Source organism: Saccostrea cucullata, unplaced genomic scaffold (genome assembly GCF_032062105.1).
Source record: "Saccostrea cucullata isolate Sc308-1 unplaced genomic scaffold, CSIRO_AGI_Scuc_v1 ctg6712, whole genome shotgun sequence".
NCBI classification, from domain to species: domain Eukaryota; kingdom Metazoa; phylum Mollusca; class Bivalvia; order Ostreida; family Ostreidae; genus Saccostrea; species Saccostrea cuccullata.
In genome coordinates, this window is record NW_026934492.1 from 1 (window position 1) to 60,448 (window position 60,448).

At 32.2% G+C, this 60,448-nt stretch overlaps 3 protein-coding genes across 3 annotated transcripts; all 3 read right to left on the minus strand.

Moving 5' to 3' along the window:
• Window positions 1-17,062: 17,062 nt before the first annotated feature.
• On the minus strand, window positions 17,063-20,214 carry LOC134240842 (uncharacterized; the record flags this gene model as incomplete). The annotated part of the gene is made up of 4 exons (XM_062722915.1): window positions 19,854-20,214; window positions 19,442-19,648; window positions 18,436-18,924; window positions 17,063-17,311 (listed from the first exon to the last, which is right to left on the minus strand). Coding segments are annotated over exons 1-4 (1,306 nt in total), but the record flags the coding sequence as incomplete, so codon positions are not given.
• Window positions 20,215-30,781: 10,567 nt separating this feature from the next.
• On the minus strand, window positions 30,782-39,034 carry LOC134240841 (uncharacterized). The gene is made up of 4 exons (XM_062722914.1): window positions 39,008-39,034; window positions 32,726-32,899; window positions 30,974-31,078; window positions 30,782-30,862 (listed from the first exon to the last, which is right to left on the minus strand). Exons 2-4 carry the CDS (start codon window positions 32,895-32,897, stop codon window positions 30,792-30,794), a joined length of 348 nt encoding a protein of 115 aa, XP_062578898.1. The 5' UTR covers window positions 32,898-32,899; window positions 39,008-39,034; the 3' UTR covers window positions 30,782-30,791.
• A 4,349-nt stretch (window positions 39,035-43,383) lies between these two features.
• On the minus strand, window positions 43,384-45,995 carry LOC134240840 (uncharacterized). Its single transcript, XM_062722913.1, has 4 exons — window positions 45,967-45,995; window positions 45,778-45,842; window positions 44,442-44,585; window positions 43,384-44,162 (listed from the first exon to the last, which is right to left on the minus strand). The coding sequence occupies exons 1-4, from the start codon at window positions 45,993-45,995 to the stop codon at window positions 43,384-43,386; spliced, it is 1,017 nt and encodes a 338-aa protein (XP_062578897.1).
• Window positions 45,996-60,448: the final 14,453 nt, after the last annotated feature.

The window sequence follows — 60,448 nt, forward strand, 5'->3', positions numbered from 1 at the left end:
GCAATAAAGGCTACCTCCAAGTTTCTTTTCATTTTTTATAAGAAGAATGAAAATTGCATGAAATATGTGAAAAACAAGGAATTTCATCATGTATTTTTTTTAATTTGTAAATTTCTTTGTTTATTGAAGAGTTTTAGTATGTAATTGTGTATAAAAACACGACAAATGGTCCATATCTTGACAGTGCCCTCATTTGACTACAATAACGGCAAGGTAACAAAATTTCATTCTAATTTTTCTAAGCATAAAACATACAAATATATTTCCAAGAATTAAAATTTTTTACCATTCCGTTTTCGTAATTTTCAACTAGATCGGGCCTCGTTAAGATAACCATATACTCCGTTTGTTAGCTAAGAATGCAAGGGTTCATATAGAGAAGAAGAGAAAAAGTTTTTAAAAGAATTTAATAAATAGAGGATATTCAATATTTTGCAGTTAAATATGGAATTCATTTCACGAGTGGGACTGGATTTTTTAATATTTTCACGAGTGCGCATTTTTTAAAAAAGTCCAATTTCTAATACTTTGTCAATTCTTCTATGTTGATTTCACGTACATTATTAACTTGATGACGAATGCTGGAATAAAATCAAAGGAATTAATTTGAAAAAAAAATAATTAGCACTACGTCAAAAGTATTGAACTTTAATTTTCATTGTTTAAACCATTTTATGTGAAATTATTCCAGACCCCTATAACATGCCTATAATCTGTGCCTTTTACTCAAGTAAAGTCAATTAACTCTATCAATCGAATTATTAGTATCGTTTACTATAAAACCACAGAGCAACTGATGCATATGGTACAATATGGTATTCTATATAAATAGGAAAATTATGAACGAAGAAACAAATGATAAATATCATAGAAAATCTAATTTAAGTTTCTATAATAATAATAATAATAATAATAAAACTTTATTTAAAGAAGGTAACCTGGTTAGTGCATACACTATTCTTCCCCAGGGCCCTCTATATATATGTACATATATCAAATACAAAATATATACACTTTATCAGGATACAATTCATCATAATCACATACAATTAAGTACATGTTATATAGGTTTGAGAATTACAATCACTGAATTATGATTAGAGTGTTCAAATACAGACACATCTTAACAATAACAGTACAATATACGATATTGAACTCTTATTATGCTCAAATGATTGTACGACAGCTGATAATGTAATTTTCCACATTACGCTTGAATGTTCGAAGAGAATGAGAGAATCTAATGTGTTGGGGAAGTTTATTCCACATATGTACACCTGAATACTGAAAGGAGGTCTTGAATAAGTTTGTACGAAATTTTGGTAATCTAAGGTCATAATTAGTTTCGGATCGCAGGTTATAAGAAGTTGAAGACTGAAATTCAAATAAATTACGAAGATATTCGGGAGTCATTCCACTGAAAATTTTGTATAATAATATGTATTTGTATAGATCAACTAGTTCATAAACTGTTAACCACCCAAGTTTCTCAAACAGTGGTTTAGAAGAAGAATCAGGACTTGCATCAAGGATAATACTTGCTGCCCTTTTCTGTAATTTAAATAGTCTGTCCATGTCCTGCTTGGGGGCATTACCCCAAACAGTCAAACAATAGTTAATAGATGGTAAAATATAAGCGTTGTAATAAAGTTTCCTGGTATGAAGAGGGAGAAATTTCTTAATCCTACGAAGCGTAAATAACTTATAATTAACCGTTTTACAAACAGAGTCAATATGATTTGCATACTGTAACTTATCATCAATATGTACACCAAGAATTTTCCCCGTTTCAACAATTTCAATTGTTTTGTCTGAGGCATAAAGTTGTAAATTTGGATTATCTAATTTTGATTTTCTTTGCTGTGTTCCCATTAACATACATTTTGTTTTATCTACATTTAAAACCATTTGATTTTGAGCACACCATTTTTCGATCTTACAAAGATCTGCATTTAGGGTATTTTCTAAACATCGTGCATTATGATTATTTGAATACAGAGTAACATCATCAGCAAACATATCAATATTTGAATTGTTTACATGTAATGGAAGGTCATTTATGTACAATAAAAATAAAAGAGGGCCCAGAATTGACCCTTGTGGCACTCCTGCTGTGACGGGTTGAATATTGGAGACACATGTTCCAAATTTAACACACTGGGTCCTGTCGTAGAGATATGACTTAAACCATTTTATAGCTGATTGGTCAAATTTGTAATGATTTAATTTCTCTAGAAGAATATCGTGATTCACCAAATCAAAAGCTTTACTAAAATCTATAAATGTAATGCCGATTAGTTCACCACAATCCATTGCATTAAGCCAACTTTCTGTTAGTTTTGTAAGTGAAGTTTGACAAGAATGGAGTTCCCTAAATCCCGACTGGGATTGTGTTAGTAGATCAAATTCATTAGTGAAGTTTTGTATTAGCTTAGCAACATGTTTTTCTATCAGTTTAGATATAGTTGGTAAAATAGAAATGGGACGATAATTATTTGGGTCAGCTTTGTCACCTTTCTTAAATATAGGTGTTACTTTGGCTTGTTTGTCGGGAAAATACCACTTACTATGCTAGCATTAATAAGATGAGTTATAGGTTTACATATATATTTGGATGCGACTTTTAGAAGACGCGGCCCAATAAAGTCAATGCCAGCTGATTTATTGATATTTAGAGAATTTAGCATGTTAAAAACTTCACTTTCCTCAGTTTGATGAATACTAAAGACGGTTTCTTCATCAAGCTTAGACCTTACAAAATTACATAATATATTAGGATCATAATCATGTTTAAGCAATTTCATCAGAAGCTTATTAGAGATATCCGTAAAGTGGTTATTAAAAGTATTTGCAATATCCTGTAAATTATCAACAATTTCCCCATTAGAAAACACATGAGATGGTGTTATGTTCTTTGAATTACATGTTAATTGATTAAGATAGTTCCACATTTCTTTGGGATTTGAACTTTGTTCAATAGCTGTTTTATAGAAAGACGATTTTGATTTGTCTATAAGAAGACTAACTTTGTTTCGATAAATTTTATAGTTCTCCAAATCTCCTTCTTTATGGTAAGAGTCCCGTAAATGTCTAGCATTGTTTATTTCTTGTGTCATCCATTTAGGGCGGATTTCGCTCTTTACGCGTTTTGTTTTAACCTTTGCATGCTGATCAAGTATACTATTAAATAAATCATAGAATTCAGTTAGTATTTCATCAGGGTCATGCATCTGGAGGAGATTGTTAAAGTCTACATCTTTTAAGTCGTGAAGGAATTTATTTTCATCGAACTTTTTGAAGTCTCTATACTCTATTTCTATGTGTTTTCCTTTTTGTTGCATGCATTTTGTTTTTCTAGTGGCACATATTGGGTAATGGTCAGAGATGGCTATAAAAGGTACATTTACTTCACACATGTTATCTGGTTTATTGGTGTAAAAGTGATCTATTAGGGTACTTGAAGTATTAGTTACTCTGGTTGCTGCTGTAATTAACTCTATCAATCGAATTATTAGTATCGTTTACTATAAAACCACAGAGCAACTGATGCATATGGTACAATATGGTATTCTATATAAATAGGAAAATTATGAACGAAGAAACAAATGATAAATATCATAGAAAATCTAATTTAACTTTCTCTGTCTATCAATCATTAGATAAGAAATAACCATGGATCTCCGTAGTAAGTTTTCATTCGTTCTCTTTGCACCGGACACCTTTTTTTTACTGCACGTTTTGGTGAAAAGTCTCTGTAATGTATTTACAACAGTGATAAGAATGTTATAAGTGTTCTCTATCGCCAATGAAATTCTAGTATGGCAAACATTTGCATTCAAAGATAAGAATGAATGTTCTGTTTTCAGAGCCTAGAATAAGTTGATGAATTTACTTTTCAACTTCCTTTCGCTTCATGCAGGGAATATAATGAAACTCTTTTCCTACTGCCACAAGATATATCTGCATGTTAAGGAGAAGCATTTCTTTATGAAAGGTTATGAAACAAGAATCTTTCGACGTAGATATTGATTGCCCTCTATCTAATGCTTTTTTGCATAAAAATTGGTCTCTATGGTCCCAGGTAGCTAACAGCAGCCTGTCGCGCAAATGTCAAGTAAGTAGAACTCATCCATTTTTTTTCATTTTTGATATGCCTCTAACATTTACATTGTCTGCAATGATTATTTTTAACGCATCAATAAAACAATGGAATAACACAGTCTTTTTTAGGTGATTTTCGATAAAATACAAGCTTTTACCAGTGTCATGATAAAATCGTAGCATATCCCGTTTCATTAAAATTGTTTCCACCTCGTCCTCTTCATTCCTGGCATAAGAAAGGATTGTTTTAATCTCCAATATTTTTATAACGTCTGTATATTTTTTTTCTCATTCAGTTCTAGTCCGAAAAGGTCCATTCTTTGGGTATGTTTTCTTTCCATCGTTCATGACCGGCAATGATGGCAATACGTTTTTCTAATTCAGTAATTGGCTGAATAGGAAACTTAATGCAATAACAGTTTCTCTTTTCTATGTATTGTGCTACATAAGACCCTTTTGGTAATTGTTTTAGTAGGCAGCGCAGAAAGTCTTCCTTATTCTGCAATAACAAATTGTCATCATTTTTAGACTTTATCTGAATATATTCTGAATTGACAAAATATATGTTGGTTAGCTGTTTAACGAGAGATTAAGGGTAATTTCTTCTTAATAATTGTATTTACAAATTTAAATGAACTCCCCCAAAAGATAATTAAAATGTATATAAACCTAAATCTTGTAATCATTTCAGGCAATACCAAGCGGTTCGATCGAAGTTGTAAAAACTTTTATTGTCATATATCTGCGTTTTTCCTAGGAACATTCTATACAATTATTGACTTTTGATGAGGTCTACTCGTGACTATACAGACCTGGTCAGGTATTGGTTGACCGAGGCCGAAGGCCGAGGTTAACCAATACCTGACCAGGTCTGTATAGTCACGAGTAGACCGAATTCAATAGTCAATAACCGTTTTATTAAATGATGAGGAATTTTACAACACTGCTGACTCTTTCATTCTTGTCTCCATCAAATATAAACATCCATAATGTAAAGTGTAATTACACTTTTTACATGTTCATATACTTCAACGGCTAAACAAATAATAGTTAAAAAGTTAAAAACAATATTAATAAACAATAAATACTCAACCATTTACTTTCAAAAGTTCGTAATCTCCTTGGTAATGGCGTCTGACATGTTTACATTCACACCAACACATGCTTTGAAACACGCAATCTGATTGGTCGAAAAAGCTGTAAGCAAATCTATGGTTGGTCGAGAGGGAAAACCCGAATAAACCTCCCAGAACGTCATTTGAGGTGAACTCACTCTGAGGTACACACCAGTAAATGGCGTCTAGACCAATCAGAGAGCACCAAAATTCCTTATCATTTAATAATTTGTGATATATTCGATATTACGCATACGATAATAATCCCACGCCCTCTTACTTTAGGAGGCAACTTTTGTGAAAGAAAATTCTTATGAACAATGTTGGGACAAAAGGGCAAGATAAGGTAACAGTCGAATCTGGCCCCTTATTTGATGTAAAAATCAGAACACTAGTAGAATTGTGATAGTTTGTAGTTCACAAGTGAAAATGATCCACACTTTAATAAAAGCAGTAATATTGATTCAAAGCTTACATGGAAGCCACAAGAGGGCGCAGAAATAGGGCATTTTCCAGACATTCTGGTGGAATTTCATCAAATTTGGGATACATTGCTCTTTGGAAAACATAGAGCACAAGCTTGCCTATCTGAGATTTTTACACATAAACTGCATCTGATATGAGTGTATAAAATATATAAATTTGGTAGATAGGCAAGCGTGTGCTCTATGTTTTCCGAAAGAAAATGTGCTGTAAAATTGATGAAAATTTGCATAAAAATGAGAAATGACGGAAATTGACCTATTTCCTGACCTCACTGTGGCCCCTGTATATTCTAATTCTTAAAACCAATACTCATTTTGTGGCAGGGGTGACAATAGGTTTTTATCGATTAACTGTTGGATCATTCTGAAAGACACACAAAATGGGGGGCCAAATACGGTTTTTACCCTATCTTGTCCTTTAACTACTTCAGTAATTTAATGTTTTAAAACAAAATTAGCTGAAGGAAAAAATAAATCGCATTTATCAAGCTCTTTGCTAAACATCAAATATTCTAATTCACCTCTCTGTGATTAGATATTCAAACTGACAAATTCAATTTACGTCATGAATGTTTCGTAGTTTCGTGGTGTGTGTAAATCTCGAGCGCTCTTCATCTTCGATTTCTACGCTACACTCAACTGTATATTCAATACAACTCTACTTCTATAATGTATCCTTAACCAATTTAATTGCCGTTCGAAAAAATGGTTCAATAGTCTGACACTATTATGCAACCTTTAGAACGTAATGTTTACCGAATTCAAAACTTTTGAGTAATTTCTAACTTTGGGTATTTCTTAGTTTTGATTCAACTTAAGGATGCTAGGGGTCAACAAATTAACAATTAGATATAACTTAATTTTTTAAGATATGATATGCTAAGCTGTCAACTATCATTTGGCAAAGAAAAAAATTAACATTAATGTTTTTAAATTTGATCATTTCTGTATATCTTTTATATGGTGTTCTTCTTCTAAAGGAGACCAAACTAGTTTGAAAATGACCAAGAAACCCAACCCCTTTAAATTAATTTTAAGTCTTACTTAAAAAAATATGTGCGTTGGAATGCACTGCATATAGTAAAAATTATCGTGCTTGCATTTTCCTTGATTGAAAGTGTTTGGCTTTGCCAAATTTGGAGAAGCAAATCCAAATGATTCTTAAAAATGAAAACATTTAATAAATAAGCTATGGAAATCGTGCTCGGGAAAAATATGGACTCGGTCGTTCAGATAGCGTCGCTGTTCAGTTTTTCGTAGAACGCCATAAATAGTACATGCGTTTTGGATAGCTTCAATTTATTTTAAGCCTCCTCCACCCTTCATCCCTTCAGGATTCTCCATGGGTCGTTTTACTTTGCAGCGCCACCACAATTAAATTCCTTAGCGACACAATTAAAAAAATTAGTGCCATAGTTCCGCCACAGTTTAAATATTAGCGCCACAGTACATTGTCAGTACAATAAATGTATAAATTTAACAAGAGGCCCACGGGCCTTATAGGTCACCTGAGCATTATGCAACAACTTTCCAGTTATTGAATTTGATTCATGTTTTAAGCCAGATGCTATATGGCATTCACAATTTTGAAAGAGGCACCATTGATCATCATAACAATACACTTAGCAGTTGCTTAGCTTGGTTACTGAATACCCATACGCAGGGTAGGGGAACAATATTGCATTCCAACTAATCAGTAATATTCAGCAATAATCAGTAGTGCCCCTAACACTGTGACATAAACCCCTGACCCTAGGTCCACACATTGCACAAATTTTAAAAAGGCACCCTTAAAATTGCCTATCAAAAATATTTAAATGTTTTATAAATATAAAGGAGCAGATTTCAAACAATTAATTCATTTTCAGTATATAAGTAGAGCCCCCCAACCCCCACCACTGACCCTTGGGCATTGAATTCACAATTCTGCAAGATTAGGGCCCTTGTTCATCATAACTATTTAGGTAGTTCATCTGCTTCATACCCAGAGACAGAGAAGAAAATTTTCAAAGATTTAATGTATTTTCACTATATAATCAATAGAGCCCCGCCCTAACACCAGAACCCCTGACCCTGGGACCATAAAATTCATAATTTTAGAAGAGGCATTCTTGCTCATCATAACTATGTACTTAGTTAGTTTATTTAATATCTAGGAGCAGAGAAGAAGATTTTCAAAGAATTCATGCATTTTCACTATATAATCAATAGAGCCCCCCCCCCTCCAACACAAGAACCCTTGACCCTGGGGCCATAAAATTCACAATTTTGGTTGAGGCACTCTTGCTCATCATAACTTTGCACTTAGTTAGTTTATTTGATACCTAGGAGCAGAGAAGAAGATTTTCAAAGAAATCATGTATTTTCACTATATAATCAATAGAGCCCCCCTCCCCCTCCAACACAAGAACCCTTGACCCTGGGGCCATAAAATTCACAATTTTGGTTGAGGCACTCTTGCTCATCATAACTATGCACTTAGTTAGTTTATTTGATACCTAGGAGCAGAGAAGAAGATTTTCAAAGAAATCATGTATTTTCACTATATATAATCAATAGAGCCCCACCCTAACACCAGAACCCCTCTCCCTGGGGCCATAAAACTCACAATTTTGGTAGAGGCACTCTTGCTCATCATAACTATGTACTTAGTTGGTTTATTTAATACCCAGGAGCAGAGAAGAAGATTTTCAAAGAAATAATGCATTTTCACTATATACTTATTTAGCCCCGCCCTAGCACTAGAACCCCTGACCCCAGGGTCATGAATTTCACAGTTTTGGTAGAGGACTCAATGCTTATTACAATCATGCAAAAAGTTTGACTGCTTGATGTCCAGGAGTAAAGAAGAAGATTTTTAAAGATTGGATTAATTTAATTAATTGGATTAATTGGTTTTGGCCCCACCCCTCAGGCCCCAGAGGGGCAGGGATCCTGAAATTCACAATTTTTGTTCCCCTTCACCCATAGATGCTTTGTACCAAATTTGGTTTAAATTGGTTCAGTGGTTGCAGAGAAGAAGCTGAAAATGTTCAAATGTTAACACACGACGGACGACGCACGACGGACGACGCACGACGACGGACGAAAACGGATAGCAATAGGTCACCTGAGTTTACTCAGGTGACCTAAAAATCAAATAAACCTCTAAACCTCAACATTATGTACCATTTTCGGTTTCTAATGCTAAACGGTTAATATACTCTAACAAGGGCCGATTGTTTGGCTTGCACGATCTTATCTTCTAGACCTACCTGGACACTTAAAGCCTTTTTTATTCAAATTTCAGGATCATAAGAAAGGAAATTCTAAATATCAGTTAGTTCATGTTTAAATAGTTCCACAGTTTACCATGCCTCTAACATTGCACTTGCACAAAACATCGTGTGTATCTTATGTGACCTTCCAGAATTTTTTTCTTTTCTTCAATGAACACTTGTATGTGTACATTAACCTTTTGTAAAAATTTTCTTTTTTAAATAAGCGTTAAATATACATAAACCATAAAACCTGTTATTACTGCTACTTTTCTTCAGATTCTATAAGCAAACAAATTATTTATTTATTTAATAGGTATGTGTGTTTGGGAGGGGTTGGGTCTTTTTCACAGTATACATATATTGTGGAATTTTTTTATACTATGTTAAATCGATATCAATTCATATTAGTTATTATTGAATTTATCAATCCTTTTGCCAAATAATGAATGCTATTTGTATTTGAACTTAATGTTAAATTGATTTATAGGTGCTGTGAGTTTTTCAACTTATTTCGGGGTTCCTTCGTGAATTTGGTCGCAAAGTAACCGCGAATATTAGTAATTCGCGCAATTCTTGCGCTACAGTTAAATTTGAAATGATAGAGAATCCTGAGTTATTTGCCTTTTTCGAAGTTAACAAATTATGTATGTATTTTCCTTTCTATGTTTCGAATTTGTTATTAGTGGTTTTCGGTTTCAGACCACAAGAAGATTGTTATTTTCCTAATTATGTGATCATTTACGCCACATATTATCTAATAAATGATTATTTATTACACATATTTATAATTCAGCTTTGTTTTGTTGTGATTTTTGAGACAGAAAAATTTAACAAATCAATCGGAATTCTTTAGCAATTATTACATATCTAATTATAATTATTTTCAATAATCAAAGTTACATTAGTGACAAGTACAACACAAAGTGTTTTGTTGTTTATTAAAATGGAGAGTGTATATATATATATATATATATATATATATATATATATATATATATATATATATATATATATATATATATATATATATATATATATAAATGGCCAACAACACGAACAATAAAAATTATCAAATTTTCAGGACGCCCTGTCCCTTTATCAGGACAAGAAAAAAGTTAAAAAGTCATATGAACAAAGGAAAAAGAAAAACAAAAACAACTAGCACTACTACTAAACACTATATTTTTACAAACTTAGTAAAATGTTGAATTGGAATTTTTTTAAGAACACTACTAAAGAAAGTAATCCAGACGGCTATGAAATACGTCCGGTCTATCCGGTATACTTGGGTGAAGACTATTATTTATAAAGCACATTTTACAACAACTTTTGAACTAATATAATTGCCCTTAGTGAGGAAATATTAATATAGAAAGCACAAGGAAATTCACTTTTATATAGATACCAACTTCCGCCCCAGTCGGGGGTTAAACTCTCGACCTTCGGAATCTGTCTCCTAGCAGTACAGGAACAGCATGCTAGACTGCTCGACTTTCTAGGCAAGTCAAAAATCTTGCTTTTGATGCCGATGGAATTCTCGCGGCGCTGCCCTACACTACACGGTCATTGCGAATAAAAGTAAGATACAGTTATACCAGAGGATTGTAACCAATAAACGTTGTAATGAAATGAAGTGGATATACATATAAAAATGAATTTCCTTGTGCTTTCTATATTAATATTTCTTCACTAAGGACAGTTATGTCAGTTTGAGAGTTGTTGTAAAATGTGCTTGCTTTATAAATAATTATGTTCATCGCTGCATTTCAAGAAACCACCTACACTCTCCATTTAATAAACAACAAATCACTTTGTGTTGTACGTTGCACTTTGCCACTAATATATTTTTAATTCACCTTATATTTTCTTCTTTTCTCTTCCCAGTGGGTCGCTACGATGAGCACTATGGGTTTTTCCGTGTCTTTGTCCTCCGTAAAGCAATGGGTATGTATAGATTCCATAAAAAAGACGAATTGTTCTAAAATGTATGAATAATTTCAGAAGTATACTTACATACAAATGTAACTGATAATTTTACATATTATTTCTTTTTTTTTTTTACTTGTATTACAATAGTAGAGCACATGTAAGTATAGCGTCGTGATTAGCAATAGTACGATAAAAAAGTACAGATCTTTCAAAAGATGACAATGTTGAATTATTCTTTTCCTTAGAAAAACTTGAATTTTTTCTTGATACTAGTAATACATGACATGACCGTTTTACATGTAGCTTTACTTATAAATGATATCTCTTAGCATAAAAATTAAACCACTGCCTATTGAACTTTTTTTTATATCTAACACATACAGAAAAACAAGATGTGTTTGCGAAACACTGACGCCCCCGATTGTCAACATAGCAGAGATTAAAATTTTCTTTAATGCAAATCTAATATATTGGTACCAAAAGTAGGGTATTCTTACTGGAAATACAATTGTGAAATATGAAAGTAGGCCAAGATTAGAAATTTTTCATAAGTACATAAATCTTCAACGTAAAGGTCATTGGTATCGAATGAAATGTCCTGCCACAAAAATACATATGTAAAGTATGGAAGCTCTAGCCCTTACCGTCCAGAAGTTATGGAGAAGGATAAAATTTTTAAAAGTAGGTCAAAGTCGAAGGTCTTGCTATCAAATAACAGGTCTTGTCACAAGGATTAAATATAAAAGGATAAAAGCACTAGCCCTAACCCTTTAAAAGGATTGGTCAAAGTTTTCTTTTTAAAAGTAGGCCAAACTCCAAGGGTAAGGTCAAAGTTCTTGGAAGACAATGAAGGGTCTTCTCAGAAGGATTACATAAGTAAAGTATGAGATCACTAGCCCTTAGCGTTCAAAAGTTATGGCCAAGGTTAAAGTTTTTTATAAGTAAAAAATCTCCAAGGTCAAGGTCAAAATAATTAGTATTCAATGAAAGGTCTTGCCACATAGAATACAAATGTAAAGTATTGAAGCCCTAGCCCTATCCGCTCAGACGTTATGGCCAAAGTTATTTTTTCTAAAAGTAGGTCAAAATCCAAGATCAAGGTCAAAGTGTCAATAGTCTTGCTATCAAATAAAAGGATTTGTCACAAGGATTAAATATTTGAAAAATTAAAGCATTAGCATAACCCTTTAAAAGTAATTGTCAATGTTTGCTTTTTGACAGTAGGTCACACTCCAAGGTCAAGGTCAAAGGGTCAAGGGGTCAAAGTTCTTGGTATCTAAGGAATGGTCTTTTCACAAGGATAATATATATGAAGTATGAAAGCCCTATCCCTCACCGTTCAATGAAAGGTCTTGCCACATAGAATTCAATTGAAAGTATTGAAGCCCTAGCCCTAACCGCGCAGAAGTTATGACCAAGGTTATATTTTCTAAAAGTAGGTCGAACTCCAAGGTCAAGGTCAAAGGGTCAAAAGTCTTGCTATCAAATAACAATCTTTGTCACAAGCATTAAATATTTAGAAAATTAAAGCATTAGCCATAACCCTTTGAGAGTTATGGTCAATGTTTGCTTTTTTACAGTAGGTCACACTCTAAGGTCAAGGTCAAAGGGTCAACGTTTTTGATATCTAATGAATGGTCTTTTCACAAATTACATATGTGAAGTATGAAAGCCCTATCCCTCACCGTTTAAAAGTTATTGCCTAGGTTAAAGTGTTATAACAAGTATCGAAATCTCCAAGGTCAAGGTCAAAAGGTCCAGATCGTTTGTATCCTATGAAAGTTCTTGCCACAAAAAATACAAATGTAAAATATAACTAGAAACGATCTTGTTGCGAGCAACGAGAGGTCTTCCGCCTGATTCCAAAAAATAACCCTAAATCGAGCTGAAAATCTGTTAAGCATTTTTTTGGACACAATGGTAATTGAACCGTGTCACTAGCGTGAAAATCTGATACGCTTATCGATTACGCTATTTAAACAACTTCTTTAAATTCACTTGTATGTACATGTAATTCTGCAAGAGTTAATATGTCTTGGGATTATGAATGGAGGGTCACTTTTCATGATTTCGCACCAAACGCCACGAGTAAATCTTAGCACCTTTCCCTTGGAATGTTCTATTAAATAGGTGAGATGGTTAATTTTTTTTTTAAAGAATTTTCCTGTGAATCACGAAAGTGGATTATTCCGATTACCTACCCTTTCATGAAAAAGGTGGTGTGTTTCACCAAAAAAAATGATTCGATCGCCCTACGAGGGTCAAGGAATAAAATTCAATTATGTTCAACTTGCATTGAGAAAAAAATGTCTATATGAAGTCAATTAAACGGTCTTTTAAAACTAGTTGTCTTTTTTATGCTTATTGTAACACTTGTCTTTTCTATTAATTTAATATGACACAAGTGTGCATGGGAAAAACAGTGGTCATGTTTTATACTTACTATATATATTGTATCTTAAAAACCTATTACTTATAACTAAATGTACGATTTAAGCTATGTGTTTCCGTCATGCAAAACAAAAGATAGTAGGTATTGTACTTAATTTGCATATTAATTCTTTCTATTTCCACCTTGAGAAACAACTAAAACCAATTAAAGAAGACATGTAAGGAGGCCTTGAAATTTTAATGTAGGTTGACACAGAATTGCAACGAACCTACGACGTGACAATCCAAGTATTCCTTCATATTTAATTGCTCCTTATGTTACTTTCGTTCAAGCAAACGCTCAGCTGCCTCTGTAAACCCATATTGCGAAATGTCGGAGTTGACAGAGACCGCCGCCATTTTGGTCCCGCTTCAAATTTTTGATTGTTAATATCTTGAGTTTGGATTTATCAATTTAAAAACAAATTATATATTTAGCCTAATTGAAAAGGTTTCTATTCACCATTTTAATATAATTCCAAAATATTGAAAAACAAAAAAGTTAAAAAATTCGACTTTTTAAATTCGCCTGCAGTAACGACAGAAAGTAGAGACGACGTAGGAAAGATTGCATCCTGGATAGTACTTATCACGATCTATAATCCCTGAAAGTTTCACAGTGATATCGTTTACCGTTCTTGAGATTAACCGCAGACAAAATGTCATTTTAAAATCAGAAAATTGTCCGTAACTTGGCACCAGACAAGAATTTTCAAAAAATCTCTCGGATAAAATAACTTCAGATAACAACACGTCGTTCCTGCAAATTTCATGAAAATCCATTTAGTAGTCTTTGAGAAATCGCGTGCACAAAATTAGATGTACAGAAAAATAATAAGAAGAAGAAACAGTAGAATCACTATAAGATCTTCCGTGAAGACGGAAGACCTTAAATATCCTGGTTACAAATGTTCAAAAGATATGGTCAAAGTAAAAGTTTGGAATTTTTGTGTCAAAGTGGATCAATCTCCAAGGTCAAGGTCAAAAGGTCAAATTTGGTGGGAACCAAAGAAAGCTCTTGTCACAAAAAATACACATATTAAATATGAAAGTCATAGCACTACCAACTCAAAAGTTATGGACAATGTTAAAGTTTTTGCGGACAAACAGACAAACAGAGGGGCAGACAGACAGACAGACAGACGGACAAGACAAAAACTATATACCCCCGAAACTTTGTTTACGGGGGCAGGGAGACAGACAGAGAGTCAGACAGACGGACAGGCACGACAAAAACTATATAACCCCAAAACTTCGTTAACGGGGGCATAAAAAAACAAATGACATTCTGTAAAAACTGAAATTATTCCAAATTTTATAAACGATTGTAGTATATAAAACAATGTCCCATTTTTTTTATAACTTACAATGTAGCTTTCCTATTTGATTTTAGCTAATGAAAAGAAACACTCGAATGCTACATGATATATTGTCAGTTTTGATCTGATTTTGCGCCAGCTTTACTTGCCTCTAAATGAAAAAGGCATTTCCTTTTTATTACGTCGACCTTGACTTTCCTAAAATTATCCATGATCAGAAAGTCATGGGTTCGAACCCCGTCCGCAACAGTATTTTTTTTTCGTATTTGACTGACATAAACTGACATACAGAAAAAAATATTTCTTGTAAGAATGAGTCTTTTTTAGCTTTATTCCTTGGTTAATATATTTTGATTTATTTTTATACCTCCAAATGTCTTTTCAGTGACAACACTTCCATCTTGCCAACAAGCGGTACCGCTGACCTTTTCATGTAATTTTCGAGAAGCGTCAACTACAACAATGTAGAAAGCCCTTCTAGTCAGGTAAATCTGATGACAGGCGTTGTAAATATTTTGTCCTCCAAAGTCATAAACACTCAGTCGTTTGGCGTTTAAGTCTCCTTCGAAATCTTTCCTTTCTTTATCTGTTTTCATTACTGTTTCCGTAGAAATTAATGTAATTAGTTAAGTATTGTAAATGCACACACAAATTAACAAACACAGACACTCGCGCACGTGTTTCGCTTTAAGTATTTTGTTTCTTCTTTATTTGTATTTTTCATTTTACTTCTTTTTACTTAAATACAATCTTCTCCGTAAGATTAATTTAGAATAATTATTTTATTAAACTGGAAGAGTTTGTGAACGAAGATGTCCCAACATTGCAGTTACTGGTATATTTTCTTGAAAATAGGTCAATCTAAATAGGCAAGTTTTTCGGAACAAAAAAGTACCCAAAGATAAGTCTTAAAAGTGAAATATGAAAGTCCTAGCTCTTACCCTTCAGAAGTGATGGACTGGATTAGACCTTAAAAAAGTATGTCACACCCTAATTTCAAAGCCATTAGTCAAAATTTATTTACCCAGATACACATACAGCAGACATAGGAATAAATTAAAATCTATTCCCTAAAAATCAATAATACGGATTTAAAAATATGAGAAGTTTGTCTGCCTTTATTGACATTATTAGAATTTTCTTATGCATAATTCAACAATATAAATTGATCAGCTATTAAATATCGTATCTGCAACAAAAACATTCCTTACTATTGATAAAAAGGAAAAAAAATGGTTTTTCATATACCCGTATCTCTATTTTAAGTACGAATATATACATTGAAAGACGTCCCTCTTTGGTATAAAACAGAAAAAAAATAAAGGTAGAAGTAATTCGTAATATTTAAAACAAATTTAAAGATTAAATTTACATATAAACAAGAATAGATATGGTTTACCCCATATCCGTAGATATTCGACTTTTAGATTTGATATGTGTAACAGTGTTTAATGACTTTTTGAAAAAACTGCATTGTCTAGATATGGAACTGGTGTAAATATTTCGTGAGTCCGTAGCATTAAGTTCGCCCAGTCTCCAAACAAACAGTAAACATTCCTGTGTCCGCAAGATCAGTTTGCCTTGGTCCACTCTATAGATGGAGTTGTCAAACGCATCTAGTGAGCTCGGAGAAACACGTTATTTATTGCCGAGAAGTTACCCTGGACAAAATTTTTTTTTTCTTAATTAGATCATATGAATACGAATTCTGATTAATAAAAATTAAACAATCCCGGTTTTCAGTTTAGAAATCTCCAACCCCGTTGGGTTTTGCTACACATTTTATGCTTACGCTCCCTACAGTTAACACAGTCTACTCACGAACAGAATCTGGCCAGGGATTCTGCTCGAAAAATTCCGTAATTTAATAATACACACAGAATGATAATATTTTTTCTTTAAGAGGAAATTGTATGGTAATTAACGGACAAATAAACATGAACTTAATTCAATTGTTGAATTAGTATTATCAATTCATTGGTGAAAAGATATCAATTGCAGAATGACCTAGATATTCTCTGTTATCAAACATATTTAAAAAAAAGACTGAGGAGGGAGCAAGCGTAGGAATTTTGATATTTTTTATTTGCATTTCGGGGGGGGGGGGGGGGGGGGGGGGGGAGTGATTTTCTAAAAATATTTTGACGTTATTTTTGGTTTCTTTAACGTATGATATACACAACATTTTTCTTATGATGAACAATAATGTTGTATTTACCTATCATGATGGAACTATTTTCGTCGGAATATTTTGTGTGAGTCGCCGCTGACTACAGTAATTATCTTGAACAGATAATAAGCACTGATCGAATATATTAAAATGGGACTGTTTTAAGGAATCTTTGGAGTTTCTATTTTTTTGGTTTACCTATATAGCAATTTGAAGCGATGTTATTTAAAAAAAATATCTAAGCATTTTTCACCTTTCAAAGATTCATCCGAAATCTCAAATATTTCTTCATGAACTTCCAGGCCTTTTGTCGTCGTTACGTTTAATATTTCATTATTACTACGTTTCAGAAGTCGTTTCAGTAGCGTTGTCTTTCCGGCTCCTGCACATCCCACAATCATCGCTCTTGAGTGATGCACATTTTGTGTTCCTTTCTTGGCGTATTCAACGTAACGTTCTCTGGCTTTTTGATCTCGGTTCGTTATTTCTAAAGGAACCTTCACTACAAAATCAAATGATATCAAGAATTACAATAAATAAGCGAAGAAAATTATTTTATCTGCTTAATAAAACAAAAATAACTTATCACAATGCATACATACATTATGATGTATAACAGATTTTTTAAGTTTATGTGTTGTAAAACAAGTACCAGGGTATAAAGGCTGCTTGAATAAATTGTGCTGCAGAATTTTATACAGCATTTTCTTCAATAAAAAACATGCACAGATTGTTTGTTCAATTGGTACATTTTCAATCCCTACCATGACAAAGATTTCAAGCATTTCTAGACAAATTCATATTCAGATTTTAATGCATTTTTTTTAGTATTTCTTGTAATTTTTGTATATACCAATGTATATATATTATGAAAGCAGGTATTGTGTAGTTTCTGAAAATGATTATAAAAATATAATTTCAGTTGCAATGGCAACGAAATACACCATAATCATGCTGGAACATTTATTGAAGAATGAGTTTCATTCTATTTTTTTTATTTTTTTTATTTATTTATTTTTTTTTTGGCTTTGTTAAATATATCTAAAAATATTTTATTGTTGTGTTGAAGATTATGAGAATGTTGTACATTTTTTACAAACCAATTGTAAGTAGTTTCGGGGAATGGGGTGGGGTTGGGAGGTAATCACCAGAATATAGCATTTTTACATAAAGCGTATTAAACCCCACCCCCCCCGCCCCTTAGATTTCGAAAATGGCAAAATAGCTAAAATAGTAGGCAAGGTTTAACTCAAGCTAGCAAAAAACTGGTACAACCAATGAAAAAAAATTGTTTATTATTTTATCTTCATTATTTTCTCTTTCCTACGGTCATGATTTTTTTCTGATCTCTGCAGTATTAACAAAATTATGAATGTTTTTTCATACTATACTCGTTTTTCAAGTCAGATGCGTAGAAATGCGTATATGCCATGTAAAGGGTTAAAGTCACTTTGTTTATCTCATTTTTTTATGTCTTCTATTTATAAATTGAAATCTGTCTCTTTAAAACTTTATATTTTTAGTTAAAAATGCAAAAATGCACAATTGAATATTGTAAAAAAAAAATAGCCCAAAATTTTCGTATTAAAAGTAATATATAATTAAATCTTTTAGTATGAGACATACTTTTTTCAATGGCAATGTTGCGAATAGTCCAATCGGAAATTGTACATTGTTTGATGATATCCAGATCAAGTCTTTCTATGAAGTGATCATACATTTCCACAGGTTTGTTTGGCACATACAAACATCTCTCTCCGTCCTTCCTTTCATAATTCCAAGACCTGCAGTATTCAAATATTACCTTCTTCGATGCTTCTTTCAGGAAAAACTCCAAATTAACGTCCTCCATTAGACACTCTGTTACAAATGCGTACATGACCTTATGACGGATATCAGCCGAGGCAAAAGTTACTTCACCGCTCTGGCTTTTGACGATTACATCTAGTAAATTAAATTCGTCATCAGAAATTGAATGTTTAGGCAAGAATTTGTCTCTTATTTTTAGCATTATCTTTTTGTATGCGCCATCATTAAGATTGAGTTTGTTGTTTTCGGCAAAGAGTAAGCTGTATAACAAACATCTGACACTCGGAGAGTATTCATGGTATTCACCTAAAAGTATTTATAAAAAAAATTTTATGAAGTGTGTAGATTTAAAAAATAAAGCATGATTATGCACAAATATACAACCAATTAAACAAACATTCTTAAGTTATAAAAACAATGAATCCTAATACATGGTATATAACTGTACTCAAGAGTCTATTGAAAAATACCTGGAAACGACTTAGAGTTAACAAAAAGTTAACAAAAATTAGAAAAATCATATCTTTATTCTAATGAAAGAAACGTTAGTACGTTAATTATACATAGAATTAATCTTATGAACAAAAAATCGGTAATATAATAACTTTTTTAAACATCAACCCATACCACCGGAGAATGCTTTTATTTGAATTATCGCTTACGATTTTGAATCCCTGTAGTTTGAAATCGTATTATTATCATAACAGATCTAGATATTATACGTATATATAAAGATAAATAACTCTTATTCCTAATGAAATTACTAGGTCCCTGGCTTTTCGCTATAAGCGTGTTTTTCTTTTATCATTAACAGTAGACTTACTATGCTTTCTATATGCTTTTTGGTTGATAATATATATATCCGAATGAGGATGAAGTCCTATGCATGATCTCACAATGTCATGCCTATGGAATTTCCAAAGCCATTTGACCTGTTTGTTAGGTATTTCCTCTCCTTTCTGTTGCAGATTCCTCAAAAATTCCTCCCGCTTGTGAAAACTTTCTGTGATGATATTTTCTGGGATGTGTACTGGTGAACAATTAAAAGAGATTCTTATTTATCCTCACAACATAATCACTAAAACTGATTTTTATCTGTAATATGATAGATTTTTTTCTTGAACAGTCACAAAAATTCTAATTTAGAAAGAATAATATTTGCGATGCATGTGAAAATTCTTATATTGAAGAAATATTATTTTATGATTAAAGTCTTTTTGAATGCATAGACTTACAAAACTGAGATATTTGCTTGCTTATTGGGGTACCCTCAATACTCTTATGAACCAGTACGTCCATCATAAGGCGATGCACAAGTAAGTAATCAAAGTGTGCACTTTTGTTAATAATGCATTTCTCTCCACGTTCTTTAATGTAGCTGCTTAATCTTAGGTACTGGTGGCTTGTTATATAATTGCTCATGTAAAATGTTAAAAATCTGCTGTTTTCGGCTAACCGAAATATACTTTCGTCTGCAGCATCCCTTGTTATACTTTGAAAGTCTTTTTCAAACAAACAAGATTCGTTTCGTTTCAGATATTCAAGGGCGTCCAGTGCATTTTTATTACTGATGGGATCCAGATCAGCAAATGCCATGCGTCGTACTTCATTAAGAATTTCCAGCCATTCAGATTTGGTGAAGTCTGGGGAATCGGACTCGGAACATAAGAAGCAAAATAGCACATATAGCTGGTCGCAGCCCAATGTTAAAAAAACATCTAAAACAGGAATGAGATTTTGATTTGAGCGTGCGGAAACCGAGTACTATATGTAAATTTGTTGTTGTATAAGCTTAGAATACCTTCTAAATACAATAAAGATTTGAAAACAGAGTATAAGACTTCTTTTGTAAATAACTTCAATTTCTTTTTTTCTGATAATAGCATTCTGATAATCTGAACAAGAGACCCAGGGGCTACATCGCTCACCTGCGCAACTGGCTAAGTATGTAAAACAAAAAGCAAAAATAAGTCCAGTAAAAGTTTAAATATAAAACTAGGTTCAAGGGAGGAGGGGGAGGTGGGTAATTGAAAAAAAAATCAATCAATAAATATGATACATAATTTTGCTGTTTATAAAATTATTGATATAGCCTTAATATTTCTTTGTAAAACTATGATCATCTTCTGTATGCCTCCTTTATTATTCTGGTTGGTCATGATTCGAAAAAACCTGAATTTAGACTACCCGAGGATGCTTTGTTACACCGCAAAATGTAATGCTTCCATATAAATATGAATAATCACAGCTTTGCCGTTCTTGAAAAGAAGATTTTTTAAAAGATTTTTCATATGTATACATATGTTAACCTTTGATCCCCCAACTTGAATCTAAACTACTAAACTTTTAAAGATTATTTCCCTATGTACGCCTATGTTTGATCCACTATTGTGGTCCCATCCTACCCCTAGGGGTCATGATTTGAACAAACTTGAATCTACACTACCAGAGAATGCTTCCACATGAGTCTCATTTTTTATGGCCCAGAGGTTCTTTAGAAGATTTTTAAAGATTTTCCCTATGCGTTCCCATGTTAAACTTTGACCAGGATCATGGTCACACCCTTCTCCTGGGAAGAATTGAACAAACTTAAATCTTAACTAGCAGAGATGCTTCCACATGAGTTGCATCTTTCCTGGCTTTGTCATTCTTGAGAAGAAGATTTTAAAAAGTTGCCATTATTTTTTCTCTAATTTATACTTATCTCTCCTTAGAAGAGGGCGTGGTCCTTCATTTAAACAAACTTGAATCCCTTTACCCAAGGATGCTTTGTGGCAAGTTTTGTTGAAATTGGCCAAATGGTTCTTGAGAAGAAGATGAAAATGTGAAAAGTTTACGACGCCAACAATAACGACAACAAGAACGACAGACAACGGACAAATTTTGATCAGAAAAGCTCAATAGAGCCTTCGGCTCAGGTGAGCTAAAAATTAAAATATAAACCTGCTTAAAATGCTTTTAGAATGTGTTGACACTTAACTTGATAAGCTTACGGCTATTTTAATGTTTTAATAATATTCTTTACATAGAGCTTACATATACCTGAAACGGTCGTTCTCCAATCACTATATTCCCCAACAAAACGTTTCAGGAAATCTGTAGAAGAGGAAAATACAATTGACGGATAAACGTTCCAAATATTAACATTTTTTCTCAATCACGATACTGAGAGAAAAACCAGAAACATTACCTTAAGTAATACATGTAGTTAGTGTAGTAGCTACTAAACTATTCTACTTTGTAAAGACAAATCTTAACGTCCTTTCAGAGTAAACAAAACAATTATTTGTTTATAACTTTAGAACAAAGATTTCCAGTTCTACTTAATTTTTTTTTTACAAAATTATTTTTGATTAGGAACTATATTGCTATCTGTGAAATAATGGAAATTGTATACTGGATATTGAGTTGTACTTGAAACTTCTCCTTGTTAAAACACATTTTATTCGTTTTCCAAATCATTTATGTTGGATACAATACGAAAGAACTGCACATTTTAGTAATTTTCAAAACACTGTAAAGAGTATTTGTGATGAAGAAATAAATACACATACAACCTATGTATACGATATGACAGACATTTTTGAGAATGTTGTAAGGTTTCTTAAGACGCTAGACAGACTTCGACGGTCACATGACTTCACATTTTATTCACAAAACCGACTTCATTTTATGGAAAAATGAAACAAACTCGAGCGCTTATCAAAGCTATTTAAGAGTTGAATCAGGATTTTCGTCGAAAGCTTAAGTGATGCTGTGCCCAATTCCGTCTCGAGGTCTTGTGCCGATCTGTTAGTTCTGTCCCTCTGTACGGTCTTCGGGCTCTAAAACCGCAACTCTGCAGTCGGTTTCGCACTGTCTGAGGGCTAATCCTCCTCCCTAAAGCATTGTGAGCAGAATCTGTTTCGTAAATGAAGCAAAATCCAGTGGTCTGGAAACGTCTCCAGAGGAGGCTACTTGTCTTTTGAGTTGTTCCGAGAGTCGTTGCAACAGCGTTTTGGGACATGCCTGCTTGGAGCATCCCTATAGAACGTTCACGTTTATCTTTAAACAATCGGGCATTTCAAAAAACGCAGAAATTTAATCAAATTTCTGATTTTCTTTGACGACTAAAGACAAGGATTTTCTACGCCTAGAATTATACGGATACACGTGGTCTGACTTTCTCGAACACGGAATTTTACCCATTGTACTCATTTAGAATTAAAAGGTGTTACGCTTGAATGATCAAGATTTTGTTTATCACAATTGACTGTTGCTTATGTCTCCTATATAAGACCTTTCGTTGTAAACAGTTTACTTTCAAATCTAATTAAAACAAGTTAACTTTTAGATATATATACCTTTTTTTTTGTTCAGTATATAAACTCCGTATGCAGGTGATGGAGGTATATTCTGTATAAGTAAGGGAAGTTGACGATTGTAATCATCACGTTTATCAGAGAGCTTGTTTGTTAAATTACCTTTCACGTCTCTTTCAAGTAAAAAAATCTAAATATGAAACAAATGTGTCAAACTCTGTAGTATCTTTTATCTCAGGTTCACTAGGATATATCTTATTGACACAAGAATGGAAATAAACATTGTTATTTCAATTGACAATAGATCGTCGATATACCTAAATGTTATTAAATGTTTTCATCTTTGTTTTAATAAAATAAGCATCATTCCTCATATTAATTTTATTTCAGTGTAGACAATAAGACAATTTTCCTCCACAAATTGTTTCAAACTGAACATATTTTAAAAGTAACGTCAAGGCGAGTAATACGTTTTTTTTTTGTACATATGTAAGTCATTGTGACGCAGGCAACTAATGTTATGAGATATAAACTAAATCGTTGATCCAATCAAATGATTTATGACGTGATATAGCTAAATTTAAATACTTGTAGTTTAAGGTTGAAAACATAATGCCACAAAAGTGTTCTTTTTAAGGCAGTGAATGTATTTTCAAAAGTAAAATCGGTATAAAAATTACATATAAAGGTAAAAGGTTATTCACAGTCCATGATCACTAAGAGAGAGCTATAGCGAATAAACATCAACTTTAAATACAGTTTTTTTTAAGACTTATACAAAAAGATTGGCTTGAAAAAGAATTCTTAAGTGATATTTGTATATTTTAGTAAAATATGTACATGTATAAAGTGTTTTAAATTGCATTAATTTCTGCATGACGTGAAGGAGAATTGAATATATATTTTTGAGTATTTTTAATGTGCTTTCTTTTACTTGCAGTTGAATCTAAACGAAGAATTTTGCATTCATCCTCGGAATATGTCTTACCTTTATGTTGATTTTCCTCATTTGTTTCACTAGCGTTTTCGTGTTTTTCTGCATTGGCCGCTTCTAATTAAACAAAAATATCCAATTTTTAACATGGCAATTGAACTATTTCAGAGATTATACGGTCCATGTATCATTTGTATCATTGATTTTAGAAAAATGATTTGACCAAATGAAGAGTACCGTTTTACCGAGCTGAAAAGTCAAAGTAAATACTGTACATGCAGCAAAATCATTGTATTGACTGCAAAAAGAAATGTTGTTTACTTTACTGATTAAATAATACAAACTTATTGTTTGCTGAGGAATAATATTAATCAAACCTTTTTTTTTACTATATTTGTTTTTAGTTTCATTCTCTTTTTGAATACAATTGCAAGTCTTTCCCTGTCATAATGATAATAATTTTTAATCTTTGACTTTACCCTTTAATGATTTTTTTCCTTGGGATCGCAATTTCATGTTTTATTACATTAAATGTCAATTTTAGCAGCTGGACCTTGATGTCAGTATTTAACAAAACACGCTCTGCATTTCGATTAATCTTGAATTTTCAATTATAGAAGGTGATAAATGCCAACAACGTTTTACATTAACAGGCAAGATATTCCCCGCCCACCTTAAAACATGTGCTACACTTCTCGTGCGACCATCAAACAATTTATCAAACGCCTATCTACTCTATCTTTCTATAGTCTTGAAAAGTACACTTTTGTAGATTACGTAAGTGATTTGAATGGTAAATAATTATTTAATTATAGATATTAATTTGTGATGAAATAAATCCAGTAAAAAAAAATGGACAATTTTCATTACATTCTGCATAACTTATAAAATTAGACAAACCTACTAATATACTAAACATTAATATTTATTAACAAACATATTATAATATTTACATTAGCTGAGTTTTTCTACTAAGCAAACAGTGAAATTGATTTGAATACCATTTTCGTGTATACTCACGCGTAGAAATATACACGGAGAAATGTGCGTTAACGTGACGTCACAATGAGACAGAGACGTTAGTAAAAATAGTCCCTTAGAAATAAAATCCTTAGCCTAATGGATTCGAAACGTAACCGTGATCGGGAGGTCGTGAGTTCGTATCTCGGCCGCGACTGACCTAGTCGTTAAAATGGGTAGCAGCTGTTCCTTCGCCATGTGCTCAGCACTTTGAAGTGAAAGTTGCCGGTCCTTCGGATGAGACCTTAAAAACCGAGGCCCCGTGTCAGCGGCAGGCGTTGGCACGATAAAGATCCCTCACTGCTCAATGGCCCTGAGTGCCGAGTAAAGGTCAAAATTTGAAGCCCTTCACCGGCATACGGTGACGTCTCCATATGAGTGAAAAATTCTCGAGAGGGACGTTAAACAATATACAATCAATCAATTAATCGAAACGTAACCGCCATTCAAGCCGATTTACACCTTGCGTCATTATTTAAAATGTATGACGGACGGCTAGTGCAATAATTATATTCGAAAATATTCAATCGTCTGTCTCAACTGTATATATAAGTAATAAATAACAAGTTAATAAACTTCGATGGGAATTGAAGTGGGTCGGTACGTGATCAAATCTTCTGAGAAGGCCTTCGGCCTTCACAAAATTTTCACAAGATTTAATTCCCATTGAAGTTTATAAAGTTGTTATTTATTTCTTAAATGAAAGAAAGGATACATAAACAAACCTTTTTCATCTTTTAAAGATATTCACAAATAATGTATATAATAATTTTAAAAGGGGTTAATATACAAACCTACAAAAGGCTTCAACTCCACGTCAGGTTCTAAAAGACAAGAAAGTGTTTATAGGTCTTGGATAACCATCGGTATAAATCCTTTCGATCGTTAAGATAAACTCTTTGTCAAACAATATGTAATGATATTACATTGTTTATCTTGATTAAATCTTATTATTGTTAACTCCGCCTACAACTGTTGATTGACCTCACACTACACGTGCTTCAGTGACTCTATCTTTAACATTTCTCTAGATGTTCTGTAGTTACTTGCACACTGTTATGTATTAAACATAATTAATGTTTACTTAGATAAAGATTATAAAACAAAAATAATATACATTTCTATGTATTAAAAGGAATGCGAAACTGAGTATCTCTTTTTGTCTAGTACCTATTTTTAAATCTTACAGGGGACCAAGTGACCGTAAAAGTCACATGCGTATCATCACCTCTTCAAACAATGCAATTTGCAAAAATAAAGAATAAATTGATATACGTAATCATACGAAAAGTCTATATTACGTTATGTACATTGGATAAATGTTGATTGTTTAAGCTGCACATTACAAAAGACAGATTAATGAAGACAATGTTATTCAGAAATTTTGTTTCACAACAATTAATTTTACAGCTAAAATTGGTTGAAATTGGTTCTTTAGATTTTAAAAAGACGCTAAAAAAGTCAGAAAATTTATATCGTGACATACTGCTCGAGAATATACGATATATACAATAGATGCATGCAGCTTAAGGTAAGTAGGATGATTCATGTGAACTTCAACTGCTTAAATCTTAAATCTACATGAATGTCAAGGGCCAAATCAATAATTAAATGAAACAAACTTACAAAAGAACAAGGGGCCTTCTATGTCACCTGATCATCATGCAATAACGTTCTTACCATTGAATCTTGTTCGTGTTTTAAAATATTAGTTATTACATTCACAATTTTGAAAGCTCATCATGATATTACACGTATCATGTTTAGTTTTTTATTCCGCAATAATCAGAAGTGACCCAACTCCTCAGGATTTCCTGACTCTGGGGCCACAAATTTCATAATTTTTTGAACTATGTAGGAAAAGGCACACTCGCTCATCATAAATATTTGATTAATACCAGGGGTAAATTTCAAAGCATTAATATATTTTCAGTAATAATTAGAGCCCCACCGAACCTTTTTTTTACTCCATGACCAAGGGGCCTTGCAATCTACAATTCTGCAAGAAAGACCAATGGTCTTCATAGATGTACATGTATAGGTAGTTCATCTGCTTAATACCCAGTAACAGACTTCAAAGCTTGCATTAATTTCAGCGTCTTTTTTTTGCCATATCCCCTAGACCCTACGGGGACAGGTACCATGAAATTTGAAATATTTGTTCCCCTTTGCCAATAGGTGCTTTATGCCTAAATTGGTTAAAATTGGTTAAGCGGGTACAGATATGAATCTAAAAATGTTCAATGTTAAAACAAGCCGCATGACGAACGACAACAGACGAAAACGGGTAACAGTATGTCACCTGACTTTACCCATGTGACCTAATCATAAACGAAAAATCATATTGGTACTAGATAAATACCAATGCATTGTTTCATATTGGTGCGATTTCTTCTTCTGCATACATATCCAATTGTCAGTAGAATTCCCAAAACAAAGATAACGATAGGAGCTATCACCCACAACAATGTTTCAGATCCATCTGACTCAACCATTTGGTGTGTTTTTGTATGGTTTAGAATGTCTGTTGAGTTGTAGATCCCGATTGGTAGTTCCGTATTTGGTGTACTATCATAAAAACCCAATAATTTAGACAAAAGACACATATCAAAATTATTTTACCAGAAGACTAAGTCTTGATCAATATTTTGGCATTTTATGTGCAAATTGTAGATTTAACTACATCGTAACTCAATATATTCGTTCATTTAAACACGTTAAAAATGAATAAGATTGAATATGGCAATTAAACTCGCACATTAACAATCCGGGGGATGATCTTTGAACATTTTTATTTCTACACCGTAAGAGACCTGATACACAAAATACGAGGGCCGTTCAAAAATAACGCGGACTTGTTGCATAGAAAAAATATTTGACGACATAATCGGGCAAAATATCACACATAATATAAAAGAATCTTTACTTATATGGTCTTAAATTTCATATCAAAATGTTGTAAATTGGTATCAATTTTGAGTGATTTTGAGTGATTTATTAGGACATGTCATTAAGTCAAGGAGCAGCAAAATCTTCAACGTCACAGGAAAAAAAATATGTAATTGAGATTTCATATTCTCAGCTTTTTCCTAAGAGGACATGTACAGATTGAGTTAACGTATCTACTCAACATCTAAACACCATTTCTTGTCAAGCTTAAAATCTATCAAACAGGTAAAGAATATTCTTTTTTTGTTTTAAAACCAAAAACTGCAGGTATTTATGAGATATAGTATTATATTGTTGACTCTCAATCACCTTCTCTACAGTCCGGAAAAAAGTTTTCGTAGATAATCGTTCCTCTCGTCCTCTCGTATAGCCTTTATACAGAGGTCTAACGGTCTAAAATTTCAATTTGCTATATGTGGACGAATGCCACGAATACCCTAGTTTTATACATGTTTTATTATGCATATTTTGGATTTATGTTGGCGATATTTCGAGCATAACATATAATTATGAAAAGTGTGGTGCGCCGTCAGTTTAGGAGATGTCATTTTCACAGTCGTTTTCATGGGAATCGCATCGGAGATAAACCACTATATTTCTGTTAGTGCTTCAGATATCATGTCAGAAATCTAAATACATAATAATAGAACATTTAAAAGATACATTTGAGAAAATTATCGAAAAATATCGCGAATTATAGAAAATGAATGAGTTAAATTTTGGCTTCCGCATGCTTTTCCTTCAGATTTTTTGTCTGCTCCGTACCGCTCCATCAGCGATATCAACATACCGATAATTTAAGTACAATTTTTCAAAATGCAGAAATTTTCCCAAGATTCATTGGAATCTTTAAAATACATATTTCAGTGAAATTTCATAACTATATGTTGTCTGTAAGAGTAAATTAATACATGTAGCAGAGACCGCGCAATTTTGAACGGCCCCCGTATATAAATTTTGTAAAAATTTAAATGTACATTGAAACACTTATGATTTGTAGAACATGTTTCATTGACTAAAATAAAGAGATATATATTTGGTACACCAAAATTCTGCCTACACGTACGTCATGTAAATAAATAAAATTAATGAATGGCTATGGAAACATAAACGGACGAAGTATGTTTTAACAAGCCAAACATAAAATCCATTGTTATACCTTTACAAATTAGTTTCTATACAAATCTATACGGAAAAAAGTCTAACATTTTTAATGTTTTGCTGAGCGGGCATAAAAAAATCGATGTTGGACCGCTGAGTGAGATGTTGGACCGCTCGGAGAGATGTTGGACCGCTTACGTCACAGAATGGGTGGAGCTTAATCTCATTTTCATTCGTTGATTTTGAACAGTGACAGATCTAATGTAACATTACGGAATATAGTACAAAATAAATGTATGTCAAAAAATAAAATAAAATGAAAGGTATAACAAAACATTTATTGACAGAGTTCTCGGGCAAAATGCGTTTTGTCGGACCTTCGAACCAAACTGTCTGCCTTCGGCCTAACGGCCTCAGGCAGACAGTTTGGTTCTTGGGTCCGACAAAACGCATGTTGCCCTCGAACTCAGTCAATAAATGTATAATATGGAATTGCTGATAACAGTACCTTTTTTATTCTTTCTCCACAACCAAACAAACTTTTCTTAAAATATGTTTTCAAAGGGGATTTTTAAAACACTTTTCCAATGTTGTCATGTGGACAAAAAAGTGACTTTTCATTATGCTAAGCTTACAATACTCCAACATCATTATCGATGTTATTACATGATAGACAATAAAATGACCTGCTATATATATTCACGAGGCAAAGTGTACTTCTATAAGCTACATGATTGTACCGTGACTGACATCAACTAGAAGTTATTGGTGAAAGAAAAGATATTAATTTTTTTTACTGACGTCAACCACTGACACATGTATTCAAGCTGCAATTCTCCACCTTTATATTGTGTTCGTTTCTCTATCACCATCTGTTTTATACTTGAACATTTCACTTGAAAGAGACATTAGTGGTACTCTAACAACCAAGCTCTATGACAAACGTGATGACTTCATCTTTTCTATCGTCAACTTTCCTTATTTAGCAATATACCTTCATCAGATCACCTGCGTAGGATTTTGTTGTATCACAGTTGATTAGATACGCAAGCTCTATGTATGAACAATTCCTAAAACTGACGTTTTCCATACTAATTGTTCGTCTATTATTTATACCATTGAATTGACGACAGCTTTTCCGTTATATCCTGAACATGACAAGGAGCACACGGCGGTGGTGACCGGTCAGCAGGGGATGCTCACTCTTCTATGCACCTGATCCCACTTCTGATGTTTTGAAGGTCCGTGTTTCTTGTGCTCCTCTTTTGTAGCTTTTTGTGGACTTTTATTTTAAATACTGTCCGTTATCACCATATGTTTCACACAATTTACGTTATTGCGTGATAGTTCAATAAAGTCAGAACATTTTAACCTTATGCGACGGGTAATTGCTGAGAAAAATGTGGCGGGAATTCGTCACAGACACTCGAATAAAAAGGATGTTGCCATTGGTCTTGTACATATAGAAATCCCACCATATACATGTAGTATGCAAAACAAGAATGCTTTCAAGCCTTGAGTAAATATGATGAGAAAGTGCAAAAAAACTGTGAAGAAAATTTGTTGCGGACTAACAAACACACAGAAACAAAAGGAAAAACAATATACTGCCCTTTACTTTGCAGCGAGAAAAAAAAATATTCTGAAATAAATATCATATATGGCTGTATATGTAGAAACGGAAAGAAATTCGCTTAACATTGTCCTTAATTTTAAATGAAAAATATACCAGGTAAAAAAACAATGTATTATTCAAATGTTCGTCATGAAAAACAGTGATCAAGCATTCTATATTTGTCAAATTTCAAGGAAAATATCTTACTTTTCTACTTCATTTAATACATGGTACAAAATGTTTATGAATAAACTCACGGACGTGGGCAAGATGGTTCTGCAAAGTAACAGTTGAATTCTGTATTGATTTCCTGACAAGCACGGTCTACGTTAAAAAAAGAAATAGAAAATGCATTTGAACACATATATAATTGTCGTATATTTCTTGATTAAAAAAAGTTTCCTATAACTGTTCACAGTGAAAAAGTAGACTTACATTTGTATATATCTTTACTGTTGAACGCAGTTTCTGGACATCCACTATTAAATTCAGAGCAATCCTTTCGAAATACTTTGCCCTCGTTTGTTTCCAAGCAATTTCCTTCAGAACAATGACAAAAATAAATTAATGAATACAATTTAGGAGCTCCTACTAGATATTTTGAATAAAAGAATGAACATTTAACATTATTTTCACGTACATTGTACGTTTTGTAAAGTCTTATTTAAAGATCATTCCGGTTATTCTCACTTACATATTGAATATCACAATATTTTTGTCAATAGAGATAATACAGTTGAATTTCGATATCTCGAACTCCGATATTTCGAATACCCCGGTACTGTGTAAATGTCGAAGTGATTTGGAAGTCTCAACCACATATTCTTTAAGAAGTTTACCTTCGATATCACGAATCCTCAGATATCTTGAAGTTTTTTCTCAGTCACATCAGGTTAGAGATAACAATATATCAATTTGTAGGCCTTTCAACTGCCGCTAGGGTTCGCTGTTATGAACGATAACTCACTGCTGAAACTTGTTTAGAGCAGGCCCTAGGTACAGTGTATCTAACTGTTCACAAGCAAGTCAGTTTTTAGCATTTTTAGCATTTCCCAAGTGTTTCTTTGCTGTCAGAAGAAGGCAGTGGTTTTAAAATTTAGCACCAATGTTAAACTTATTTACTGTATAGTTTCGGACACCGTTTTACTACATATCATTAATTTTTTTTATTAAAACAAAAAGAGTGAAATCTACCCTCCTTTTTAGTTCTAACCTGATTAAACCTGATTACTCAGTCGTTCCCCTTCGTGCTTACATGTAGTAACACTAATAAGACGATCAATTGTTGCATTTACTTGTAAAAGTATATATATATATTAGTAGTTTCGTAGTAGTGCTAGTTGTTTTTGTTTCTCTTTTTCCTTTGTTTTTATGACTTTTTAACTTTTTTCTTTGTCCTGAGGAAGGGACAGGTCGTCCCGAAAATTTGACAATTTTTATTGTTCGTGTCGTTGGTCATTTTAGTGCTTTATATAAATTTCCATCCGTGACCTTGTATCTACTTGGTAGATCCGACATTTAGGATATACAGTGTTGTTGGTTTTTTAGTGCTTTTTATATATATATATATATATATATATATATATATATATATATATATATATATATATATATATATATATATATATATATATATATATATATATATATATATATATATAGCGAAAAAGCGCGAACATAAAAAAACGACATTATATTTTCTGTTTCATAACTATTGTCAAAGAGAGTTAAAAATATTCAAAATAGTCTGCTCCACATTCATTTGACCTTGTTATTTCAGGTAGAGTGAAGACATTCTCCTTCTTTTGGTCAACACTTTTGTGTACAAAACATTGTAAGGAACCCTTTTGTGTACATAAAAATACAAATGCTGAAGCAGACTATATGTCATTCCTAGAAACGATAACTCATAAAACGGCACTTAGTTGGTCATTTTTCACACCTGAAATACTTGTTCTTAAAACACAACATCGTAAAAGTCAATTATGAATTATTATTTTTTTTTAATGATTTAATTAAAAGTATGCATACGTCATTATCTTTTTTGATATTTTCATGTACATATAAATCTATATATGCACTGTTTTTTTCCATATGTGCATCTTGAAAAATTAGTTGAAAGGCCTATGATTTGTAATAATCAAACCATTTTTTTTTTAAATTGCAAATACAAAGAATTTAAATCACCTTTTACGATCATCCCCATGATTCCATTATGACATAATTCTACAAGGGCTGTCTTCCTGATGTTAGGTAAACAAAGGTACTGGTTATTCCCATACTTGTCCCGACTACAGCCCAATCTCAAAGACGCTATATGGACTTCTCTAAGGTTTCTGGGACACAGAAAATCAGACATATCTGTAAAAAAAAAAAGAATTACTTTTTATTTAATATAAATTCGAATATTCACTATAACCTCATATTAGAATATTCAATAATGTAACTTTGAAGTGATTTTGTGATAAGCGATATGTTTATTTTTAAAAATACAGAAAAAAATATTCAGTTCGTACTGCACATCGACGTGGTATGTCTATTACCTTCCTCATAATTTAGTGCAATCCAGGTTTTTAATTGTGTATCTAGTATATAGAATTGAATTCATTCATATTCAATCCTTGCGTTTTTCATACTTGTGATTCAATGTAGAAAAATGATGAAGAATAAAATGCCAAACATAATACGCAGAGGCCACCTTGGGGAAGTGTTTATGGTCAATTATGAAGAGTTCCATTATGATATCATTCAAAACTATCCAAATGATACACGAATAAAACAACTTTATTCCATATAGTAAAGACAACGCGTGTTACTTACAATGTAAAATAGGACCTGAAATATAAGTAGTATGGAATTGTTATATCTAGATATAGCGACGGTTGATCGCAGTCGAGATCAGTCTTTGCCCGTAGGCAGGTTATACATGTAGTTTCTGTTCATGAACTCTCAATTTCACTTGTATTGTCATTAAATGCCCGCAATGTATTTGGTTTTTATGCCCCGGAAACAAAGTTTCGGGGTTATATAGTTTTTTGTCTGTCTGTCTGTTTAGCTCTCCGCGAAAATTTAACCTTGCCCATAACTTTTGATTTAGCGGAGCTATGACTTTATATTTCACTTGTGTACTCCTTGTGACAAGACCTTTCTTTGGATACCCCCAAATGTAACCTTTTGACCTTGACCTTGGAGTTTGACGCACTTTAAAACAAAAATTTTGAACTTTTACTTTGGCCATATCTTTTGAACAGTAGATACATGGACATTTATACTTGACATATGTATTTTTTGTAGAAAGACCTTTCATTGGATACCATCAATCTTGACCTTTTGACCTCGACCTTGCAGATTTCTGTACTTATGAAAAAACTTTTAAACGGTAAGAGCCAAGGCTTTCGTACTTCACATATGTAATTAATGAGAAGACACTTTATTGGATACCAAGAACCTTGACCCTTTGACTTTGGCCTAAGCGTTTGACTTACTGGTATTTTTTTAAGAATACAACATTGACCATAATTTTTGAAGAGTTGGGACTAGGGCCTTCATACTTCAAAATATTTCCTTATGAGAAGATATTTCATTGGATGTCAACATCTTTAAACCTTTGACATTGACCTTGGAGTTTGACCTACTTTTGTAAACTTTAACCTTGGCCATAACTTTTGAAGAGTAGGCGCTAGAGCTTTCATATTTCATATATTTTATTCTTGTGACAAGACCTTTCATTGAATATCAAGAACCTTGACCCTTTGACATTGACCTTGGAGTTTTATGTAGTTTTTACAAACTTTACCCTTAGTCATAACCTTTAAACGGTAATGGACAGCGTTTTCATACTTCCCATATGTAATCTTTGAGACATTATTTTTGCCTTTCTTTAGAAATCAACAACCTTGACCCTTTGACCTTGATCTCGGAGTTTGTCCTACCTTTCAAAATGTTAACCTTGGTCAGAACCCTTGAACAGGTGGTCCTAGGGTTTTATATTTCATATTTGTATTTCTCGTGAAAAGGGCTTACTTTAGGTACCAACATATTTGATCTGCATTTGAAAGCTTAACTTTCGCTATGTTGCCATACGGGGGCATCAGTTGTTCAAATAGGACTTAGGTTTATCAATAGTAAATAACCTCTTTTCATGATTTTCTCCAAAAATCAGAACACACAAGACATCTTCATTTTTTTGGTGCTTTTGGAGTATTTATGTCATTTGAATGAAATGAATTTTTTCACACTAAGAACAGACGCAACAATTTTATTTCGCTTATTTCTTTAATAATCTATGAAATATGGATCATGCTTTACATAGCAGATCACTAAAGCACCTGAAAAATGCATGTACAGTTTTTTCAATTTTCCGATTCCCAAAATTATATTTTCTGATTATATTGATTTAATATCTGTAGATAATAAAATGGATAGCATTTTTTAAACTATGGCAAATCATTTTCTTTCTGTGATCTATAGTTTGTAAAAGATGTACATATTATAGTCTTTTTTACTCTGTACAATACACTGCTTTGAAAAGTTAAAAAAAAATCCAGAAATGAAATTCTACTGGTAGCTTAATGTAGTGGATCTGCCGTTTATTGCACATAAATATCCAGAACCAGAACAAATTCATTTGGATCTTATCCAAGCAGGACTAGAAAAACAAGTATGGATATTTTTTTTTTTACAAAATAGTGGGTTAGAGGTATCCCTTTCAATTGTAGAAACATATCTAATGTAGGTGTATAAAAAGATTCATCTCAAATCATTCTAGTGTCTCGATTCTGGTGTTATCATACTTTGTTGTATAATATTTTTTTTGCATTATATTGCCCAAGCAGTTCAACATGAGGAAAGACATTTTAGCAAAAACACAGAGAAAAGATTAATTTTAATTTTGACAAATACATTTTATAACTACAAGTTTTTGTAATATTTTCAAGAACGACTCATGTCAATAAAAAAAATAAACTTAATACGCATTTGAAGGATTAGGTTTCATTTATTTCACTGATAGATATCTACGTAAGTAAGATCAATGTACAATCCGTGATCAATTGCACTTGATTTAACAATTTGTATGCAAATTAGAAAGAAATAAGGAGGATTCAAAGGTTTAAATGAAAAATAAAACAATTTCGTGATTCATTATTTGGCTTGGGTTTTCTTCTGGTCTGGGGGGTGTGAAAAAAACAAATTGCACTGAAATGCTTAACATAGAAAATCTTTTGAATGAAATAGTTTCTTCTTATTTTGAGATTCGCTGACATCTTGAAATATCCATTGTCTTTTGAATTTTCATGAAGTTGTCACTTTGTTGTTGCATTATCATATATGCTGCATCATGAAAAGGAGTAAGGGCATAAAAAATAAACTAAAATTTAATTACCTAGACTTAGAGGTGTAATTATATCAACATTTTATAATTATATACAGTCATGTACTTTTGCAGGATATTTTTCTACAATGTAGTAAAATACTCCAGCATACAAGAGGTGCACGGCGAGATACTTTTCACTTGGTACCGCCTAACCTCTAGTATTCATTGCAAAAATTCTCGCCGTTGAAACCCCAAGTGGAAATAAATTATTTTATTAAAAAATAAGGCTTTGTATATTAACAAAAAGCACGAAACAATGAAATACTCACTATTTATGATAAAACTTTAACATAAAACACTGTTGATCTCTCGTTTTAACAATAAATTTATTATTTTTAAAATCGAAGCAGAAATTAAAACAAGTCGTCTGTTGAAAATTCGGGAATAGAATGTAGAAAATCTTACGAAACGAAACTAGTTAAACGCAACGAAATTTTGTTTTCTGACTAGCATTTCGCAAAATAAAGGTGAAGTAAAATCGAATTCAAAGTACTTCTGGTGACAAATTGGAATAATGACAATTTTCATTCATTAAAAAAAATGTACCCTTAATAAAATGGATTTTATGATTTCTTGTGAATTTTATACCCCATAAAAATTACTTGTTAACAGTTTGTTTCACGCATAATATGTTAAGCCCAAAATCTCAGGTGGAGCGAGCTCGTTAGAAAATGGCCTTAGGATGTAAGAGTCCGAGGTATATACAGCTCAACGCACTTTTTAAGCTCACATGGTTTTAAGCACAAATTAAGGTCACATTTTTCTTGCAATAAAACTTAAAATTATCGAGCTTCTGTACAGATATTGACGTTATATTATTAAATTTTTCATGTTAAAGGTGCATATTTTCTAAAATCATTATATTAAGTTTTAAACTTCGATGTCTTAAAAGGGAATTTGATTATAAACTGTATGATGTAACATGTTTAAGATTTTGTCATAGGTATTTACAAATTAATTAATCGAGCTTTCCTTGATACTATTTAGTTGAAATGTTCAAATTGACTTCTTTCAGATGAGTGTTTTTCTAAGTACTTTGCACATTTCCATACTTGTCTCGGTTTTGTCGAAATGCAGCGCCGAAAAATAACAAAACTGCATAGAGGAATCATGTCAAAGTATAAGATAATAAAGTATTGTTGAATTTCCACACATTAAATTATTACTATTGAAAAGAAAATTCTTTTATTTCTATGGTCTGAAACTTTGACATTTTGTTTTGGAAGGTATCTTTCATGCATGACGCTAGATTTCAGAAAGTTGACCTAAAAAATCCATCTTTTTAACAAGAAAAACAGTCAAACAGATTAAAAACACTTCCATCATCTTGCGCCTTTGTGCCATATCAATGTACAAAGAATACAGAAATTACATGAAGTTTACTGTTTCTGTATTTAGGCAAGGCAAAGGTATGCTTGAAACTGAACGGATAAAAAGCCGGTTGCAATTGACAAGAAGTCATGAAAAAACGAATTGGGAACTGCCATGATCTATAATCAAAGAGCATATAAAAATCCAACCAATTATTAGGTGTTGGATTACATGTATGTTTAAAGTAATGAAATAAGATCAAAATTAAGTTAAAAATCACTTTTAAAATATATTTTGTTCTCACGTTACAAATTTTGCATTATAACAATGTGACTGTAATTTGTGCGAAAAACATCCGAGTTTAAAAAGTTTGTTGAGCTGTAAGGAGCGTATGGACGTTAACAGATGCGCTTACTTGTAGAAGTATGTAGTAAACCAACTGTGAAATTGATGCTTAGCATCTTTGTATATACACAGATAAAGAAATTAATGCGTTATATCCTTGTGTAGTAACGCCAAAATGAAACTTCGGAGAGGACAGCGAGATCTTCAAAAATCTAGTATTGAGTATGTTTTCGTCGTCTTGAAACTTGTAAAATCTTAATATAAGGAATGCCTTCAAATCTAATTATCGGTGCGAAAATTACACCGACTTGCACGAAGCCTTTTTCTTGTCATGCAGCGCTGCGCGCTAGCACGTTTCCTTAAATGTGCCTACGAGACAGATCTGTGTAATTTACAAACCAAAAACTCAAATTTTTAAAGATTCCATAAATGGCCGCATATATTAATGACATATTTAAATAGATATATATTTAACGTACTTTGTTTTTCTCAATTATGGATATTATAGCAGTTAAATCTTAAACATTTGAAATTATTTATGCAAAACATTCTTTATCATTAGGAAATGAACCATTCCAACCATGCTTAGGGCGAATTACATTGTAAAGTAATGTGCATTACATTATCATTACTTCAATAATTTGGGCATTAAATTACCATTACCATTACTCTATTTTGTTAAAGTAATGCATTACATTACTTAAAGTAAAGTAATGCATTACCATTACCATTACTTTTGGAGGTTTTTAAAGATAGAAATTTATTCAAAATTTTGCATTTATTTTTTCATAAGCATGTATCCACCCCTTCAAAACTAAGCATGATAAATGGTAATTCAGATTTGATTTCAAGTTTTTGTACATAGTGCACTGTCAATAACTTACATGAACAGAAAGTTCAAAATATCAAATTGTCAGTTATATAACACATGTACAACATACAAGATCGTCATAACCAATTCAAAAATTCGTTAAAACAAATTCTTGAATTGGTTAAAACGAATTCAACAAATCTGTAATAACAGATTTATAACGAATTCAATAAATCTGTAATAGCAAATTAAATTCGTTAAAACGAATTCAGTGAATCTGTTATAACAAATCAAATTCGTTATAACGAATTCAATTAATCTGTTTTAACAAATTAAATTCGTTATAACGAATTCAATGAATCTGTTATAATAAATTAACTTCGTTATAACGAATTCTAAAAATCGTTATAACGAATTCAAAAATATTTTTAATTTGATAGGTCCTAAATGGGCTTCCGTAGATCATGTAATGCATTTCAATGCATTACAATTAGTATTATCCCAAGCCTGATTCCAACGTATTGAAACGAAAGTAGATATTTTAAAGACGTATATATAAATTACTAACAATCTAAATTATTATCATTTTCACACTTCAAACTCAATTAATGCTTTCTAAATTTCTTACCCGGTATGGCCTTTTCAAGACAAAATAGCCAACAAGACAAAATAGCCAACCTTTTCATTCTTAAACATTAAGACGCCCAATCTATGTATCCTTGACCTTATGATTTAAATACCCCAGTTACATGTATGCATACTTGAATGCTTTTTCTCCTTTAATAGCTTATCTGTTGCAAAGAAACTTACGAGCTTTTCCGAACGAAATATTTTAGTTGTTTGTTGTAGTTGATGTCAATATTAAAAATGTTTCTCGATTTTATTTTAATTTCTCGAACATAGGGCTTATTTTATTTCGAAATTTGTTTGATTTCCCTCCTGATGAAGCTGCATTCTTTGAAGGGACAGAGAATACAAAATAAGAGTTTTATCAATTAAGAAAATATGCAACTTCCGTCAAATCTTCAAATGCTTTTTTGTAAGGTAGTTCAATTGTCGGGTACTTGGATCAGATTGGATGAAGCAAAGATCAAATTTTAAAATTTCCATTGACTGAAAAACGATTACAAAGTATCGATTCATGGTAAGACGCACCAAGCCAAAGGATAATGAAACAGACCTAGACTTAAATCAAATTTATGTCTTCTAATGCTTATAGGCAAGATCACCGCAACTTGTTTTTGCTAATTTTGTAAAAGTCAAACAAAACACTTTCATGTTGATGAATAATGTCATTTATTAAAATGACGGTATAAATGTGAACAATTTAACAAACAAGAAGGGGGATCAGATTCACAAGCTTTGCTTATCAGTTACGTAAAATATGATAATGTCTGATCCCCCAAAAATGACTAGAAAAAAGTATCTGTAAGACAAGACAATCAAAACATCATATTAAAAAGTTAGCAAATAGATGGCACATCAAAACAAAATAGGCCAACATCACAAGAAAAAGTTAGCAAAAAGATGGTACATCAAAGACGCAATCAAAACCTTAGAAGAAAAAGCTTGCAAAAAGATCGTAATCAAAACCAAATACATAGAAGCAGTAAAACAATTGAGTAAAAACTGTAATATAATATAAATTTTACAAGACATATTAATGATCATATTAAGGGATAGGAATGCTGGGGTGGAGGTGGGTCTTCAAAATAGACGTGCTTCATGTTAGCGGTGGTGAGCGCGCGAGTGTGAATGACTCGCTGAGCTGACCACGTGACCTTACACATTCTATTACAATTAATCCCTCAGGCAAGGCGTGGATTTGAGAATTTTCACAATTTATCAACGTAAATGTTTCTGGAAACCAACAAACAAATTGTCGCATTAAATACATAAATACAATTATTATTCTAATAATTGTTGTTTTTCAATCACCTGTAAAATGATTATTAATGATTAACTCTAAATTTGCCAAAAAAAAAAAAAAAAACTTTTGTAAAGCATTATTGACAAAATGTTTAAATATTTATTTGCTTGACTTTATAAAAAATATATTACATGGATATTTTGACGTAAGCCTATGATACATATTATTTTATTATAACAGTTACTTGATCCGAAGGGTCGTATCACGTCTCGTTGACAGGCGCGGATGATCAGATCAAACGAGACGTGAAGCGTCGAGTTTGATCTGATAATCCGCGCATGTCAACGAGACGTTATACGGCTCTTCGGATCTAGTTACAATGATTAATTTATTATATACCCCCTTATAACTAGATAAATATAGCAAAATAAAATTTAAGAAATCAATTGTATAATATTTATCCATAAAACAAAGCATAAAAATAAGGTACTCACAAGAAAAATAACGTCATGTTTTCGCGTGCAACAGTGTACTACGTCATCAGTTTCAGAGAGTGGTGATAAGTCGGATCACGACATCACGTGATTGCTTTAAATCTACAGTAAACCTGAGTGATACACTTTCGGTGTATACCGTTTATCAGATTTTTTCCGCGTCATGTTTTTTTTTCCGCGATTCAGTAAATTTACGCGAATTAAATTTTCACTATTTTGAAGTTCCTGTGATTATATTGTTAACAACTTTTAAGCAAATGAAGGAGTTGGATGTAAAATGTAAGCCATTAAGCTTATGTAAATTCATATGGGTGAGAAATAGATCGATCGACCTTCGACCACCTCGTCAATTTCGGAAGACTCGCCCAGCTGATTTCACACCTTTGTTGCGTAAAAACTCTCAAATTCCCAGATATAATTTTTGAAGATTTAAACAATTATAGAACATTTACTGTTCCAAACTGACTAGCAGCTCAGGTATAATTTAAATAGGTTCTCACAAGGAACGTGACCAATATATAATTATCCAATTAGTAAACAAACAATAGGGCTTATACCTATTACCGGTATCTTGCGCTTGTCCTCTGGTCCTGCTATTTTCTACCCTTTACGATATAAGCATGGAGAAATAAATCTACTACAAGAAGAAAACTTTGTATTAAATTTAAGCTGTTTTATTTTCCGCGATTCAGAACTCGTCGCGAACAAAGCGGAAATTGGACACACGCGGAAAAAACCTGATACACGGTAATAAATCATATTCTCGGAGCCAGGGATTTTCACATTACGACATGTCGGTTAATAGAATGCATGAATTATTGCAGTTTTATTTTTCAATGTGTCTCAGTTATTTAATTCTTAACATTTTACCCTAAAGTTAATTTTACGGGGCTTGAATTATTTTCATGCTTTTGAATTGAATGTTAATACTTTGAAGATTAAATGTTTGGAGAATGCCGAAATAAAAATGCATCGATAGTTGGAATATTGATTTTTATACTGAGAGGAAAAAGAAACGCAGGGAAGCATAAAATTCGAAAAAAAAAAACATTACGGAAAAGTACGAAAATTTTTCAGATAGTTACTATACACCAAAATTAGTGTTCAGAATTTCTAAACCGTAAAATTTATGACGTCACATAGGGAACACGCTAAAAAGTCCAAAAAACGTGCAATTTGATGACGACGAGTTTGTCAACAAATCTTGTCGCTCCGTTTGATGCACCTGAGGTATAAATATTGATTTCAATATTTAGAGACGATATGAATTTCTTGCAATCTTGGTACAGTCCACGAAAGTTCCATAGGGTCTGGTATTCGAATTGCATTATTAATTAAAAAGGCAACATCGGGTAACTAAGCAGTTTCTTGTAAATTTTCCTCAATAAAACTTGTTTACCAATGTCAGAGAGGGCCTAGAATGGTTTTCATTCAGTCGCGACGATGACGATAACGCGAAATAGACACATATTACGAGCGGGTTATTCGTATTGTCATCTCTTAAATCGCCACCTTACTTCTCCCAAAACCGCCTTTTATACTTTATACGATTATAATCATTATATTCACACGAAAAATGAAAGAGAACAATTCCTCAATTTGGTCTTTTGAGCCGGTCAACTTACTGTTGTGTTCCTCTCATTGGCACATGCGCGCGTCGTGTGACTAATTTTTTGGTGTGGTTATCCATGCCCAATATAGCCAGGGATTGAAAGATAAACACTCTGGTGAATTCCATGCAAAGGAGAAATAGGGCTCGTGACAGATGCGCGGGAGAGAAATTGAAGATAATGAGAGTTTTAGATTTTCACTTTTAGGGGGTATCATTATATATGAGCTTCAATAACTTATTAATATTAAACAAAATCAAATGAGGTTTCGGCTATATCTTTTTCATATATTTTTTTTTATCTTTTGCCAATCCTAGTACTTTGGTCTTTGTTTAGAAAGAATTAGATGATTTTGTTTATGGATAGTAACAAATGATTGAAGTCATTTCATGTCTATCAAAATTTGACGTAATATTTTTAGACTTTTAGTTATAATTGCAATTCAAATCATTTAGCACTCCATCTGTCTAAATCAAAATTATTTCCGTATGAAAATTTAACAAACATTGATTTTCTGGAATAATTTATAATAACGCACGTGTATATTGCAAAACAAAGAGGAAATGTCACGCAATATTCTTTTAATCTATATTTAATTTGTTCGTGTAATGTGCACGTTTAACTTGGCAAGTTAGGTTTGCTACACATGTAACTATGCATTTAATATTAAGTTGTTTTTATTACCATTGAATAATCTTTAATAAAAAAACATGTTTGTTTATCACATTTCATAAGTCGTAAGACTGTCCCAGATATATACTTTTTCTTTTTACGGATTTATTCAATTTGGCAACAATGAAGATCTCATTAGTTTTCATTACATTTTCTATATTAATATAACCTTACATTTTTAAAGGATATACACTGTATATACATGCATTACAATACACTACAGCGTACAAATTGATAATATACAGGAACCATTAAAAAGGGGGCGTATATAAACATTTTTTCTTACAATATCATAATTAGTCACCACAAAATATTAAGATCAATTTTCATTTAAACCTTTGATATTTTTTCATAATCGTCATTTAAACACAACGTAAAGATAAGAGTCATTATTTTCGCCATACACTTCTGGTTTATTCATTTCACTGTTGAGCGAGAGATTATCATCTGAAGAGATGAAAGAGCAGGGTTCTGCATAACTTTTATCACTATTGTGATCATCAAAATCTGTGTCTTCTACATGTAATATTGCATTCTTCTCCACTCTGGGTTTGGTAAAAGACTCATTTAGAGAGAGAATTTCTAGGGTTTCCGCGTTTGAAAATGATTCGTGAGTTTCCTTGTGTTTTTTGTCCTTCGTTTTTGTGTCTGACTTTCCCATTCCTGAAATTGGAGATAAGTAACAGCCCTTCATATCAGGAGATGGTTCCGATATCTTTTCTGTAGATTCCTTGTTTACTTCATCGGAAACATTAAGTATTCCCAAGTACTGGTCGATTTCTTGATATTCAGGTTCATTAGTTAGATAAGCATCTTCGACATCTCTATGATTATTTATATCTCCATAACCTGTAGATTTCTGGCTTGACATTCTTCCTCGTCTAGATTTTGATCGTAATTGAATTATTACAACTATGAAGAGTAAGACTATTACTATACCCATGAAGACCAGTAAATATGTATTCAGTTGTCCCTTTGAAGTGCTTGGAACATGTTTGACCGAAAAAGTAGTTGATAAAGTTGTGCTGCTAAAATTTGTACTCCGTGCAATTTTAAAACCAAAGAATAAAAGTCGTGTGGTATTTACTGATATATTAAATATCGTCGCCCGTGATTCAATGTTAGTGACAGTAACATCTGCAAAAAGATTTTTAATATATTAGGCCTATGTTGTTATGTTTAACTCTTAATTTTGTTGAAGGAAGCACATGCATAAATTCATAAAAATGTACTGGGAATACTGTGCATTTGCCTCTGTCATATACCTTAAAAATAAAAACATAATTTAGATATAACAATTAATTGATTTATTAATTTACCTCTTAAAAACATTTTTTGGCTGTTTAAAATAAAAAAACAACAAGAAATTGATATAAGATATCGTATATATGTACAAGAAGACGTTATAAATTTCACCTTTCTTTTTGAGGACACAGCCTCTCACGGGATCACATTCTTCAAAATTACACACTGAAGCACATTGCCCACCACAATATTCCCCGAATGTTCCAGGGGGACAAGGATCCTCACAAAAATCACCGTAGAATCCTGGTGCACAAGCTAGATAATTAAGTATTAAAAATACAGATAAATAACACAGTCAAACAGAAATGAGCAATATTTTTCCTAAACAATGTACTTTGATTTCTCTTGGAGAATAATTATTTATAAAGTGTAGAAAAATTAAGCATTTATCATTGTATTTATAACTTTGTAATTAGTTACTGAGAATTATTAAGGTATTTTTAAAATATTTCTTTTATTATTTTTTATGTGAAATATAGTACTCTTGAATCTCCCTGTCATAGCAATTAATGTTTTGGTAAGGAGTATATATAAGTCGACTTGCAAAATAGATACCGGAAGTATATATAATATTGTGCTATTTTATTGTATTATCGTATAAAAATCATATTCAAATCTATTGTCAGACATTTAAAATGTAAACATTTTTGAAGAGGGTATATTATTTGGAGAAAATTCCTCATTAGAAATAGTACATGCAACATTGAAGTCAAGTTCCACTTAATTACATGCATAATAATAATTAAAATAATGAACACTATAAACACAATCAAAGGCGGCTCCTGTTATCAGATTGTTCCACTACAGGTAAATATAGATTGTGTATGATATCTTTCTTTTTTTTTCTTCTGATAGTAGAGACATAAATATATGACTAAAGTGTTTCATTTGCGACGTACATGTTAATTTTATGTGCTATAAAGTATCAGATATATTAAAATGAACATATTTTATAACGGGTTTTCTTGGCGGGTGTAAGAAATGGTGTTTTGCCTGCTCAGTGGTCTGCCAATAATATTTGCGTTAATTGTTTTTAAGGAATCAGGGTTTTAGCTTGTTGCAGATCGACTATGAGTGGAGTTCTGACTATTTTAGCGATCAAACTTTTAGAGGACTATCATAAAAACGCCAAAATTAGCACCCCAAAAGAAATACCCGCCATACGGTATGAAAAATATATATGTAACACTGAAGAAATGAAAACATCAACAAAGCAAAGTAACAGAATTGCAATCTCAAAAACTATATTGGTTCATAAAAATAATTCCTGTCCTTTAAGAAAGGGAGACAAACAATCACTTATTATTTTAACTGAGAAGATGTACATGTTAAATTCAACTTCAATATTAATATTGAAATTCAACATCTGTTCTTCCAGACACGCAGAAGACATGCAATTAAATTTCAAAAATATATACAGTTTGACTACAAAATATCTTGAACTTACAACCGCATTCTCCTCTTTCGTTTCTGTAGTAATTTGCACAGCAAACAATAGATCCTGTGATTGAGCTAATGTAGAAAACGAAACATATAATACTGAACGATTACAATCTAAAACAATAATAGAAGTTATACAGTTTTTAAAATTATCTCTAAAAATAAGATTTTTCGGAAGGAAAAAAAAGTGAAATACCTGTTGTCAATACAAACATGTGGATCCATGTTGGTGAAAGATAAAAACAGGGCAAGAAATACCACAACTTTTAAACATAGACCATACAGAAACATTTTGAATCAATAAAATGCGTATTTTATGGTCCCAAAATACTATATAGCTTTCATAACAGGAAGTTAAACTTAATCTGAATAAAGATCTCTTACAATTATTTCCTAGAGATTATCCTTAAAATATTTGACGAATTTATAACACTGTGCCGGATAATTATGCCACTTCAAAAGTGGCATTTTGGCGCCCGCCAAATCCTCATTTCACATAAAAATCATGTATACCAAGTGGTAGTTCATCACTCGCAGAGTTCATAACTACCTTTGTTACAGGTAAATCTCACCTGTCAGGTGAGATAATCACCTTTGAACAAAAAATTCCCATGGGAAAAATAAAGTTCCTATAGGAAAAATAAAATTCCTGAGGGATATTATCAAAATCCTGCAGGATTTCTTAATTTCCTGTGGGATATTTAAGAAATCCTACAGGAAATTAAACTACTATGGGAGAATTTAATCTCCTGTAGGAATACAATTTCCTATAGGAGAGAGAAAAAATCCCTTAGGAAAAATATATCCCATAGGATTTCTTAAATTCCTGTAGGATTCTCTTTTTCAGTCAGAAACTCCTGTAGGAAATTTTTTCACTTTTGAATTATTTACTTCCTCCTAAGGGAGAAAAATATCCTGTAGGAAATTTTAAATTCCTATAGGATTTCTTCTTCTCCTATATGAATTTGATTCAACTGCATTTAGCTACAGCTAAAAATCAGCAATATACCTTATATTGTGTCAACATAGTCCAAAGAAAGAATCACTTTGAAAAAAATTTACAGATGAATATTGAACAGTGGGACGGACAACTTCGGAATGGACATTTTTCCGAACTTGTGCACCCTTTTCCTTTGAAGCTATCCTCTAGGAATTTTTTTAAATGGCGGGATTTTTCTACCTAAACGAATTTCTGAAATAAAAAAATGCAACATTTTCTGCTAGTTTTTGAGATATTTAGTGTCGAAAATAAAAACCCCATGGGGAAACATGTACATAAAATTACCCCATGAAAAAAACCACAAAAACCCAGTGGGGTTTAAAATTCTCCCCATGGATCCACCACTTACAAGTTTAGATCTTTGTCACACATGACATATATGAGCTTAATGTTTAAACTCAATTATTAATATCATTAACAAAATAAAATAAATATCCACTCCCCATGGATCCGCCACTTATAACTGTAGATCTTGATCACACATAATATGTAAGCTTAATGTTGAAATCAATTACCCATAATCATTTATATCCTTTGATCCACAACAAAAACTTAAACAAAATAAAATTAATATACACTCCCCATGGACCCACCACTAAAAAGTTTGATCTCGATCACACATGACAATTATGAGCCTAATGTTTGAACTCAATATGACCCATAATCATTAATATTCTTTGATCCACCACAATTTAAACAAAATAAAATTAATATCCACTCCCCATGGATCCACCACTTATAAGTTTATATCTTGATCACATATGACATATAAGCTTAATGTTGAAATCAATTAGCCATAATGATTTACAGTATATTCTTTGATCCACAACAAATATTTAAACAAAATAAGATTAATATCCACTCCCCATAGATCCACCACTTATAAGTTTAGATCTTGATCACACATGACATATAAGCTTAATGTTTGAAATCAATTAGCCATAATCATTAATATCCTTTTACCCACAACAAATATTTAAAATTAATATCCATTCGAAGCTCCCCTTGGATCAACCACAACTATTATATATAACATTAATTAATATCCACTCCCCCCTTGGACCCACCACTTTAAAATTAAGATCATGATCACACATGACATATAAGCTAAATGTCTGAAATAAATTAACCATAATCATTGATCATTACTATTCTTTGATCCTGCATCCACCACAAATATTTAAAAAAGATTAATATCCACCCCCTTGGATCCACCACTTATAAGTTTAGATTTTGATCACATATACAAATATAAGTTAAATGTTTTAAATCAATTAACCATAATCATCACATAATCATTATTGATTCCTTTGACACATTACAAAAATCTAAAAATATATCTATCCACGCCCCTTGAATCCACCACAACTATCAAAGCATTTATCAGTAAAATATACATGCCTTTGATCCACCACTTTATATCACACAAAGAAAAATTACCTAAATGTTTGAAATAAATTTGCAATAATCATTAGAATGAATTAGAATAAAAACAGGTACAATGAACATGATGAAATAAGACAACATTTTTATAAATACTACGGTACTTTATTTACTACTAGTAAGTTTTTGAAATTTATCACCATGATCACATCCACCAGCACGACTATTAAAACTACATTGGATAACAAATCAATTAAGGTTTTACATAAATTATGTTCATTATAATTAGTATTAGAATTTATATTTATACATTTATATATGAAAGTCATTTTTGTGTAGACTCACTCTTAAACTCCAGGGAAGAACCTAATAAAGTTCAAAAAGTATATAACAAAACAAAATATGTTGGGTATGACCTTATAAGAAAACTGAATTTTCATCCTGCATGGTGCAGTCAGGCGATATTGATCAATATCGCTTTTTCATTGAAATAGATCTACATGCATGTCAAACTTGATTTTTTTTCTTATGAATTCACTTACACCATATACAACGGGTAACGCGGGGGAGTCGCTTAAAAGTATGGGGGAGTCGTTTTCAAAGTATGGGGGAGTAGATTTTCACCGCTTCGGAGTCGGAAGAGATATGGGTCACGTCTTTTTTCGTTATTTATAAGATGTTTTTACAAAAAACAAATATCCCACGGAAGATGGCAATAGTTAAGCTTTATTTTGGTCATTTGTCCGGCTGTCATATACGTCTAGTTTTCTCAAACACTTCGAAACTATTTGACAGTTTTCATATTTACGTTGATAGGATGGTAAAAACATGTATGATTTGTACAATCTACGGCTTGCGTAGGGATTCTCACAGTTAAAACAGCGAGAGAAAACGTTTATCTTTTAAATGCAACAACTTAAACTTGACTAGACTTTATAAAAACTGATAATTAAGACTTTTTCTCCTCAGACAGTAACGGTTACGTAGGGGGGAGTCGTTTATGGGAAAGCACATCGCAGGGGGAGTCGCAAAATAAGTCAAATGCATACTTGGTGTTGTTTTCATCTCTTTTATACTCTTTTATAAAATTTCATCATGATAATATCGTAATAAACAGTAAAGTGTATAACAAAACATTGATCCAATGTGTTCTTTAGATCTGGCAAAATGTGTTTCGTCGACCCCTCGAACAAAACTATTTGCCTTCGGCCAAACAGTCTCCTGCAAACAGTTTGGTTCTTGAGTCCGACAAAATGCATTTTGCCCTCGAACCCTGTCTATGAATGTTACTGGTTTGGTTGCCTCAGACTGATTCTTGTACAACAATTCACTATGCTATGTGTTCACGAAACTGCGAAAGGGGAGGGGTAAAGGGGGTATCATATTCTGAGGAACTGTATATAGCTGGGGCAAGGAAAGAGAGGGTACCATGATAATGAAATGTATACAGAGAAGAAATGTTTTCGTATTTCCTCTTTTAAAAGTTTGTGATTAATTATTTTTACATTGGCACTTCTCATTTTATTTCTCATACATGTAGACATACATTTCCAGCGTATTAGGTAATATGCAATTCAGTCCCTTCTTCAGTATTCATCTTGTATTTATACCTATGTGTATTAACCTCAGATATCCAAAATATTCTCAATTTGACATACTTATTCGTTTGTGTCTGAAGATGTGTTAATTTATATGATAAATAAATAATAAAAAAAATAATTATGAATGATATCTGTGAACCTAATCGAGAGAATATACCAGTTAAATTTAACCCCCTTCCCAAAAAAAAATGTCAAGTGGCGCGTGCAGACGCATCAGAGATTTGCTTTTTTCTAATTAAAAAAAATGGTTGATATTATCAAGAAATTTTCCAAATTATAAATCGGGTTGTTCTTTTTTATGGAAAGGCTTTCATTGTCGGAAGTTAGGGTTCCTGAATTCGTGGATTGAATTTTTGTGATATACATGTACGAAAATTACATATTGAGGGGAAGGTCCTGTCCCCAAGCACATGTGCTCTGATGATATATAATCCAATTGTTCATGTAATCTATATTGCTGATTTTTTTCTAGAACTGATAAAGCCACAGAAAAAATCTCTTTTCGTAACTTCAAATTATAAAGTAAAAAACCAAACAAAGATTTATAGATATCTACGAGTAAATAAACATAGGTAATCAGAGATTACAGAGCTCACCTCAACGAATGTTGTCTTTAAGTAAGGCCAAGTCACACAATTAACCAACAAAAAGTGTACATTCCAAAAATGAAAATATTTAAGAAAAGTTTGATCTGATACTTTGAAATAGACCTACATTAAAAATTTAAACTAGTTCTTCTTCATGAAAATGTAATTAAATCCAGCATCTGAAGGAAATTTGAGAGTTTTCATCTCTTGATGCAACATTTGTGCAAGTTTGGTTTATACAATGTTATATAAGCCTTATAGTTTTTTTGGTAATAGACCTGCACTCATAACTTTTACCTGGTCTATTTTCTGAAAAATGTATGTTGAATTCAGCATCCCAAGCAAGTCCATTAATGTGCATCCTAAGATGTATCATCCATGCAAGTTTGCTCATTATAGGGCTCATAGTTAATTGGAAATGAAACATCATCAAAAACTAACATTTTCACTCATTCACACAATGTAGGTCAGATTCAGCATCCGAAGCAAGCCCGGTAGTATGCATCCTTAGATGTATCATCCTTGCAAGATTGGTTATTAAAGAACTCATACATGTAGTTACTTGGAAATGAATCATGCACCAAAAACTTTAACCTGTTCACTCAACCGGAAAATGTAGGTCAGATTCAGCATCCGAAGCAAGCCCGATAGTATGCATCCTTAGATGTATCATCCATGCAAGTTTGGTCAACATAGGGCTTATAGTTACTTGGAAATGAAACCTACACCAAAAATTTTAAACTGTTCACTCAACCGGAAAATGTAGGTCAGAACCAGCATCCGAAGCAAGCCCGGTAGTATGCATCATTAGATGTATCATTCATGCAAGTTTGGTTCACGTAGGGCTTATAGTTACTTGAAAATGAAACCTACACCAAAAACTGCACCAAAAATGTTAACCTGCTCCAAAATCATTAACCTGGTTATTCCTTGGCTGAAATTGCAGCATCTGAAACTTTTACTGGTACAACGAAACACACTAGAACCATCTTCCATGCATGTCTAATCAATAGGACATAGAAGTACTTAACAAGAAAACTGCTCCAAAAAACCTCTACCTGGGATGCCGACGCCGACACCGACGCCGAGGGTATTAAATAAGCTCCCCCAACTTCGTTGAGGTGAGCTAAAAAGGTATTGACAGTATAAAAGAGATGAAAACAACACCAAGTATGCATTTGACTTTATTTTGCGACTCCCCCTGGATGTGCTTTCCCATAAACGACTCCCCCCTACGTAACCGTTACTGTCTGAGGAGAAAATGTCTTAATTATTAATTTATATAAAGTCTAGTCAAGTTTAAGTTATTGCATTTAAAAGATAAACGTTTTCTCTCGCTGTTTTAACTGTGAAGAATCCCTACGCAAGCCGTAGATTGTACAGATCATGCATGTTTTTACCATCCGATCAGCGTAAATATGAAAACTGACAAATAGTTTCGAAGTGTTTGAGAAAACTAGACGTATATGACAGCCGGACAAATGACCAAAATAAAGCTTAACTATTGCCATCTTCCGTGGGATATTTGTTTTTTGTAAAAACATCTTATAAATACCGAAAAAAGACGTGACCCATATCTCTTCCGACTCCGAAGCGGTGAAAATCTACTCCCCCATACGTTGAAAACGACTCCCCCATACTTTTTAGCGACTCCCCCGCGTTACCCGTTGTATACGGTGACTTAGACTTTCTAAATATAAATTATTGTTAATTAATTAAAAGAAGACCTAAATTTTATAGAAAGCATTGCATCATCATGTCAAGGTTCAGTCAATCCCTTTTAGTGTATGGTTCTCTTGATTTTTGTCCTCCACTTTAGCGAATACAAAGAGTTTATTAATTGTAACTTAATATTCATCTGTCATCTGTAAGTCTGTTGGTCTGTTCATCTGTCACAAAAACTTAAAACCTTGGTCAAAACTTTTGAATGAGATGAGATAGGGCTTTCGAAATGTTCAGATTATACATGCATTACCTGTGGCAATTCCTTTCTTAATGAACTAGTACATGTATGTATTTAATTATGATTTTGTCCATGATACCTTGACCTTGAAGTTTGACCTACTTTTCAAAAAAATCAGTCTTCCATGGTACTTTTGATTTAGAAGAGATAGGGATTTCATATTTTACATGTGCATTAACTGTGGCATGATATTTCTGAACATGCTATGATTTCTGACCCCTTGATATTTACCTTCATGTTTGACCTAATTAAAAAAATGGTGCTACATTGAATTAACTCTTCAATGACATATGAAAGGGCTTTCATATTTGACGTAATATGTCATATTATACAATTATTGAATTTTGATGAGGTCTACTGGTGACTATACAGACCTGGTCAGGTATTGGTTGACCGAGGCCGAAGTCAATAAATGTTTTATTAAATGATCAGGAATTTTACCACACTTTCGACATTTTCGTCACTACTGGACGAAAAAAGTGCTGAGAATCCCAAATTTTACTGATAATGTTTGATAATTACTGATACGGTGCTGTTCTTGCTGATAATTACTGATATTTACTGTTATTATTACTGTTGTTGCTGATAATTTTAGTTGTTGCTGATAAATACTGATAATCACTGTCGTCTTTTACTGTGGAGTCTGATAAATACTGATAAATACTGTTGAGGTACTGTCGCTGCTGAGAATTGCTGATAATTACTGTTGCGGTACTGTCGCTGCTGAGATTTACTGATAATTACTGTTGTCATTGTTTTTAACCTGGGAATGGATTAAAATATCCTGAGAAATGATTTTTTGTTGTTTTTTTTTTAAGTATTTTAACAAACTATTACAGTCAATTACAAAATAAATTATTCTAAATAAAAAAGTCACATTTTATTAATTTGTATTCAGTTTTCATCTATTAATTTCATTATAATTATTTTTAGACCATAATGTTAACATAAGCTTTCATAAATATATATGTTTTTTCTTTAAATTTCTCCTTACACATAGATGACATTATCTGAGGAAAATTATTCTGTTGTATTTGCAGTCACTGTGGTTTTTCTTCCCAAGTACTTTTTAAAAAAGTTTAATTTTTGTTCATAAAGGTTTAACAAAAATCTCATATCATATTTTTCTCACATGTGTGTGTACTGTCATCAAAAGCTTTTTGTGGGTATCTTTAATACTTCAATACTGTCAATGGTTGTAAATATCAATTTATTTTACCGTGTGGAGAACTGAAAATGCATGAGCACATTAAGTTGAACCCCCCCTTTTCCAATTACTTTTAAATTAAGCTCTCATTTAACAATCAGTATTAAATATTTTTCATGAAATATAGTCTTGAAGCGTATACTTTGTTATTTTATAGAAGAATGTGACAGGGTTAAATAATTAAACTGAATCATCTTTAATTATTTTTTTATATATATTATGTAGACAGCGCGCTCTAGTTCTCCGATGTCCTCCCTGCGAATTTTATATCGTGTCGCTTTCTAGCTTTCTCTCTCTTTCTCTCTCTCTCTCTCACACACACTCTTTTTTAAATTATTTGTTAAGGCTTAAGTATTGTACACTACATGACATAAATTTTATGCAGTGTGTTTTCAGTCAATGAAATATACGTCTTTCTTTAGGCTAATTCTTTTTTCATTGTATACAGTTTTAAGTCTATGGGCATATGGCTTCTAATATTATGCGCCACTCCTTAAACATGTTATATGCGGTCAGTCAGTTAAAAAACTTAATAAAATAAATCATAACTTGAATTAACTTTTTCCATTAATGCAAACTTTGTGCTTGTTGTTATTGAACATACCTGTCAACCACGTGTAAAAGTTCTACTTTCGTTTTAGAATCGGGTCAATTATTAGTACATGTACATTCTGCCACAGGGATATCGTTACGGCTTGTGTTTTTGTAAAATTAGAATTTTGCGCAGAGATTATAATTTTTTTTTTAATTCCATTTTTGTCCGAGACCTTTGTATAAACGAACAGTACAGACTTGGTGCTTATTTATATGATTTTACTTGATTGTAGCACAAAAAGGAGGGGGTGAAATACTGTTTACAATTAAGTGATAGCCGATAGGGCAAGGTCTGTTCTTTATTTGTGTGTTTTAAAAGTCATGCAAGTTATGATATTATACTTATCGAATTTTTTATATGCATGAATAAAATTATTTTAGAGAATCAATTGCAATGAACAATACAAATTTCAGAACTGAAGTAATTATTATAACATTTATTCATGAGTGCCATCGATACACAACGTCATGTTTCTGACATTCAAAATCCATACATTTAAGTTTTTTTTTCCTCGGATTAAGCGAAGTGGAGTTTCCCTGCATCTGAATTGGGAACGATTATTTAAAAAAGTGCTTCACTTTTTCTTTCTCTTTATATCTATATGATTGTAACAGTGGGACGGACAACTTCGGAATGGACATTTTTCCGAACTTGCGCACCCTTTTCCTTTAAAGCTATCATCTTAGGGTTTTTTTTAAATGGTGGGGTTTTTATAATCAAATTGATTTATGAAAAAAAAAAATTCAACATTTTCTGCTAGTTTTTGAGATATTTGAGTTCAAAAAAAAAAATCCCATGGGGAAACATGAACTTAAAAATACCCCACAAAAAAAACCCACAAAAACCCCATGGGGTTTATTTTTCACCCCATGGGGGAAAAAACCCCACGAAAATCAATGTAGGTTTATTAAACTCATATGTTGCTTATATTGTCATATGGGGTTTTTTCTCCCACGTTTCTTTATCATGGGGTTTTAAATCCCATGTATTGATATATTTACTGTAAGATAATTCCTAAAAACATGGTTTTTTTCTTAGACTAATAGATCATTAGTATCTTCTCTGTTTCTCATTTTATAAAAGTGAATAGTTATAACAAATATCTATTATTTTTCAAATTTTCAAGTATTCATTCTTCAAATTTTTGCTTATATAAAAGAAGATTTATATGAAAACAGGTTTCTAAGGCAGTTGCCTCCCATAATGAAACATTCATCATAAAACTCTTCATAGATTATTTGATCGATGACAATTCATCTGAATATTTAAAAAAAATGAAACAAGAAAATTTAATATCAACACAATATACACGTCAAGAGAAACCAATTCACAGTGTTCAAAGAGGGTCTCTCCTTCCTTAACTAATATGTTTATATGATGTCCAGTTTGTGGATTTTTTTTAAATCTCCATTCCCCTTGCATTCACCACTAATAAGATTGGATTTATTTAATTCATGTGCAATATATCTACATATTTAATTAATGGAACTCCTTCAGTTATATATCACAAAGTACAACTATTTAATTCTTTTGATTCACCCAAATATTTAAAAATAAAATATTTATGCACTTGGATCCACCACTTATAAGTTTAGATCATGACCACACATGACATATAATCTTAATGTTTAAAATCAATTAGCCATAGTCATTAATATCCTTGATACACCACAAATATTTAAAAAAAAAAATGAATATCCACTCCCCTTGGATCCACCACTAATAAGTTAAGATCTTGATCACACATGACATATAAGATTAAAGTTTGAAATAAATTAGCCATAATCATTATTATCCTTTTACCCACCACAAATATTTTAAAATAATATCCGCTCCCCTTAGATCCACCACTTTTAAATTAAGATCATGTTCACACATGACATATAAGCTAAATGTTTGAAATAAATTAGCCATAATCATAAATCATTAATATCCTTTGATCATTCAAAAATATTTAAAAATTAAAGATAAATATCCACCCCCTTGGATCCACCACTTATGAGTTTTGATCTTGATCACACATGACATATAAGTTTAATGTTTGAAATCAATTAGCCGGAATCAGTAATGTCCTTTTACCCATCACAAATATTTAAAAATAATATCCACTTGCCTTGGATCAACCACTTTAAAATTAAGATCACGAGCTAAATGTTTGAAATAAATTAGACATGATCACAAATCATTAATATCCTTTGATCAATAACAAATAATTAAAAAATATAAATATCCACTCCCCTTGGATCCACCACTTATAAGTTTAGAACTTGATCACACATGACATATAAGCTATATGTTTGAAATCAATTAACCATAATCATTATTATCCTTTGACCCATTACAAATATCTATCTACATGTACTCCCCTTACATCCACCACAACTCTCATGGCTATTAATATCCACTTGCCTTGGATCCACCACTTCTTAGTTAAGATCATGATCACACACAGAAATATTAGCTAAATGTTGAAATAAATTTGCAAAAATCATTAGTATTTTTTGATCCACCACAAGTATTTAAAAATTCAATATCAACTCCCCTTGGATCCACCACTCATAAATTTAGACTATGATAATACATGACTTATAAGCTAAATGTTTGAAATCAATTAGCCATAATCATAAAAAAAAGATGAGAGAAATAACTCATGTCGATATGTCTAATAGGTAAATGTGAAAAGCAATAAACGAAGGAAAATATTACAACCTACAGTATTCCCTTAGATCCGCCATCATATCTTTTGATCACCAATCTGATTTATTCTTCTTTTTTTATCATTAGGTTAAGTATCTTTATTATTTTTATGAATGAATGAATATTATGAAAAATGAAATTAATTGCATCTCTATGTTACTCTGTCTGAATAAAAAAGCTGAAATAACCACTTTAATATCAGCCAAAAAAGCAGGTACAATGAATATGATGAAATAAGACAACATATATACATTGTATACATGTACTATGCCTTTATGGTACCTACTTACTACTAGTTATTTTTTTCAAGTTTATTCCTGTCATCAACCAGCTCAACTGCTAAATCTACATTGGATAACGAATCAATTTAGGCTTTATATACATCATGTACATTATAATTATTAGTAATATATAATTGGAATTCATCAAAAATTCTTTGGTTTCTAATTAGAAAAAAAGAAGTTCTGAAATTAATAAAACTAAATTTTCATCCTACAAGGTGCAGTCAGGCAATATTGATCTCATTCTGACAATATCACTTTTCATTGAAATAGATCTACATGTATGTCAAACTTGATATTTCTTTTTCTTATGATACTTAAACTTTCTAACTATAAACTAAATTATTGTAAGAAGACGTTTATTTTTACAGGAAGCATCTATATGCATTATCATGTCAAGGTCAGTCAATCCCTTTTGATGAGTTCTTTGATTTTTGTCCCCCACCTTAGCGAATATGAGAGGACATTTAATCTTATTCATCTGTCATCTTTTCAATGGTTGGCTTATCAATGTCACAAAAACTTATAAACTTCGGTCATATCTTTTGAATGAGCTGAGATAGGGCTTTCAACATGTTCAAATTACACATGTATTACCTGTGCGAATTATTCCTTTCTTAATACAGATTACACTATTATGATTTTTTACCACGATATCTTGACCTTGAAGTATGACATACTTTTCATAAATATTAATTCTTCCTTATGACTTTGATTTAAAAGAGATAGGGTTTACATATGTCTGTGGCATTTCTGAGCATGCTACAATGTATGATTTCTGACCCCTTGGCCTTTACCTTCATGTTTGACCTTATTAGAAAAAAAAACATTGGAGCTATAGTAACTCTTCAATGACATATGATACCTGGCATTCTTATTTTACAAAATATGTTGTACATAAATTATAATAACATCTCACCCATATAGACGCCAAAAGCAGGGAACCACAATTCTTTGAATAAATTTGCTTGTTATTTTTCCATTCAATCAATCAATGGATTAAATGAAATTGAATTCTTGTATATAGAAAACATCTGTCATAATTATTAGCAAGATCCTATGACAATCAGTTCAGGTTTCATTTTGGGTTGTAAATGTACATAGTTAGAGGAATTGCAATTTTCTCACCCTTCAGTATTTAAATACATAGATATGAATGATATTCACATGATTCAGAAAAAAAATATTAAAGATTCCATAATAAGGTATTTCCATACATATCATATGATTGGTACTTTGTTTTCAAAGTGATAATTTTTGGTTCACAGTTTTTAGAAGGAAAATAGAAATTTCACATCTATATCACTGCAGCTAGTCGTTAAGATCCACCCTTGTGAGTACCCCATAAAAGTACATGCAGGGATTAATTCAATTATTGAACTTATTCGCACAGACCTAATGTTATAGAATCCATAAATAAACTGAACTTGATTAACCTTAAACAGGCACAATGTGACATACTCTACTGATACATGGGACACCCTGACAGATATTCCTCCTCCCTTGAGTGTTGAGTTAGACTATTTTTCACTAAGACAGAAAATTAAAAAAAGTTACATTAATTTTTTGACCATGTAAATTACCCTAATATTTACCTCATAGAGCTTGATTCCGTTTTGCAAGAAATAACCCCCAAATTCATAGCATGCTAATACTTACATCACTGATATGTAAACAAAATTAATTCCTTCAGACACTGACTGACAGCAGAATTCCAATTGGACATTTTGTGATGTTAATGGAATAATTCACACACGCCAAATCAATCAGACTGATTTAAATACTTGCGTGAATTAATCCTTGTTAAAATAAAGTTCTTAATTCCATCATTAGGCCTATACATCCAGGTGGTTTTCTCGATCCTTTTCCCATGTTTCCGCTCTTCTGTAGTGTGACTAAAATGGGTAGCGAAACCCGGGCCGGGCCGGGAATTTCAAAACTGAAAACCGGGTTTTTACAATAACGGAATGAATACACATTCTTTCTTCATGAAATTTACGGACATAGTTTATTACTATAAGATTTGCCTTCGCTGAAAGTTTTAAATTAAAATGTTGTGTTTATCAATCATTATCGCCGATTGTCTTTTCAAGGTGACTAAAATGGGTAGCGAGCCCGGTTTATTCATTTTAGCGATTTACACTTAATTTCGATACATGATAACCCACCTGCAGTAGATTTATTTTTTTCATTGTTGACTTTTCTAATCTTTATATTCATTCATTCATTCATTCATTCATTCATTCATTCATTCATTCATTCATTCATTCATTCATTCATTCATTCATTCATTCATTCATTCATTCATTCATTCATTTATTAGGTCTTTCCAGCTTTCTCTGGAAAGACCTATTGATATTCTTCTGTTTCTTTTTTTCCTTTTTCTTTATTATTTTTCCGCCGTGTGATTTTTTGTTTCAAGATTTATCGAAAAGATTTTCAGTCGATAGAAATGTACTCCGTAAAAGATTTTTGCAGTTGACCCTGCGTATATGAACTTTGACCCCTTTCGGAGTTACGACCCCTTTCGCAATGAAAGCTTGTTATCGCTACTCCTCCGAAACCATAAACCGCAGAGATTCCAATTGAAACCTTTATTAATGTTTACGACTGATTTAGTAGACTCTCCAATCAAACATTGCGAAAGGATTCATAAACTCCTATAATGAATTATTGCCCCTGAATGTTTGCGATGTTTACAAATATCAAGAATTTTTCTAAAACGACAAGGCGTAGAGACATGGGGCCAAATGCAAAAGATTTCTTGACCTTTGACCTTAAAATCTAGGTCAAGGTCAAAGGTCAAGGTCATTCAAAATAGGTAAAATTCAGCATTTTTTATAGCTCTTCTGTTCTTTACCAAATTCTAAACTTCTTTGCTCTTTAGTATGTACTCTTAAAACCATTTCAGAGATTCCATGCTTGTCCCCTAAGATTGAACCCTCTAAAAGTTAGTGCCCCTTTCAGTGTAAACCCTTGTTATCGCTACTCCTCCGAAACCGTAAACCGTAGAGGTACGAAACCTTCTACAATGTCTGCGACTAATTTAGTACACTTCTCATTCTATTAGTGCGAAAGAATTCGTAAACATTTTAAGTAGTTATTGCCCCTGGCAGTTTATGATGTTTATGAAGAACTAAAAACTTCTTAACGACAAGTAGTAAGGACATGGGCCCAACTGCATGAGATCTTTTGACCTTTGACCTTGAATATTAGGTCAAGGTCAAAGGTCAAGGTCATTGGGAAAGTATCAAAATTGCTTATTTACGGGCTTTTGGTTAAAATGACCTTGACCTTTGACCTTGATATTTGACCTTGACCTTTTGACCTTTTATTAAAAGTTTAAAAAGATATATTCATTATC

What these genes read in the sequence shown, in the direction of transcription:
- LOC134240841 (XM_062722914.1), bottom strand. Translation starts at nt 32,897, where the DNA reads ATGTCTGATTTTCTGTGTCCCAGAAACCTTAGAGAAGTCCATATAGCG. An exon ending in CATGGGGATGATCGTAAAAG is followed by an intron (nt 31,079 to 32,725) that starts GTGATTTAAATT and finishes ATTGTTCTGAAG; the next exon opens with GAAATTGCTTGGAAACAAAC. An exon ending in CAGTAAAGATATATACAAAT is followed by an intron (nt 30,863 to 30,973) that starts GTAAGTCTACTT and finishes TTTTTAACGTAG; the next exon opens with ACCGTGCTTGTCAGGAAATC.
- LOC134240840 (XM_062722913.1), bottom strand. Translation starts at nt 45,995, where the DNA reads ATGGATCCACATGTTTGTATTGACAACAG. An exon ending in CGAAAGAGGAGAATGCGGTT is followed by an intron (nt 44,586 to 45,777) that starts GTAAGTTCAAGA and finishes TTAATTATCTAG; the next exon opens with CTTGTGCACCAGGATTCTAC. An exon ending in CTGTGTCCTCAAAAAGAAAG is followed by an intron (nt 44,163 to 44,441) that starts GTGAAATTTATA and finishes ATCTTTTTGCAG; the next exon opens with ATGTTACTGTCACTAACATT.